This window comes from Hippopotamus amphibius, chromosome 12 (assembly GCF_030028045.1).
Source record: "Hippopotamus amphibius kiboko isolate mHipAmp2 chromosome 12, mHipAmp2.hap2, whole genome shotgun sequence".
In the NCBI taxonomy this organism is placed as follows: domain Eukaryota; kingdom Metazoa; phylum Chordata; class Mammalia; order Artiodactyla; family Hippopotamidae; genus Hippopotamus; species Hippopotamus amphibius.
In genome coordinates, this window is record NC_080197.1 from 86,219,906 (window position 1) to 86,279,500 (window position 59,595).

The window sequence follows — 59,595 nt, forward strand, 5'->3', positions numbered from 1 at the left end:
TGAATTTAATGGAGAACCCAGGTCTCCTGATCATCACACTGGAAGGTTTCAGGCAAGTCCAGCTTGAAACCAATTTATGAGAGAAGACTTGTAAGAGGGGAGGCTAGCATTTCCAGAGGAGCAGTACCCCAAAATTATAAGAAGTAGCCTTTGGGCTTCCCGGGTGGTGCAGTGGTTAAGAATCTGCCTGGCAATGCAGGGGATGTGGGTTTGATCCCCGGGCCAGGAAGATCCCACATGCTGCAGAGCAGGTAAGCCCATGCCCCACAGCTACTGAGCCTGCGCTCTAGAGCCCGCGAGCCGCAACTACTGAGCCCATGTGCTAGAGCCTGTGCTCCGCAACAAGAGAAGCCACTGCAATGAGAAGCCCGCACACCGCAACAAAGAGTAGCCCCCGCTCTTCACAACTAGAGAAAGCCTGTGTGCGACAATGAAGACCCAATACAGCCAAAAAATAAATAAATAAATGATAAAATAAATCTTAAAAAAAAAAATAAGGGGCAGAATATTAAAAAAGAAGCAGCCTTTGATTTCTAGTGTAATCCCTGCAGTCATAATCATCTTCAGAAAGCCTTGATCAGTGTCACTTGTGATGAACAATTAAGGTAGACACTGAACTAAATTTAGAATGTATTGCTCATGAACATGGTCTAAGAATTTATAGTCTATGAAAATTAATATAAGCAGATAAGCAAAGGAGGTATCTTTATGAAAATAAAGAAGAGATAAACCAATCTAGCTACTGTGAACAGTAAAGAACTGACATCAAACGTCAGAAATCTCTGCAGTTCAAGGTAAAGAGCATTGCTGAGTGAAGAGCAGTGCCTAGTAGGGATAGGTTAATAGGTTATAGGGGTTCCAAGTTCAGGGAAACTATTACTGACCAATTAGGGGAGGGCAGGTCTCTTGCCTTCTGACTTCTTGCACTCCCTTCCAGCTGCCACATAGGTGCCCCACCCCAAGCTTTTCCTCTTCTGGGCAACATAACCCTTGCTAAGGCTCAAGATCAGAGGAATTTTTACTTTGTGTTAGTCTTTGACTCTGCGTAAGGGGACCTTTACCCAGCATCCGTCGGAACCACCCTCAGAAGCCACTTTGTGCTGCCTGGCACGTCCACAGCAATTAGAGCAAAAGGACAGAGGTGAGCACACTCCTGGAGGGAAGGTCTCCCCACCCAGCTCTGGCAGGGTCACCCGGGATATCTGCCATCAGCCTGGATGTTCCCTGTGGCACATGGCTCCTTATTCCACCTGCACCATTCACTGAGCTTCTCCTGGGCTCAGTTTCTGTGGGAAAAAGGAAGCCCCTGCTTCAAGGCACTCTCAGTTCAGGCACATCTGCACATTCAGCAAGATTCATAAATGTCTTACCTCGCTGAATCAATAACAGAAAGTCTCCACGGATTGTGCAGTTTAACATCACTCTCATAACATCACTGTCAAATGTTCTAACTCAGGAAAATAAAGGATGAATTTGTTCACATACACAGGCAAATACATATGCTACTAAATGTACATGTATTGCTCAGGCGGAAGTCATTGGCCCTGCCTCAGGGTCTTTGCACTCACTTTTTCCCCTGCCAGGAAGTTCTCCTCCAGATAGCGATTCATGTGACTTGCTCTCTCACTTTAGTCAGATTGATCCTTTGAAGTGAGGTCTCCCCTAACCAGCCCCTCTAAAATGGTCCTTTATCTCCTACCTCTGGCTCTTCCTGTCCTTACTTTGCTCTTTAAATTTATTTTTTAAATAGAATTTATCACTGCCTGACATATATTTACTGACTTGTTTATTATTTGTCCCCTACACCTGCCCCCAGAGAGTAAGTTCCCTGAGAGCAGGAACTTTGTCTTGATTATTGCTATTTTCCAGTGTCTAAAATAGTACCTGGCAGGGACTTCCCTGGTGGCACATGGTTAAGCTTCCACATTCCCAATGTAGGGGGCCCAGGTTGGTTCCTTGGTCAGGGAACTAGATCCTACATGCATGTCACAACTAAGAGTTCGCATGCCGCAACTAAGGAGCTGGCGAGTTGCAACTAAGGAACACACCTGCTGCAGCTAAGACTTGGCCCAACTAAATAAATAAATAAATAAATACTATAAAAAAATAAAATAAAATAGCACCTGGCACATGGTAGATTCTCAATGCTGTATTAAAGGAATGAAATGAAATGGAACAAACATGTGTTTGTGTGTCCTTATTCTAATGTTGTATGGTGACAGTAAACAGAAGAGACCAAGATGTCTTTTTTTTTAAGAACTTTTATTGAGATACAATTGACATATAATAAACTGCATATATTTAAAGTGTACAATTTGATATTTTCTTCTTCTTAGTAATGTATATATGGCAATCCCATTCTCCCAGTTCATTCCCCCTCAACTTCCCCCGCTTTCCCCACTTGGTGTCCATATATTTGTTCTCTACACCAAGATGTCTTTCTAAACTAATCCTATTAAGCTTTGGAAACTTGGTCATTCCGAATCTCTGACCCCCCACCTCTTGAGAAGACTCCTTACCAACCTCTTTTTCAGTCCAGGTGATTCATCCTTTAACTCCATGGGTCAGCTTGCATCCCAGGCACCCTGGCTGCTATTTTTGGTTTGAGACTTGGCTTGTAACCTAAGCTAGGTGTCAGATAGAGCCCTCTCTGAGATTTTTGCTGGAACAATAAGGGAATAGATACTCTACCTGCTGGTGGAGAGAATTATATCAGCCCAGACCAGATGGTGGCCATTATCCCGCCATGCACGTGGAAGCTGTCTGAGAATAAAACCACTCTGGGACTGAAGTAGAGCCCAGAGTGAGAGGGAGTTAGAAAGAGACAAGAGGACAGAGGTTTGGTTGATATTATCTGAGTCCCCAGATGAAGCCCTACCCAAAGCTAGCTGTACCATTGGGTTACATGAGTGATTCACTTCCCTTTGAGCACAAGCAGTGTGAACTGGGTTTCTATCACTAGTAATGGAAAAACAAAACAAGGAAATTCCCAGTGGTTAGGACTCGGTGCTCTCACTGCCAGGGCCAGGGTTTGATCCCTGGTCGGGAAACTTAGATCCCGCGAATTGCGCGATATGGACAAAAAAAAAAAAAAAAAAAATTCACGCCTAATGCACATTTAGCTGTATAATTTACACTACATTAGTTTTCACTTGTTTACTAAATGACACATGCAGGTTTTTACCTAAAACTTTTGAGCATTTTTATAGCTCACAAAATAATCTTGTATATGTGTATCAATTTTAAAACAAGTATGTGAGGTAGGGTATATTCTTTTAGTTGGCTAAACTGAAGCTCAGAGAAATCAAGCAATTTATCCAACAACACACAGCTAATAAACAGCAGAGCAAGAACCCTAAGTAGGTCTTTGGCTCTAAATCCAGGGCCTATTCTATGGCTCTTCAGCTGTTTTCCTAAGTACCTATAGTGTTTCTTCCTGAATTTCTTTTTTGTCTTTCTTAATAGAAGAGAAGCTCTCTTAAAGACAGGGCCTTGCTCTTTGCCCTCTTTTAATCCCTAGAGCAGCCCCCTGGAATGAGTGGGAATTAGAGTGGAGCATTGGCTCTCACTGATTGCAAGGGTAGAGCTTGCCAGGTCTGTTCTCTCGTCAAGGAGCTTGTCATCAGCTGACTGAAATAATGCCTATGTATTACAGTGGTGTTTTTCCACCTTTTTTGACTGTTATAGTAAGAAATATATTTTACATCAACCCAGTATACACACACACACATTATTAAAAAAAAGTGTCACAAAATAACACCCACCCTAGTACTTGCGACATTCTCCATTTCCTACTTCATTAAAAAAATTCTGATTGTGATGCACTAAATTGATTTCATAATCCAATCATGTATTGAGACCCGGTTTGAAAAGCACTGTTACAGGTCACATATAGAGAAAGTCAAATCCAAGCTGAAGTTCAATATTTCAAATGTTTATTAAGTATTAATGATGTGATAGGTACAGTAAATCATATAAAATTAATGTACAGCTGTCTTTATGAGACTAACAATATAGTGGCAGAAATTAGAGAATGAACAAATAAGTCATAGAAGAAAAAATATGAGTCAACAAAAAAGCAAAAAGATTCAAGAGCAGAAGAAGTCACATTCCATGAGAATCAGGAAAGGCTTTCAGGAGGGGGTGGCATTTGAGTTAGGTCTTGAAAAATGCACAGGACTTCAATACTAGCAGTGTGGGCAGAAGTAACAATAGGAGCCAAGGTACAGGGTCAGGCAAGTCCAGGGTGTGTTTAGGGTGGAGAGAATATGAAATTCAACTGGAATGAAGGGTTCACATGGTGGAGAGGTAAGAGATGAGGTGGAAAGAAGGCTGGAACCGTGGTGTGGGGAAACGAATGGCAGATGAAGTCTATTCTGTATTTAAATTTGGTAATGTGGGCAAAACACCCTCCACATGGCACTCAATGAATGTACACTCCCTTCCCCTTCCTTCTCCTTTCCTCTGTAGGCAGCAGGGAGCCTTCGGAAGCTTCTTAGCAGGGAAGAGGAATGAGCAGATTGATCAGGATATTGAGGTTGTTGAGGTCAGAGCAGTGGAGGCCTAATCAGGAAGGTGACAGCTGAAATAGAAAGACAGGGACAACTGACCTTGTGCGGATAGGCTATAGTCATGGGCATCGTTTGATGACAGGGAGGATGAGGCATCCATGAGAACTTTCCGTTTTCCAGTCCCAGAAACTGCAAATATAGGGAAATTGTATGAACAAGATAGTTTGAGTAGAGAGGAGGATAGTTTGGGATATAGCAGTGTTGACTTTCCAGCTGGATATCCGGGGAGAGAGGCAAAGAGGCAGTTGTAGCTTGGGGAAAGAGGTTACAGAGAGTAGCCCTCGGGACTCATCCTCAGGAAGGTGAAATGGTGCTGGGGCTGTGAAGGGATGCTGCCAGGCTTGGAGTCCTCTCTGAGGATACAAGAGTGAACAGGACAAGGTCCTGGCCCTCAAAGAGGATTGTAGACAAATAAACAGCCAAAGCAATTCCATGGGATAGTGTTATGGGAAAGGGAATAATACAGTATAGGGTGTCATAGAAGACATACCTCACTCAGATATTGGGATCACAGAGGGTTTTTTGGAGGAAGGAACATCTAAAGTGAGACATCAATGGTGAGTAGGAGTTAGCTAGATGAAGGATGGGCAGAGCAAGAATGCTGCAGCATAGGCACAATATGTGAAAAGACAGGGAGGTAAAAGAACACATTGGTGCATTTGGGGAACAAAAATATAGGGAGCATCCTTATGAGGCTGCTTCGTACGCAGTTCAGATAAAGAAATGAAACACAAAGGTTTAATAATTTACCCACGGTTTCTCAGTTGGCTTGACCAGGAATCCAGGTCTATTTTACCCTTAACAGGCTGTTCTTTTTACTCTAACCTGTCCCACGAATGTCTCTAATGCTGAGTGGGTCCCCAGTATTATTACGTTGAAATTGCAGACAGACTGTTTAGAATTAGAAGATGAAAAAGGAGTATACCTAAGCAATGCCTACATGTAAGGAGTAGGAGGAAGAAAAGTCCCAGCTGAAGGTAGTAGAGAAAGAGCAATTCCAATAGAATGACCCAGAGAGTACAGTGTGATGGAAGCCAAAGAGTTGTGAGAGGAATGGTATCCCATTTCAAATATGAAGAAAGTTGAAGAGTTAGTGGGTTCTGACTACTCGGCAACGATGATCTCATTTAGCTAAAGAGAAAGTAATTTCTAGAGTGATCACAAAAGGATGAAAAAGAGGCTTAAGGAAGTAGAGGAGTGCAGATCACTTTTTCAGACACATTAATTTCTGGATACAGAAGATAGTAAGAAGGGAAGCCAACTCCAAGAAGGAGGCAGTATGTTTATTAGGAAGTGATCTTGGGATAGACACTAAGGGAAGGCAGTCTGTACAGGAGAAGTTGAGCTGTGATGTAGGATAAAGGCTTAGTCAACCTTCAGAGCTGGGGTGAGAGGGATGAATCTTTACATTCCCACTTAAATCAGTCATTTGATGTGCGTTGCCTGAGAAGGGGACGTGATGTGACACATGAGGCCAGCAGCATTCCCACTCCAAACAGGGATCATAAGTCCTTCATTCTCAAAGGGGATCCTTCCTGTGCATTCCAGCATTATTACAGGGAGGAATGTTTTTTGGGTAAAGACTCAAATTTGAAATAGATACATAAATATAAACAGACATAGCCTAACTATTTTTTTAAAGATTTTTTTGATGTGTACCATTTTTAAAGTCTTTACTGAATTTTGTTACAATATTGCTTCTGTCTTACGTTTTGGTTTCCTGGCTGTGAGGCATGTGGGATCCCAGGTCCCCGACCAAGGATCGAACCCATACCCCCTGCACCGACAGTGAAGTCTCAACCACTGGACTGCCAGGGAAGTTCCAGACATAGCCTAATGATCAGTCTTCATTGCCTGACAACCATAATATATTAAAAAATGGGATAATATATTTATGGAACACCTTCTATAAACCTGGCCTTTGTTAGCAACAGGTGTACAAAAATAAGATAATCGCCCCTATTGAGAAGCTCACATTTTAGTGGGAGAAGAAAGCACAAAAATATTAACCCACAAAGGGGCTGTGCCTATCTTATTGGTGTTATACCTGTACCACCCATCATTTGCCTGGTATGTAGTCGATTTTCAATAAATATATTCAGAATGAGTTAGTGCTAGATAGATTACAAAGTGTTTGGGTAGCAGACAGGATGTAGGGTTAATGCTGCCTGGAGGAGTCAGGGAATGCTTCAACAGAGGGGGTTATTTTAATGGAAACTAGAATAATAACAATAACAACAACAACAGCAATAATGAGGTTTCCAGGTAAGGAAGGTGTATGGCTGTTAGCATAACTGACGCCATCTTGGGCTCTTAACAGTTCCTCTTGTTCTTCCCCTGATCCACCCAGGACTGTACTGTGCTGTGAGTCACCTCTCTGTTTTCAAGGGCTTTGTAGTTAATAGGTATTGTTTAATAATTGTTAGGACCAGGTGGCCCCTATGCTCTGTTGGTTCCCAAACAATGATGAGAACCTTTGGTGATGTAGTCCCATGAGACCCGTTACCGATTCATAAATCTTAACTGAGGAATGCAGGTCCTGTTCTGAGCACCCACCCCCACACCCTAGGTTAACTATAAAATTGTCCCTGTGGCCCCTCGGTGATGTGGAATGCAGTTGTGAGTGCTTCTGGATCATTGTTCGCCCGATCTCACCCTGTGAGTAAGTTACCCTATGATAAACTGATCCATTGACTATGTGGAGCTGCCTGCCTTGCTTTTCTGTTTCAAGATGCCTTCTCAGGTTGATGGGGAACTTTTTGTTCCTCCCTTCTCAGAAAGGGAGGGGTGGGAGGAGTTCATTTAAGGCAGTTGTTTCAAGGGAAACAAAAGCATGGAAAAGAATACTTGGAGAGTGGATGGGAGGTGAGCATGGAAGGAAAAGTCTCCTATTTACGTCAAGACCACACATGATACAGATACATATTAACATCTATACAGAAATCAGTTGGCTATTGTGCTAATGTGAAATGTTCAGTGAATTCACATTCATAGGATTTTATAAAAGAGGTCACTTCCGAGCTAGAGATTTAAATGGAAGGGAATTAGGTGTGTAAGATGGAGTCATTACGATATGGTAGCTGGGGTGCTGGCTCCTGTATCTAACAAATCTGTGTTCAAAGCCTGGCTCTGCCATTAACTTGCTGTGTGTCTTTAGGCAAGTTACTCAACCTCCCTCAGACTCAGGTTCCTTATATGCAGAATAAGGATTACAGTTCTTGCCTCACAAATTTATTGCGAGGATTAATTCTCATTTATAATGTGTTAAATATGGTGTTTGATACCTAACAAGAATACCATTAATGTTGTCAGTTACTAGAAGTGAACACTGGGGACCTGGCAGGCAAGAATGGAGTGTGTACGTTGGGAGCAATTCCTGAGTAAAGGCAATAGGCGGACTGTGGTAGAGCCTCATTGTAAAATGAATTTCTATTTTGGAAGTCCTAGACCAAAATACGGCCTTAACCTGCAACAGGTTTGTTTATGGGTGATCTCATATTTCCTCTTTTTTCCTTCTGTTTTCCCATGAAAAGGGACAAAATTGAGCCCAAACAGTGTAAGGCGGTTTTGCCTTAGGGAATCTGTCTGTTGTAGAACACGGACAAAGAGATAGCTCAAGTGGTAATGAGATGACTTTTTGTCCTTGAATGAAGAGATCTTCATCTCGGGTCGAGGACAGAAGATCCACAGCTCCTTCTACTGACTCTGTAGCTGCTCTGTGTAGGAACTAGAGCCTCTCGTTAGGAGATGGATATGAATTGATTGCTGCTTTTCCTGCTGTTCCATTCTAAGGTGTTTATTTCTATCACACTTATGGCATACGTTTTTATGGTTCTAAGCAGATTTTCCTAAAAACTACCAGAAAACTTCCTGAAGGCAGCAAGGTCTTCCTTCCAGTATCCTACCCATTCTCCTCACCCCACTCCAATACCTCTCCTTTCCAGTGCTGCCTCCAGCTGGCCTACTAAACTATATTTGCCTGAGGCAAATCCCCGCCCCCATTCTATTTTTCAGTTCCTCTCCTCCCAGATTGAGAAATCCTGGTTTGCTCTGGATTTTTTTTTTTCCCCCAGTCTCAGGTTTCTTTGTGTTTTTTTCTTTGACATCGGGCACTGAGTCCTGGGTTTGGTTGGCTTTGTTGTCCACCTGTGGATCACTGATTGGCCGGACTGATGCCAGCGGGTCCTTCAGATTCCGAGGGGTGGACTGGGTGGCATTTTCACCCATACTCTGAGACCCCCTATAATTGCATTGGTGCTGCACACACCTCTGTGGAAAATATCTGTGGACTGTCGGGCTTGGGGTTAATTGGTTTCAGTTATGTCTCCAGGGAGCAGAGTCCTAGTGCACAAGCAGCCTTGGTTCAAGTGCCCGAACCAGCTTCACTCCAAGGGGGGTGGTGTGCTGAAGGAAAGCAATTCCTTTTACTCCACCCCTTTCAACCACTGGCACACTCAGGCCCGCCTCTAGCTCCTGCGAAATGAGACAGAGATGAAATCTTAGAGTAAAAGTTTTCAAATGCAATTAATTGTTCATTAATATCCAGGAGTGACAGATATATGATGCTTCCCTTTCATGGCAGGTCAAAGATGAAATTTGATTATGCTTTGAAGGGTGTGGTTTGCTTCTGGAAATTCCATGCGGTGTCTTTAACAATGTGTCACCCAGAGCAGCCTAAGGTGCCCTTATCTAACCAAGGGGAGGCGCACTTGCCTACATATATAGAGGCAGGAGCCGGCACAGGGAAAAGTCAAACCCAGCCTGCACAATGAAGAAAGAGCCTAAGAAGGAGGCCACTCTACACTGTGAGCTAAGTAAGTAGCCAGCAAGTAAGTATGTAACACCGCAGGGAAGTTGCCTACCTGAGCAGGCCTGGAACGCGACAAGGATGGCTCCAGCCATTTTATTTTCTAGTTGCAGTAGAAGTTCCCAATGGAAAAGTTCTGGTCTGGAGGGACTTCAACAAGCCTTTCTGAAACTCCCTATGTGTGTCACAGAGATATTCTCAGAACTAATTTGTACATTTTCTTTTCTCTCTAGGAGAAAATCTGTATGGAAACCAGCCTGTGCCAGATAACTGATGATGCTCAGACCCGTTTTTGGTTCCCTGAAGTTTTTACTTTGTACTTTATTTGGATTTTCCTTTTTGCAGTTTACTCTCCTTTCCTCTTCTCTTGGACTCTTTTACCGACTAATAAAAATTTCTCCTAGTAATTTTTACACGAAGAAAAATGTTGCAGGGGTTTATGTTTTTCCTCTCTAGGCCTATGACTTGGTTAGATAAGCTTGGTTACCTTTAATGAAAGCGGTTTGGGGGGCGACCGGGGGTGGGGGTGGAGAGAGGGGTGTTTAAGAATATTTCTGGTAGCTCTAAACGACATTGTAGAAAATTAGGGTGGTTAATCAGACCACTTTCTCCCCTCTAAAGCACCACTAGTCTGGTCATCATCTTCAGAGAAAGACTGGGATGTGAACTGAAACTGGGGATGGAGTGGGACTATTTTGGGGTAGGTGGAGAATAAAGGTTGGGGGAAGAAGCGAGGCAGCTGGGTACGAGGGAGGAAAACAATTCATTACCGAAGCTTGAGATGAGGGCACCTGATGCAGTCGAACTGGCTGCACCAGCTGAAGTTTCGCGGTTCCTCCCAGGTGTGGGATGCTCTTGCTGGGGCAGCAGGTACTATGGTGTGGCTCTGGGGGCGAGAGGAAATGGTCCTGCCAGGTGGTTACACTTTATAGGGTAGGGCTCTTTCTCTCACAAAGCCGTGTCTCAGAAGAAATGATCTTGATTTCCAGGACCTAACGTGAGGCCACGGCGAACCACAGCAGGAAACGTCCTTGTCTGCAGGAGGCCCGCGGGGCAGGAGACTCCCGCCCACTCACTGGGTTGGATCAGCTCCAGCACTAGCTCTGCGGGAGAGCGCTCCCGCCGGGGCCGCCTTGGCTCCGCCTCGGCTCCGCCTCCAGCCTGACCTGGGGTGGGCGGAGCCTCGGGATTTGCCGCCCGCCTTGCGCGCTGGCCGCTAAGGGGTAAACTGAGAATCCAGCCAATAGGAATGTGCGGCTGCGGTCCTGTCGGCCAATCGCGGGGCGTGTAGGGGGCAGGCTGGCGTGGCGCTGCCTGCGGGGCTATGGAGCCGCTTACGCGGGGACAGACTGTCAGGTGGTTGCCGAGCCGGTAAGGTGGGGAGCAGGCCCGGTCAGGGGTCACGCGGGCGCCCCGCTTTCCCCCGGGCGCTGGGCCGCTGGAGGGCCGGCCTGGGAGCAGGCGCCGGGGCCAGTGTGGGCATGCGGGGCGCCGAGCAGGGCTGTGGGGGGGGCGGCGCGGGCCGCGAGGGCCTGGGCGCGGGGTCCAGATGGAGCCGCATTATTCGGGGGAAGACCAAGAGGAGGGTGCCCGGAGCGGGGGGGCGGGAAGAGAACGCCAAGGGTCGCAGGGGCCTCGTGCCTTCCCCGCCGCGGCCTCAGAGAAATGGCCGAGCCCCCGACAGGGCCAGCCGCGGTGCGGGGACCCGTGATGGACGGTGCGCTGACCCCGCTTCACGCCGCGGGAGAGGCCGGCGGCCACGGGGCAAGGTCCCCGCGGGCGTCTTCTTATCTGCGGAGCCCTGGCGCCCCGTCCTCTCCCTGGGCCTCCCGCCGTCCCACTTAAAGAGTTCATCTTGCTGCAGCCGGCGTCCAGGGAGCGCCTTCGTGTGAAGGGCCTGGGCAGGCCGCTGAGTACTTGTGTGTAGGTTGGTTTTAGGGCTGTGTGTGCAGCCTCCAGGATCCAGGTCCCTTTGTAGAGGGCATTATGGCACACGGTATGGGAGTGGGGTGGCTGCCCGCCATCTGTTCGGTTTCATATATCCCTGCTTTGAACGCTATGCTTGCTTTTTTGATGTTCCGCCTTTGGATTCCTTTTCACTTGGTTTCCCCAAATTCCCTTCATATATCAGGTTATGTCAAAGAACATCATTCGGGGAGAGGTTGAGGAACCTGGACTTGAGTTGTCCAGTGTGTAAAGTGAGGATATGCTCATATCGTCCACTGCTTTCAAAGGAGCGTTATGAAGTTAAGGGAATGTGACATCTTTTTAAAGTGAAAAGCAAAAGCAAAAATTACGTGGAAGGGGAGGCAAGAGGAGACGGGTTTCTAGAAATCATAATTCTAGTGAATGTTAGAGAAACCGGAGGAGACTGTTTCTCTCTCGGCTCCAGTGGAATCTGAACCCCGACTAATTTGCAGCACTTCTTGGGCTCTCTAAACCTTCCAGCAAGGTGCTTGGCCTCTTTGTTCTTTTGTTTCCACACACTTAAAGTGGGGATTGATAATAGCAATCTTAAAGAGTTGGCCGTGAGTATTAAATTAGTTAATGCCCTTTAAAGTGCTTAGAACAATTCCTGGCATGTAGGAGTTTTATTATTACCTACAAATGCCTTCTTTCTGCTAAAAGATTCCACACTAAAAGAATTCTGACCTTATTACTTATCCTTTGTTCAGAATCCTGTGAGCCTATTGCCAATGAACCCTTAGGCCTGATCTGAGGATATAGTGTAAATTACCTGTGACTAGAGGCTTTCTGCTGAGTGTTTATTTTATCATTGAATAAGGTTGGAAGCTATCTCTCTACAGTCCTGGGTCTGTTTATGATAGCTGTGTTGGGTAAATGAAAACTTCTTTGACTGTTTAGTTTTTCATTGGATAATATTTCAGTTGTAGTTTTGGCCTAGGCACAGCTTTTTTTGGACCCAATACCCAAAAGGCCATGATTGCAGCATACTTGTTCTCTCATGTTTCCCGGATGGCTGTGGGACTTGGGCGGGGAATTTCTGGGCAGCGTGGCAGCACTTCTTGTTAGTGAATGGGGAAGCTTGACACAAGTCTAATCTTACTCTGTTAGAAAATCAGTGGTGATCCTTTGGAATACTCCACAGAGCTACTAAACAGCTTTGGTTCAGTTTTGACTCAGTGAAGTGAAGGTTAGAGGTTAGAGACTGGTATCTATTGGTACAAAGCCGCATCTTTTCTATTTGACTTTTAGTGCTAAGAGCTTGGGTGGGTGCTGTGGAATCAAAGACATCTTTATTTCCTGTTTCCTTACCATGTATGTGAATAGAATGTCTGCTGACACACTTATTCCCTTTCTGTGAGCTTAAAAGTCCCTCTCAGGTTCTCTTGGTACTATCTGGAAAGCTCTAATGGAAGACTTCTTTTGTCTTCCAATTCTCCCCTTCCAAGAAAGCTGCTTTTTATATAGGTAGCATTATTGGGAACTAATCACAAAATGAGAAACTTTGAATTTACAAAGAAGAACATCCCTTACTGTACAGTCTGCAATTTGACTGAAGTACACATGTTTAGTTATTTAGCTTTGGAGTAAGAATTTAGTACTTGTATAGGGTTGAAAGTTGGATGTTGGCTTGGTGAGAGTGGAGGACAGTGAATTTGTGAAACCTCTGTGCTTTAATGAGAAGGACAGGAAGGGACACCTTGAAAGAGTTGAGTGAGGCAGAAAGGGAAGCCTTTGGCTTCCATATTGCTGTCATCTTTGTTGTGTGAGCCTCTCTGGTTTGAATAAAATATTTTGGAAGAGAAGGCAGGGAGCATTTGAATGTGCAGGATATAAGGGGTTAGAAGACTTAGATCCTTGTTTTCTCACTCATTCGATGCCATTTAGTCTTGATAACTTAGTAAACATATAATGAACAATTAAATTTATTGACCCCTGGAGACACAAAGAAGAACCCTCCAGGTATCATCAGAAATATCATGAATATAATAAAACAACAAATATGAATTATAAACTATAATAACATCAGAATGGAATATAAAAGAGTTGGCCAGGAATGATAAAAATGTATTTATTGTCTAATTGCTCTTCCACTTTTAATTTAAGATCAGAGTAACTTACGTATTTTAGTGTAAGACCAGTTCCCAGTAAAGACTTAAATTGGGAAATTACGGTTCTCAGTCTTGTCTTTGTTCTTATTGCTTGTACGTCATCTTGTGTGGATTGTTTTTGTTTGTTTTGGTCCCATTTATCACTAACAATTGAGTGTCTATTAAAATTCCCAGGTAATGAAGGGAGGCTACAAGTTAACTATCGAAACTTTAGCAGGTTCCAAAGAGCAGAAGGAGGCATATAATGAGGCTGGAGAATCTTATATGTATTGTCTCTTTACAGACAGTTTTTCTTTCCTTTAAGCAAAGAAACATTGAGGAAAATATGTACTTAAAATTGTGAAGGTCAGTCTGCATTGGGGAGCCAGTATCTGTCATTGGAATAAATAAGTTGAATATAATCTAATGATAATCATTCTTCACATTTGCCAGAGAAAAGCTACTTAAGCAAGTATAAGGGCAAAACATTTTTTTTTTCTGAAGCAAGAAGTGGTTATAGACTTGTTTAAATAGACTTTCTTACTTCAGAGTAAAGGGGTCTGTGAAATTTTCACAGAGCTCGGAGTTGTGTTCCAGGGTACATGTGTCACGTGAGGAGGCCAGGTTGGGCTGCCGAAGGGAAATGCAATGCTGTAAACTTTGGGTTGGGAGGAAATCGGGGGAAGCTCATGCTGTGAGAGTTGGGAGGAACAAAGACTAAGCTATAGTTTCTGAAAGTAAGATATTAGTGACTCTGATGCGTGAGCAGTCAAGGAGGTTTGGTTTTTTTGTTTTTTTTTTAAAATTTATTTATTATTGGCTGCATTTGGTCTTCGTTGCTGCACGAGGGCTTTCCCTAGTTGCTGCAAGCAGGGGCTACTCTTCGTTGTGTATGCACAGGCTTCTCAGTGTGGTGGCTCCTCTTGTTGCGGAGCACGGGCTCTAGCGTGTGGCTTCAGTAGTTGCAGCACACGGACTCAATAGTTGTGGTTCACAGGCTCTAGAGCGGAGGCTCAGTAGTTGTGGCGCACGGGCTTAGTTGCTCCACGGCATGTGGGATATGTGGGATCTTCCCGGACCAAGGCTTGGACCCGTGTCCCCTGCATTGGCAGACGGGGGGGGGGGGGGGGGGGACTTAACCACTGCGCCACCAGGTAAGTCCCCAGTCAAGGAGGTTTGAAGCTGCTTAAGCCTTAGAGCACTGAGCAGAGAAAATGAAGAGCTCTATTTAATGGGTATTAATTGGGCCTTTCTAATTCTGAAATATCTGGTTGATGGGTGATATTTTTGTCTAAAAGTTCAGTACTTCTTGACAGCCTGGGCACATTTTTCCCCACTGTTATCATGTTTGACACCCAGGCAGCCGGTTTTATTATCAACTGTACTCTTCCTCCCCATATCTTACCCTCCTCTCTTCTTCTTGCTGCCTGACATTTTTTCTTTCTCTTCTTTCTTTATCATTAGATGTTCTCCATGTTAGGTTTTCCATTAACCATAAAGCAGATTTTCAAAAGTCTAATTCAGATGGAAACAGCAAACTTGATGTTGAGTTGAAATTGTGGTTCTCTGGTAGACTGAGAGATGTCTGCAGTTTTGAGATTATTACTGTGGGATACAAAGTCAGTAACATGAACAGTGTATCTCAGTAGCCATTGTGCCAGAGAGAGAGGTAGAAAGAGGGGGAGAGGGGCTCTGATGCGTGTTAAGCACGTTGTACAGTAGCAGCACTGTTTGTACCTTATGAGCTGGGCGTGCTTTTGTGACTTTCAGCTTACTGAAATATTACCCACTTAGGTAGAGAGGATTAGAGTTTGGAGGCCTGTTTCTTAAACTAACACCAGAGCGGCTTTTCACTTTTTTCTTCTGCCAGGAAGTAGATGTAATCTGTCTTCAACCTGTCGTTTTTTTTCATTTTGTCATTTTATATCAAATTCATTTTTATGATAGAAAAACAGAATTTTAAATCCAAATTTAAAAAATAATTCCAAACTTCACATCCTCACTTATAAGTTAGAAATTCACATGGCTTTTCTAAGCTGTTTCCCTCCCATCACCCCCAATGGGGACAGACTGAGTTTTGGAATTAATTAGATGGATATCCTGATGGAAAGACTCAGAAATTGGTGCTTTTTTATTGATCTGGAATGGAAAACAGAGGAAGTGATAATTTCTCTTTTAAAAAATGGCTGGTAATATTCCTTATTAAAATACATAGGGTTCAGACAGCAATTCGCTCCATTTGAACCACTGAATATTTCAGTTTTCTTGACTCCCAGTCATCTAGGGGCAGGAGCTCACCTTCATGAAGAACATCTTGTACATTATAGATGTCAGATTAATAGTAATGGTTTAGTAGGAGTATCAAGTACTTTAGCCTTAAAGTAGATCTTTAGAGAAAAGGGAATTTTAGAAGGATCTGGAAATCTTTACATTTTCTTCAAAATAAATGGAATTCTTTTTTTTTTTAAATCATAACTCCTTTTTATTCTCTAATAAACAACTTGGGAATCACTTTTTAAAGGCTGTACATCTGGCAGTTTCCACTTTGTCATGAGCATGTTGTTGGCACTGAATGTTGGCTAAGGAAACATCAAGAGGGAGAAGAGGTGGCTTTGCCAATCAGCCTTAAACATTTCTGTTCACATTTATCTAATCAGTTGATTCCACGCACACTTTGCTGGTTGCCTGTATGAAACTTCTTTTCCTACTTAATGTTGTCTCTGATTTTATTTATATAAGGGAGGGGAGGATAAAAAGGGAGAAGAATTAGAGGACTGTTCAAAAACATTCCTCTCCAAAACTTAAAATTCATTTTAGGGAGACCTTTGCAACATTGAACACAGTTCTAAAATCAGTGAAATGGTTTTGGGTGCCTTTGTTCTTTATAGGAGAATTTTTTATAAGAAAAAAATTAGTTTACATTCAAACTTTTTTTTAACCGTAGGGGGAAAAAGTTAAAAAAGTTGAAGTTATATGTACTTTAATACTGAGTATTTCACACTTTCTTGATGGCAATTTTAAAAACAGGTTTGAAAAAACAAAACAAAAACAAAAACAGGTTTGGGCTATCCAAATCGTTCTTCCAGAGTTCTTGTAAATACTAAGAGAACACACGGAATTATTGTTAGTTAAATGTTTGGAATTTATTACAGCTAGTATGTGTTTGGGAGGTATAACTTTTTATTTTTGACATAATTTCAAACTTACAGAGAAGTTGCAAGAATAGTATCAGGGAGTAAATGCTTTCAGGATAACATAAGATACTAGTAAGCAGCAGGTGACTTGGGAGAACATGAAATAGGGCCATTTAACCCAAATTAGGGAGTCAGGAAACACTTTCCTGAGGAGGATTTTTCTGATTCTTTGCCTTCAGGTGAAACTTCCAAATCACAATTTCAGAGCATGGTTGTTTGTGTACTAAGTCAAAGTAGTAGTCAGTTAAGCTTGAGGCCATATATGCCTGCCAAGCCGACAGCTTCAAATCTCTGATTATCCATTGCAGAAGCTTTATCAGAGAGAATTGATACGTCCCTGAAGTGTTCATTGAGAAGTTGAATGTCCCTGAGGTATTTGGTTGAGAAACTGAGTAAATCTATATGACCTTTACATTTTTAAAAAATAATGCATATACATGGTAAATTTTTTTTTTTAAGTGTAAAACCGTGTACGATGTATATTCAATGAGAAGTCTTCCTTTTGCCTGACCTCTTGTGCTCCCCTACTCCTTCCTCTTAGGGACAGCAATACCAATTTTTGGCACGTCCTTTGGATAGCGTCTGTATGTGTATTTGTGTATTCTCTCTCTCTCTCTTTTGCTACATAAATGATAGCATACTGTTCTATAAGTTGGGTTTTTAATTTCACAGTATATCTTGGAGATGTTTCCTGTCAATCCCTATAGATCTGCCTTATTTATGGTATTCCATCCTATGAGTGTATTAGGTTGTTTTAGTCTTTTGACACTACAGACTGTGCTGTGGGAAGTATTCTTGTGTGAGTGTTTCTTTAGTATGCATTCTTAGAAATGGAATTGGGGTCAAAGGATATGTAGACTTTTGACATTTAGACAGAAAATGTAATTAGCATTCTTATCTTGTAAGACAGTCTTACAACTTTTGATAAGGAATGGGATAAAATAGTTACTGCACTGTACCATGAGTGCCATTTTTTTTTTCCTGCTGTTGATTGCTGTTTGATAGGAGGAAGCTTACTGGCTTTAAGTGAAGGTGACAGACACTTAGTGGTTGGGGGTGAGCTGGAATACCAAAGCTGTGTTAATCAGAGTTATCAGAGTACTGCTGGCTTGCTTCTTGTTGCTTGTATCACTACTTGATCTTTTTTTTTTTTTAATAAACTTATTTATTTATTTTTATTGGCTGCATTGGGTCTTCATAGCTGTGTGTGGGCTTTCTCTAGTTGTGGTGAGCAGGGGCTACTCTTTGTTGCAGTGCATGGGCTTCTCATTGCTGTGGCTTCTCTTGTTGCAGAGCACGGGCTCTAGGTGCACAGACTTCAGTAGTTGTGGCACTTAGGCTCAGTAGTTGTGGCACACAGCTTAGTTGTGGGATGTGGGATCTTCCCAGACCAGGGATTGAACCTGTGTCCCCTGCACTGGCAGGCGGATTCTTAACCACTGTGCCACAGGGCAGTCCCTGATCTTTTTCTTAACATAAGTAAATGACTGAAATGACCTGGTGGTATGGTCCTAGAGAGCAAAACTGTATTATTAACTTACTGCTTCCATATGGTGTTACATTTTCATGGAGACTTAAATACTAAAATATTTTATTTTATTTTTATTTTATTGATTTACTGGGCTGTGTGGCTTGCGGGATCTCAGTTCCCCAATCAGGGATTGAGTGTAGGACAGAGCAGTGAAAGCCTAGAATCCTAACCTTAGGCCACCAGGGAACTCCCAATAATAATATTCTTTTTTTGGTGGGGGGGGGCAGCCGCTATGTGGCTTATGAGATCTTAGTTCCCTGACCAAGGATCAAACCTGCGACCTTTGGCAGTGAAAGTGTGGAGTCTTAACCACTAGACCACCAGGGAATTCGCAGTAATATTCCTTTTTTTTTTGGTCAGTATCTTTTGTTTAAATTAAAATTTTACTTATTTATTGGCTGCATTGGGTTTTTGTTGCTGTGTGTGGACTTCCTCTAATTGCAGTGAGTGGGGGTCACTCTTTGTTGTGGTGTGCAGGCTTCTCATTGCGGTGGCTTCTCTTGCAGAGCACAGGCTCTAGGCACATGAGCTTCAGTAGTTGCAGTACGTGGGCTCAGTAGTTGTGGTGCACGGGCTTAGTTGCTCCGTGGCATGTGAGGTCTTCCACTTCTTGGACCAGGGATTGAACCTGTTTCTCCTGCGTTGGCAGGCAGATTCTTAACCACTGCTCCATCTGGGAAATCCCCAATAATATTCTTCTTTTTTTTTAAATTATTTATTTATTTATTTTTAGGCTGTGTTGGATCTTTGTTGCTGCATGTGGGCTTTCTCTAGTTGCGGAGAGTGAGGGCTACTCTTTGTTGTAGTATGTGGGCTTCTCATTACGGTGGCTTCTCTTGGTGCGCGGGCTTTATTACTTGTGGCACATGGGCTCAATAGTTGTGGCTCATGGGCCCTAGAGTGCAGGCTCAATCGTTGTGGCACATGGGCTTAGTTGCTTCGTGACATGTGGGATCTTCCCGGCCCAGGGATTGAACCCATATCCCCTGCATTGGCAGGAGGATTCTCAAGCACTGCGCCACCAGGGAGGTCTGCCCAATAATATTCTTAATAATAATGTTCTCAGAGCTAATTGAAGTATAAGGAAGTTACCTCATTTCAAATAGCCCAAGACTTTCCCTGTAAGAGCCATAGTCCCAGATCCAATTTGTGATTTGTAGTTTATTGTGTGTTATCCTGGCTTCTTAGAATTATATGTAAAATAAAAGTAAAAAGGCTCTGAGTGGGGCCTAGGAGGTGTGCTGTGATTGGAATCCAAGTGGCACTGGTACTGAGTGGTCAGGTGTGTAGGTGAGGTGCTATTGTAACTGGCTAAAAGAGGGGTTGGATTTAGTAGTGTTGGGGTCTGTTGGCGAAACCATGTGGTGGCTCAAACTCTAATAAGAAGGACATGACTATTGTTTTTTATAACAAGACACTTGATACTGGTGACTATAGAGATGAAAGATTATGTTTTCCAAATTAGCAAGTGATGGTATGTTTTACACTCTAGAAGGTAGATGAAACCTAAAACCCCCTTCAGGTCTTAATTCTGTAATTTTGCAAAACAGGTATGGAATATGTCAATAGACTATCTAAAAAAGAAAGCAGAGCACTGTTCAGATGGGAGCAGTAAAGGTACAAGAGTGGAAAAAGACTGTTTAAGTAGTAAAAGATAGCTAAGGGGAGGCTTCATCACTTTTTCAGTAGGATAGCTGTTATTGGGATTTAAGGGGAGGCAGTTAACAATTAGTATTACTTATCTTTCGCTTTCTAAATTTGGAATCAACTGAAAAGTAGATTCCTTAATCAGTAGATCAGAATTGTAAAAAAGTAGCCATAAGTATTGGTGAGGTTGACTGGAGAATATGCCATAGCTCTGCTGCCCAATGGATTTACTAATTCCTCCCCCCCCCTCGGTTAAACTTAACCCAGTAGGATGCTGGATATCTGGGGATATCCCCCCGGCCCCCACAGGCTGCTTATTGCTGATGGAGAAAAGTGCAGGCATGCTGCGGACTGCTCCTTGTCCTCCTGGTGCCTCAGCTCTCCTTGAAAGTCCAGGAGGGGAGGGCCGTAGTCATTAGTTTCTTCTCCCAGTTGTTGAAGTGTTGGGGAATGAGACCTGAAACATAGCTGAAATCTCTCTTCAGGGAAGTGTGAGGCTGGGATATAGTGACCCTTTACTACCAATGTGCTGGTGAGGTGCTTTCCTCTCCCCTCTTCCCAGAAAACTGAAACATGAGCTTAAATTGTTAGTTAGATCAAAGAGTTACAGATCTCTGTCCTTAAAAACTCATCAGAATGGGGGGAGGTCAGTCTTTGAAATATTTGGGTTAATCTGGAGGCAGAGGCGGAGACTGGGTGACTCCCTGGAACCCTCTTGGTGGATGCTTATTAAAAACTATTATATTTGCCCACTTCCCTGAAATACCTTCTGCTTCAGTTTGGTTTTGAAGTCTTGCCAGCAAAAACATGTTTAAGACTTTTGCATTTTTTTATTAAACATCTCGTAATCATATTCTGAAAACTGTAATTATTTTCAAGGTTATCTAATTCCGTAGAACAGTTATTCTTTTCACATAGTAAGGGTTCAGTCATACAGAGTACAGAATGCTGGCTCTGAACTTACTAGTTTTAATTTGTTCTTGCTAATTCCTCTACCTTTCTTTTCTCCTTTCCAGAATCCTATTCTAAGAACTCAGGCACTCAGGTATCCACCATGGTGTTGGGTCCTGAACAGAAGACACCAGATGGTAATTTACAGCTGTGTATTATTGTCTAATTTTTATTTGGAATTAGGCTTAAGCCAGTAGCAGAAATTTACCATATTGTCCTTCTCATCCCCTATTCCAACAAAAATTGTCCCCATCTCCTCTCTCCAGCCAACAATATCATCATGGAGACCCGCTCCGTTCAGAGGTCACTACCCTGGTGACTCAGGCTGTAAATGAAAATGGATTTATAACCACAGAGACCTCCCTCATATCTTATTTCCAGTTCTAAGATGAGCCAAGATTAGCTACGAGTTTGGTTTCTATAGCAGTAGTGTTTGTAAGGGCAGTGTTTTGCAGATCTGGCATAAAAGTCTCTAGAGTGCTTTGGCTGCACTTCAGATATGCATGCAGCAGTAAAATACTGAGCTAGCACCTTATATAGTGTATTAGACTTGTTGAGTGCTTTGACTAATCCTTCCTGATTCTAAATTTCTCCTTTAGAATTTCCATTCCTTTTCTGTAAATTCAGTGCCACTTAAGGTGAGGGGGGTCAGTTCCCTATAGAAAGAAAGCTTTTGATTTTCTAATTGGAGGTTGCAAAGGTTCCTTGGAAACCCTGAGATTAGAGCTTTGTGGTTAGAAATAACCATTTGATAGCTATAACAAACTGGGTTTTGTATCTATCTGGTGGATTAGCCCTTTACTCCCAGACCCTCCCCCCGCCCTGCATTTAAAATTAACTGCAAAATGTAGGCCTCAAAACACTGATGGTTAGTCTGAGAGGAGCCCTCCTATCACCAGGGTGATACCTTCCCCTCCCCAAGCTCTTCACTGCAGGCCTTAGTCAGGAGGCAGAGGGTTCCCGTTTGGTGGTTTCCCTGCAGCTTCAGATTTTAGCGTGAAATGTGGCAGGATTTTGCAATTTACCCATTTTTGGAGAAGCCTGATGGAGGTATAACATCCAAGGATGATTCTTTGAGTAAGTCCTATTAAATAATGGGTGGGGTGGGGGGTGAAGGAGGAGTGTCCCATGAGACTGACCTATTTCCTTCTAAAAGTTAGGATTTTAGGTTACCAGTGGGCTAGTCTAGGGATGTTATATATTGAGCCCTAGACATCAGTGTGGTTTTAGAAGAAACTGAAATGGTTCTAAAAATTGGCAAGTAGGAATAGAAGTGTGAAAGTAGGGGGAAACCATTATGAGATTAATGTTGAAAACTTATGTAGAGCTGAGTGACTGGGAAAGAGGGGTGAGAGGGAGCTTTTTTACCATAAGCATTTTTGTATTTCTCAAATTTTCAGCCATGTGAATGTATTGCCTATTCAAAAATTAATTTATTAAAAATATAAATAAAAATAAAGTACTAGAAATTGAGATAGAGTCAGGTTGGTCTTGTGCATTTAGGTATTCAAGAGATTTAATTTCAGTATTTCTAAGTGTGAGTTGTTAGTGTATTTTGTTCATTTTAATTCATTTCTTCTCAAATCTGTTAATTCAGAAGATGCTTCTGGAGACCATGGGGACTCTGCCAGTCTTGGTGCCATCAACCCTGCCTACAGTAACTCCTCTCTCTCGCAGTCCCCTGGGGGGCACTCAGAGGAGCCCTTCACCACCTACTTTGATGAGAAGATCGCCATTCCTGAGGAGGAGGTTAGTGACAGGTCCTTGGAGTAAAATGTTATCTAGGGAAAACTTAGGAGTGAAAAGTCTGCTGGACAACTCAAGATCTAATTCTGGCAAGCAGTCTCTGAAGACTGAATTTTTGTAATCAGAGTAAGCAGAAACTGTTAAGGAAACTGAGGGCTTTGAAAAACCGTTGGCCAAGTTGCACTAGTGAGCATTTTTTGGTCAGGAAGGTATGAATTTCACGTTCCCTTTTTTATGGTGCCTTTTGTCCCATTTGGGTAGTGGCTGGGCACAGAGGTACTGATAGTATTGCTTGGGTTTTAGAATGAAAGACTGTTGGAAAGAGCAGGTAAGAGAAGAGCTCTTGGACAGAGAGGTGGCCGGTTTATTGATAAGGAGTGGGTAAGATGGAGGTAAAACTTGGACACACCCAGGAACCAACGTCCTAAATGTTCTCATGAAGCTGATATTGTTGTTTTATATATGATAAAATAATAGACAAATGAGATCAGCAGTTTGGAGGTGATAATCGTTTTGATCTGTTTCTTTTGTACAGTACTCTTGTTTTAGCTTTCGTAAACTCTGGGCTTTCACGGGACCGGGGTTTCTTATGAGCATTGCCTACCTGGATCCAGGAAACATTGAATCTGATTTGCAGTCTGGAGCAGTGGCTGGATTTAAGGTGAACATCAAGTCCTACCCCTTTCCCTTTTAAACACACGCAGCACACCACATCCTTTTCCTCTACTCTGCCTGTTGGTCATCGACCTCAGTGGCTACATGCTGATACTGCATTGGCCGTGACACTTAAGGTGAAAAGTACTTTTCCACCTGTTTTTAAATTTTATTTTATCCACGTAGTTGGTTTTTTATTTTATTTTACCCACATGGTTTCCTTGAACAAAGGAGAAACTGCAGATGGGAGAAACTAAGGCTCAGAAAGGTGCAAGGTGACCTAGCAGGTTCTGTACAGAATGTGATGCAGAACTTAGGGCATTAGATTCCTGACCAGGGCTCTTTCCTGAGTGTAGTGTTTCCCATTCACGTTGCCAAACAACCAAACAAAAAACCCCCCCGTTATCTAATGAGTGTAATGGTGGGATTTTGTTCTTCTCTAGTTGCTCTGGATCCTTCTGTTGGCCACCATCGTGGGGCTGCTGCTCCAGCGCCTTGCAGCCAGACTGGGAGTGGTCACTGGGCTGCATCTTGCTGAAGTGTGTCACCGTCAGTATCCCAGGGTGAGCAGTGTTTGTCTGTTACTCATATTGTAGGTAACTGTGTCTGGCAACCTGTGCTGGCCCCCCTGTATACTGAAATCGTGGAGCATGTGGGGATCCGTGGCCCTGAGGGCTGGGAGTCCCAAGGGACATTCTGTAGCCTCTCTTGCTGCTAAGCAAGTTTTTGCACTCCTTCAAAATCTAACATGAGATTCACATTTCCCAGAAAGTTTCCTTAGAAAAATTCTGTTTGTGTAAACATTTATCTTTCACTCTTCCTTTTGGCATCTAGCAGTGCACAGTTCACAAAGGGGCAGAGGTGTTCTCTCTAAGCACTTTCATCCATACATCCATGTCACTTCATCACTTTGCATTATACACATTTTCTTTTCTGTCTTTGTCATCGATTTGAAAAAAGTGAGTTTTTTTTTCCCTTGTACTACAAACTATATGTGGCAGGATCTTTGGATTTGTTAATAAGGGCTTTTCAGTTTACCCTGACCCTGGCAGTTTACACTGTTTTCTATAGTTTCCTTCTGGATATTTGGGCCTTTCTTTCTTTGGGCTTCGTAAGACAGAAATGAATGGACCCAGTGTCTGGAAGACAGCTTTAAACTGGCTTGATCTTTAGATAAGTACTAATCTACCTCCAATTTGTCCTAAATGTTTAATCTCCTTTCTTGACTGTGAGAGAGTACCCTTACCTGTTTTGTTGTTGTTGTTTGTTTGTTTTTTCTTATATGCTTCTCAAAACAATAAGAACAAACTTTGGTAATTTAAGCTTCTCTTTCTTCATGTCTCTTAGCAGTTTTTTGTGACATATGTTTTGGGTAGTAGGTACCTGGAGGTGTTTTTGTTTTTGTTTTTGTTTTCCTGGTCTCAGGGAGCCAGCACTACTAAATTGCTTTCTGCTGGATTATTTGACCAGATTAGTTCCCAGATTTTGTTATAGGACACCCAATTCGAACCACTTTGCCCTGAGTCCCTTTGCGTATTTGTCTTTTATTGCTTTTGCATTATTACATTAAGGATGATTCCAACCTTTTTATGTTTGTTTTGTCTCTTCAGCTATGGTCAGGATAGGTGTTTTCTTCTGTAGTATTTCTCTTCTCTCTTGAGCAATATTTTGACTATCTTAGCATCCTCATTTCCCCCTAAAACTTTTAGGATTATTTTTAGGCAAAAAAATTAAGTGGAAATAATGGGTGGAAATTCCATCCTGCTGTCAAGTGGAAAGGAAAGAAAAAATTGGGATCAGCTGCTGCCCTGACCTTGACCCACAGGCCCTGCCACATAGAAGCAGCCTGGCCTTCTCTCGCAAGGGGCCAAGTGGAGCTGAGTTCTTGTACTTCATCTCTAGACTGAAGGCTTATAAAGGGCTGGTTATGAATCAGTGCCCAAATATGAATTCCAGGCTGTTGGGGGAGTTCTTAGAAATGATTCATTAGAACCATGTCTTTCTGTTGTTTGGTGTTCAGGTTCCGCGAATTATCCTCTGGCTGATGGTGGAGTTGGCTATCATTGGCTCAGATATGCAAGAAGTTATTGGCTCAGCTATTGCCATCAATCTCCTGTCTGTAGGAAGGTGAGGGGTTTTTTCTGTAGAAAGTAACCAATGTTTTACTAGATTTCAAAGCAAGTGTAAAAACAAAGACCCAGCTCATTTTCAGTTTTCAAGATTCAACTCAAGTATCAATATTTTTTCTCTGGAACCAACTTCTCTCCTGGCAGATGTAGGTTCTATAGCTTCCATGTTCCCATGTTGGGTCATGCATACCTCTGTTATCCAGTGTGTGGCAGTGTGTATTACAATTAATTGGTATGTCAATTTATCCCACTAGACAAGTGAGTTCCTTGAGAGATAAGACCCCTCCTTTTCAGCTTTGTATCCTAAATGTCTGAAATAGTAGACAAAGTTTGAATGAATGTATTATTTCACTTGGTGCTCTGATCCTAAACTACCCAAGGCCTGGCCTCCTGCTGCTGTTCCCTTTCCCCCCCAAGTGCTTGTTCCTCCAAGTGTCATATATCTGGAGAGCTGTTGGGAAGAGAGTGTTTCTCAATGTTTCTTTTCTTAACATTAATCTCCATTTGTTACCTTTGACCTAGGATTCCTCTATGGGGTGGAGTTCTCATCACCATTGCAGATACCTTTGTGTTTCTCTTTTTGGACAAATACGGTAAGGAGAGTGGGAATGGAGGGATCAGTCAGAGGAGCTGCTTTCCGTCATGTGGCCGCTGGGGAAGTCTGCCTTCTGTGAGCTCACTGCTGCGTTTTCCTCTTTAGGCTTGCGGAAGCTAGAAGCGTTTTTTGGTTTTCTCATCACTGTTATGGCCCTCACATTTGGATATGAGGCAAGTGTTACAGGCTGTTCATTAGCTTTTTAAAACAAAATTTTTTTCCTTTTATTACAAGAGACAGTATGCGTTAACAAAAAGCCAAATTCAGCCCTGGGCCAATTTTGAAGGAATAAGATGTAGCAAAGAATAGTGTCCAGGAAGGCCTGAAGGGACTCCTAGGTCAAAAATGACTTCTAGGACTTTCCAGACGAGACTCCCTGGTTGCAAGTTGGCCATCCTTGCAACAGAACAGCCTGGAGAAGGTTAGGGAAGGGATTGCAGGGTTATTCCTGGCTGTTGCCTTAGAGGGTTTGTGTTTGCTCGTCCTGGTTGATACTAACTGCGGCTTGGACTGGATGTAGTGCATGTCTCCCAGTTTGTCCCCCAGCGCAGACACTCCATTGGGTTAACCCTAACCCTGTCGTTATATGCACCTACAGTAACAGCACCTTTCTATGTCCAATTGTTATAAACTGATTTCTACTTATTGGCCTAGCTAAACTTTTAAAAATCCATCTATTCCAAGAATAGATGATACAGCTTGGTCTAATGCTTCCAAAAGAAATGCTGAACCAGGAAAAAGTGTGTATGAGAAGTGTTTCTGAATGAGTCCCAGCAGATGCTAGTGGCAGACATAAGTGATAGGCGAACACAGAAGCACGGTTCGTGTGGGTAGTCAAGAATTGACTCTGTTCTTGATTGATTGATTCTTGGGTGTGTCTCACAGGAGTTAATTGTGAAGCTGACATCAGTAGGGTCTTCACAGCCATTTTATTTCTTTAAGAGTATTAATTACATCCTCTACACATCTATTTTCTATATCTAAAATACAATATAAAATATCAGTCCTAAATTCTCTGACCTTGTGCTGCTTGGTTTTTTTGGATGGTTCTGTATTCCTCATTTCCTATGTAGCTGTTGATGAAGGCATTTAAGAAGTAAAGGATGCAGAGTGTTCCCTAGTACTGTGTTACTCCCCTGGCCTCATATTCCAGTGAAGGCTAATAGCTGTTCTGTTGGTATGTAGTATGTTACAGTGAAACCCAGCCAGACCCAAGTCCTCAAAGGCATGTTCGTGCCATCGTGTTCAGGCTGTCGTACCCCACAGGTCGAGCAGGCTGTGGGCATCGTGGGTGCTGTTATCATGCCACACAACATGTACCTGCATTCTGCCTTAGTCAAGGTGAGCAAGACCCTTTTCTCAGTGGCCTGTGTAGTTCATGGGATCTTTTCCTTTGGTTGCAAGGGACACACACTTAGTTTACAACTGTTAGAGCCCTGAAGGAGCAAGATGTTTTTCCGCACTTGGACTCCACATGCTTGGACTCTTTTATCACCAAGGTGACCAGAGATAACTGACCTCATAGAGAAGGGACTAAAGTCCTTCTTAAAAGATGTGAAGGTGCACTGTGTGTCTTTTATTTAAATCTCAAAAGCCTGAGCGGCCTCATGTAGATCAGGAGGAAAGAGCCCAGCGTGGCTTTTACCAGCCAGTCCAACACAATAGTTTGTTTGCTGGGAGATTTCAGAGGCCTTTGTAATTAAGGTGTCTACCCCTTAGGTCTGAAATCAGGTTGTTTTTGTAGGTCAGTGATTGTTCCAGCCACAGTAGCTGAGAGCTCAGCAGGCACTCAGTCAACTTTTCCCTGTTTGGGGTTGTGTGGTGTCATCAAAGGGTCATGGGGTTCTTACTCACTCAGTGAACCAGGTTGTAAGCGGAGTCTCTCACATTTCATGTGGTCAGTTATTTGCCCTGTAGGTCTTTCAGCTGACTCCAGACTCATGAAATATTACAAGGAAAATTTTCCAGTTAGTCCGAAAATGACCGTTGCTGTTATCTCTCTAGTCCAGACAGGTAGACCGAGCCAATAAGCAGGAAGTCCGAGAAGCCAATAAGTACTTTTTCATTGAATCCTGCATTGCTCTCTTCGTTTCCTTTGTCATCAACATCTTTGTCGTCTCAGTCTTTGCCGAAGCATTTTTTGAAAAAACCAACAAGCAGGTGGTGAGTAAGTCAGGGTCCTGGGTGGTAGTGAATATGAGGGTAGGATTGGGGTAGGACAATGTGACAGTGACTTAGAGCTCAGGGGAAATAGATCTCAAGCCTCAACGTTGCCCACTAAGTCACTGCACTAGTCCTGGCTCACAGTCTGGGGGTGTGATCAAGCCTAGACCCACCTTCCCAGCTTTTGACTGGGAAGGGAGCCTGCCTCAGACACAGATTGCCCTGTGCTGTTGTTAATGGCTTCACATCTGTTTGGCTCTTTTTCATCTTCTTTTGTTTCCTGTTTATCAACTACTGGCCGCTTGCCAATCCTGCCATTTGGTAATGACAGGTTGGGAGGATTCAGCAAACAGAAAACAGAAACTGTGGCTAGACAGACTGTCTTGTCATTTTGAATTCTCTATCATCTTGATTCCTGACTGCCTATCTAGTTTTGATCACTGCTTTGTTTCCCGTCTGTAGGACCTCTGACTCCTGGCTCTGCCTTGACTAAGGACTCCCTATTCGAGGTGTCCTCTCATATCTGAAGACTTCTTAAGGGCCCTCACCTCCTGTCATGATTTAAAGTGACCCAGCATTCGTGTATTACCATGCACACTCTAACTCAGTAAATGTTTTTGATGACGTGGGGGTGTAGAAAGATTATGGAGGAAGACCTCAAGTGACATTGCTGCTAGTCTCTGCCCTCATCACAACCTATGCCCAGTGTCTTGCCTCCAGCATCTGTCTCTTAGATGACCTGTGTGTAATCTGTAGGAGAGGTCTTCTTATCAGGGTGCTGGCCTCAAAAATAAAAGTTGTTCCTAAACTGCTTTGGTTCCAGGTTGAAGTCTGTACAAACAGCAGCAGTCCCCATACTCACCTTTTTCCTGACGATAACTCAACACTGGCTGTGGACATCTACAAAGGGGTAAACCTCTTCAGATTTCTGGTCCTCACTCCTGAATCATGTTCTTAGCATAGTGTCTGGTCTTTGCTGTGGGTTCACTTCAGAGCTCAGCATATCTTTTCTGGAGTGTCATTTTTTTCAGAGGTCCAGGTACCAGACAAGTCATTTGGATTACGTGGAAGGGAATAGAAGATCAGCTGAAAAGAATTGTATCAGCAATTCCCAAACTTGTGTTGATAGTATATTGTTCTACAGGACGTTAATTGGGGTGACTAGAGAAAGTGTTCCTTAGTAAAGTGGTCTTTATTGGGGCCTCTCTGTCCCTTTTATGCTGGTTACATTGTGAACCTCCAAGAGTAGAATATATAGTGTGTAGCATTCCAAAATTTATTTGAGCTTTCTCTTCATTCCTGTTACCGTCTTCCAGAATAGGACTGTGTTAAGGAATATAATTTGGGAAATGTGTTGTAGACTTTTTTTTTTAATACTTAGGATACAGGTTGAGGATAAAGGCGTTAGGAGCCTGGAGAAGAGAAGGGACTAGGCTGAGGAGGAATGAAGGAGCACCGAGCAGAATTTAGGTTGAAAGCCTCTAGAAAGAGGTCAGGACCTGAGTCTAGCTTCTGGGACAGTGCCCAGCACGGCACCTGGTATAGGTGGGTGCGTAGCAAGGAAGGAGCAGGAATGCCAAAGAGGAATGCTGTTCAGGGTGTTGTCTCAGGTGATCGTTCTCCCTTGCCCCTCCCAGGGTGTTGTGCTGGGGTGTTACTTCGGGCCTGCCGCGCTCTACATCTGGGCAGTGGGGATTCTGGCTGCAGGGCAGAGCTCCACCATGACAGGAACCTATTCTGGCCAGTTCGTCATGGAGGTACGTGCTGTTTTGACTGGGATAGACTGGAAAAGAGGACATTAGCCTTTTGTTACGTGTTTTTTTTTTTAATTGCTAAAGCAATTTTAGTTTTATTGAGAAACTGAGTGGAAAGTACAGGGAGTCCCTATATACTGCCTCTCACTCCTCGTACAGTTTTCTCTGCCATTAACATTTGCATTAGTGTGGTGCTTTTGTTAAAATTGATGAATCAGTATTGATATGTTATTATTATTTTGTTACTTCTTAATCCCATGCTTCTAAGGTCTTCCAGAACTTCTCCAGACCTTTTTCTTTTTTCTTTTTTTAAACACTTAAGTAAACGTATGGACACCAAGGCGGGAAAGCGGGGGTGGGGGTGGGGGGGTGGGAATGCATTGGGAGATTGGGATTACCATATATACATGACTAATAAGAAAAAAAATATCAAATTGTACACTTTAAATATATGCAGTTTATTGTATGTCAATTGTATCTCAATAAAAGTTCTTAAAGGAAAAAAACATTTTAAAAAATTTATTTATTTGTTGGCTATGTTGGGTCTTTGTTGCTGCGCGTGGGCTTTCTCGGCCTGCTGAGAGTGGGGGCTACCCTGTTGCCGTGCGCAGGCTCCTCATTGCCGTGGCTTCTCTTGTTGCAGAGCAGGGCTCTAGGCGCGTGGGCTTCAGTCGTTGTGGCTCATGGGCCCTAGAGCACAGGCTCAGTAGTTATGGCCCACGGGCTTCGTGGCTCCGCGGCACGTGGGATCTTCCTGGAGCAGGGCTTGAACCCCGTGTCCCCTGCATTGGCAGGTGGGTTCTTAGCCCCTGTGCCACCAGGGAATTACACCCCCGCCCCACCCCAGACCTTTCTTGCTCCAGACATTCATGCTGCTTCTGTGTTTTCTTGCAGGGATTCCTGAACCTGAAGTGGTCACGCTTTGCCCGAGTGATTCTGACCCGCTCTATTGCTATCATCCCGACTCTGCTTGTTGCCGTCTTCCAGGACGTAGAGCATCTAACAGGGATGAATGACTTCCTGAATGTTCTTCAGAGCTTACAGGTGAGGAGGGAGCTGGGAAACTCACATCCCGTTGAGTCAGGCAGCATTTTGTATTGCCTTTAGGTACCAAGCCTAGTGCTGGGTTCTGGGGAAAATTCAGAGGAAGAAAGAGGCACAGTCTTGGTCTATAGTGAACACATATGAAATCCCTGGCATCGAAAAGCCTTTTAGAAATGGCTTTTTTTTTTTAAGCCCATTGAAAGGAAATTATAAGCTACAATTACACATAGAACACAAAATTATTGTTCATTAATGCCAGCACACACCAGCGTATAGGACACGGGTAGGTTTTATGCTGATTAAGAAGACAAGGCAGTTACAAATTTTGTAAAGACACTATGGTCATAACTGATGCTAGGTTAATGGCAGCTCTAGAGATTTCCACATAATGCTCCAGCATGTCGGGATGATAGGAATAATTTCTCACAGAGTAGATGAGGCAGGGTCTGTTTCCTTTTTGCTAACAGTGCTGCTCTCTGGGGTGATACAAGGTTTTTTCTCTTCCAGCTTCCCTTTGCTCTCATACCCATCCTCACTTTTACGAGCTTGCGGCCGGTAATGAGTGACTTTGCCAATGGAATGTGAGTATACTTCTTTTAGTTCCCCAGAGATGTGTGGGGGAAGGGTAGCTTCGTCCAACAAGCCAGTCAGAAAATAAGTCATAGGGGAACTGTACGCTTTGAGAGGTGATTGCTAGAGCTGCCCCTCAGTCTTTGACGTAGAAAATGGAAACTGTGAATGTAACAAAGGAGGGTAAGCACATTTTTCATTTCTGGGGGAAATTTTTCAGCTTTTAGGGCTTTAACTCTTCAACTTCAGCCACTGAAGTTTATAGCACCTTAATTCCATGTTAAATGATCTTGATGAGAAAGGCATAAGCTAATACCTTTTATATACATCATTAAAGGACAGGGTCTGTTTGAAATGACTTGTTACATCTCTAGGGACGCATGACGTTTTGCATTTCTAGGGCTTGTTGCATTTTTAAGGACGTAAATAATAGGGATTATTTGATAGTTTTTTTTTTTTTCTTCTTTCTCCCTATCGTGTAACTTTGGCTCATTTAACCTAATCTGAGACATCAGAACCACTTTTCAGTTCATTTTGAAATGCCTCTTACTCATGTCCTGTGTACCCTCAAAAGACAGAGTGTCTTTTGCTGTTTGTGACCAGGTTGGAATAATCGTGCTGATTCTTCTTACAGAGGCTGGAGGCTCGCAGGCGGTGTCCTGGTCCTCATCATCTGTTCCATCAACATGTACTTTGTTGTGATTTATGTCCAGGATCTAGGGCATGTGGCATTGTATGTGGTGGCTGCTGTGGTCAGCGTAGCTTATCTGAGCTTTGTGTTTTACTTGGTAAGTCCAGTTGGGAGGGGGCAGGGGGGTATATAGGTATCAGCGGTGGTCGGGGTGGGGCTAACACTCAGAAATGAAAGGACCTAAAAGAGCACATAGCAGTCTGTCTTCAGCTTAGTGACACAATTTATATGAGGTCATTAAACCAGCTGTGATTAAACAATATTTTCAACCATAAAATCTACCTTGGTTCCTAAGAGCTATCATTTTTCTATTTCTGTCACTTCGGTCTGGTTTCCACCCTTAATAATCCCTAACAAGGGAGTGTAGTATGTTTGAAGAACGAGAAGAAGATCAGCAGTGCAGAAAGGAGAGAGTGGTACGAGATGGGGTTGGGGTTGGGGCTGTGAGCTGTGTAGCGTGATTTCAAATCTTCGGAGGGCGGCACATGTGGGTTCACAGCCCTGCCCTGCTCAACTACTTGTCCAATAAAGGACATGAGTAAATAGTTATAGTCTCTCATTGAATTATTCAAGAGTTATTAAAAAAAGATGGTTATAGGGCTTCCTAGGTGGCACAGTGGTTAAGAATCCGCCTGCCAATGCAGGGGACATGGGTTCAATCCCTGCTCCAGGAAGATCCCACATGCTGCAGAGCAGCTAAGTCTGTGCACCATAACTATTGAACCTGCGCTTTAGAGCCTGTGAGCCACAACTGTTGAGCCCATGTACTGCAACTACTGAAGCCCACACGCCTAGAGCCTGTGCTCCGCAGCAAGAGAAGCCACGGCAATGAGGAGCCCGCGCACCACAATGAAGAGTAGCCCCCACTCACTGCAACTAAAGAAAGCCCACGCACAGCAAAAAAAAAAAAAACCCAATACAGCCAATTAAAAAAAAAAAGAAGATGGTTATAAAACATAGCTACATATGAGGGTGAGTCAAAAATTATCCGCACTCTGGCTGTAGAATTTACAGTTTTCATATAACCGGAGTGCAGATAATTTTTGACTCATCCTTGTAGAAAAGGAATGTAGAATTATGTGTAACTAGACAATAACAAAAATAAAAAATTCAAAAGTCTATAGTAAATTATGTAAAAATAGTAATAGTAGTTGTCTTAGGATGGGATTCTTTATTTTCCAGATCTTCTGTAACATTTCTTATATTAATGAAAAGCAGCTATAGCAACCGTAAATCTGCCTCCCTATTCTACACAAGTTTCTCTAAAAAACACAAGAGGTTGAGGATTAGGGACAGCAGAATTTATACCATATCTGCTACAGAGAGTGGCAAGGATGGAGGGTGGAAGCCCACTGCTTATCTTTATAGTACTTGCCGAGTCCACATGCCAGTATCTGCCACAGGTTAGGTACTTGATGGAGCAAATCATTTTAGTGAATATTGAAAAGTTATGCCCTCAGTGGATATATCCCTTCTTTTTTCCTCCCCAGTAAATTGTGGGCACACTAAGATTATGCTGACCCTATAATATAGGCACTTATTCCAAGGAAACCCAAGTAACTGAGTATGTCCTTGACAGAAATTGTTTTAAAAATTTGCTCTAGGAGTTAAGGGAATCCTTCCTTCAGGCAAATTGGCTATGAAGGTGCCGAGTTGTTCTCAGTTAGCCTGAGACTGCTGAGATTGTTGAAGACCCATCTGCAAGGCTTAGGGCTGATTCTAGAGTGAATTAATACCCTCTGGCACCAAAACATATAGAGCAGCTCAGGAGACTATCGCACTTGCATTAGCCAGTCCGTCATTCCCCCCATGCTGAGGCATGGGGTAGGACTGAAGAAAAGTGGTCTTCAGGGAACTCTCCCAGTCAGGTAAAAGAAACAAACCAAACACAAAGCAGTAGGAACAGAGGGCAGTCAGTATTGAAAATAGGATGATAAAAGAGGTTTGCATCTGAGCAGTGCATTGTGGGTAGCCATGGGTAAGAGGGCTCTTCAGAGAGGTTGGTGAATGATGACCATATTATCTCTTTCAGGGTTGGCAATGTTTGATTGCACTGGGCATGTCCTTCCTGGACTGTGGGCACACGGTAAGCATCTCTAAAGTCCTGCTGACCGAAGAAGCCACCAGTGGCTATACTAAGTAAACACTGGATCAGTCTGTCTGTCTTCCGCAGGTAGCCATCAGAGCCAGTGTGTTTCTATGGTTTACTGTGTGAACATAGCCAAAAGTATGTGCTGTTGCACAGGCTGCATTTAGGACTCAACTGTTTGTTGGGAAAGACTTTGTTTCATAGATGTTTGAAAATGATACTATTTCTCTTCCTGATTTCCTAATTTGGGAACTGGATTAGGTAGGATCTTTGAAAAGCTGATGTCTGCTGCTCTCAAACACTAAACTCTTTCGCTGCCCCAGGGCCAGCTTGTGTTATCTTTTTGAGGGATAATCCTCTATGCATGATTCTTAACAAGACTGACTGTATGTTAAAAAAACTTATTGGGAAAATGCAATACATTTTTCATAATACAAATCACAGAATAGGTATGCAAGTTTTGTTTATCAAAAGATAATGGATTTTAAAAGGCTGAGAAATACTTTCCTTATGCATACCCTTTGAATTATTGTAATAGTAAAAAAATAAAATCTCAACTAGGTGGTTTGATCCATAGGAAATATAAAATTATGAGATATCTACCTCCTTTAACTTATTTTCACTTTAATTTTCTCAGTGGATGTTAAGAGGGGTGAGAAAGCATAAAGAAGATGATAAGTGGACAGATAGCAAAAACTGTAGGTGGTGGTTACTAATCTCTTTTGAAAATCACAAGTCACCAATTTTCCTCAGAGATTGAAAGCTTATCGAAATTTTCTTGGGCGTCCTAATTTTATTAACTTTCATGTTAGTGCAGAGCTTTCCTGATGGTATTTCTTCTTGAGCACTTGTAGTTGTGAAACCTTCACCGTCCTCCTCCAGGAGGGTAGTGGTAGAAAAAGATGGTAGCACTTATGAACTGATGTTCTCATGAGACTTTGGGGTGAGGAGAAAATACTTGAAAGAAGAAGAGCCATCTGTTTTATTCGTAAAAACCACCTTCTACCAGAATCGTCATGTTTTTATGAAGCATGCCCAAGACAACTTGCAAGGCAATCTCAGGAGCTCTGGATCTAACCATTGCAAAGCTCGCTCGCTCTCAGCAAGTCCTTAGGTATCACTGTGGTTGCAGAGTTCTCTCAGCAGGGTGGCGCTGGGCTACCTCTCTTCAGCCATTCCCTCAGAGGGAAAAACTTTGAGACCAGATGGTGGAGCTCTGGAATCAGAGGAGAAATGGTTCCCTTCAGCATGGAGCTGCTGCTCTTCAGCCACTTCTGACATTTGTACATGTGGAGCCTGAGACTATGTGATTATCTCACACCAAATCACATTTGTCTGATGGAGATAAATAAGCAGATCTTTTATAGCCACTGACTTGGTGAGAACAGTCATGGGAATGGCATTGAAGGACTTTTCACTTTTGGTGTTTTCCTTTTGGAGTCCTTGTTGATTTATGTTCTCTGTTCACCTGAGCCCCTGAAGGCATTATTGCCGATATGTTGTACAGAGTCAAAATCGTAGACTGAATGGAATGTCTTTTATATGGCATTAAGGGTAAACTACTGTGTTTCGCTGACCATACCTTTATCTCAGCCCCTCCAGTGATATAGCACAGGATCATGAGAGACAAATTTCCTTGGCCATTCCTCCTCATATCCCTCCCTCTCCCCTGCCGTCATTCCCCAAACTGGTCAGAAGGGCACTCTGAAGATACTGGGGACTGACATCTTAAGCCCTCATCTGGCTGCCGTAGGTGAGGGCCACACTGACAAAATTCTTTATAAAGATGCTACAGTAACATTTACCTTTGCCCTAAGTCTGGGTGGGTCCAGTCAGTCTCAGATTCACAGATAGTTAGAAGCCCAGGTTAAAGCTGTACGTTTTCTTTGAAAAGTTATATATATATGACTTGCAATGATGGAAAATTTCTTTCCAGTTAAATGGCATTTATATCACTATGTGTGTAGTATTTTTCAATGTTAAAAACACTCCCATACTGTATTCCATTTGATCCTCTCAGATAGAAAGTGTACTTTCTGTTCAGCCAGTACTTTGGGTACAGTAAACAATGTTTAGGACTGAAGTCTTCCTGTGCCAGCATGTGCAGTATGTTTGTGTGGAATGTTTAAGGATATACAGTTGTACTTTATGTAAATTGGTCCTTGTTCTGCATAAATATGGCATGAAATAATTGTGCTGCTACAGCATACTGGGAATTGACAGGGATGGGGAAGAGCTGCAGTTTGGCTCCTGTGAGGTCCTGCTAGTGGTTTTAGGAGTGGTTACAACAAGCTTTTAGTGACCATTTAACAATATGTAAACTTGGTTTGTAATTAAAAAGTTTTTTTTTCTTTTTCCAATTTGGTTTCCTGGGTATTTTTTTAACCTTGAAATTACTTTATTAATGGGGCATCAACAACTTTGAAATACTGAAATATCAGCTACCACCTGGAATGACACATTAAACTCACACTGTTAGTGATTTTTCTCTTTAGGAGAGAGAGAAATATACAGTTGACCCCTGGACAGCTGGGGGTTAGGGGCACTGACCATGCATGGAATAAAAAAGCTGTGTATAAGTTATAGTTGGCCTTTCATATTTATAGTCGACCCTTCGTGTCCAGTGTTCTTCCAAATCTGTGGTCCCGCATTCTCAGATTCAGCCTGGCTGGAATCATGTAGTACTGTAGTATTTACCATTGGAAAAAAAAAATCCATGTATGAGTGGACTCACACAGTTAAAGTTCACATTGTTCGAGGCTCAGCATAGGTTTAGTTCCCAGAAGACTTTATGAATTGCAGACACCATACACTAATTTCTATTACCCATTTAGTCGGATACTTTTGCCGTTGCTAAACGTTACATCATTAGCATATTTAAAGTTGAAAAACAGTTGTCATTCTGCCTTTCTCTGCTCTAAGCTGAACATTTTTCTATCTGCAGTCTTGTTTCACCAATGAGGTAGGCTTTTATATTCTGTATATGTTGCCAATAAAAGGTATGAGTATTTAAAAAGAACACAATTGTTTAGCTTAAGAATGAAAGCATTTTGGCAGACCCGATATAAATGGAAATATTGTCACCGTTTAGCAAAAAAGACAAAGCTCAGACACAGTAAACTACTAGCCTTGTCACCAAGCACATGGCAGGAAAATCAAAGTCAGCACTTAATTTGTTTCAAGAGTGTCACTAGAACTTCATTTTCCCTTTCTCTGTTGCAAGCTTTCCCTGTCTGTCTTACAGGAGCTGAATACTGTAAGTAACACTATTAGCAGTTATCTGGGAATTTTGTTCTCCATGTTCTTCCTCTTTTAGCTCTCCCTTCTTACTTTGTTTTTGTTTTGTTTTTTAAATCTTTGTGTGTGTGTGTGTTTTTTGGGGGGGGCCTTGCTGTATGGCTTACGGGATCTCAGTTCCCTGACCAGGGATCACACCCTGGCCAGTGAAAGCCCAGAATCCTAACCACTAGGCCACCAGGGAACTCCTTTGGGTTTAATTTCAGAACTAAAATAGGATGCATACCAATTTGAAGGTCCTGATTTGAGACATTTCCTCTAGCTCTGCCCTCTGGAGTGCTTTCTGTTCCTTCCTTGGATAGGACCTTAGCTTTTGAATGTTAGAGAGGACTAACACATTACTATGTGCTAGTTGGGGTCTTTGCACTCATATGATCTCATGTAATTCTTATAATAAGAGGATCAACCTCAATATAGATAGGCAACTCAAGGACCAAAAAGCAAAACAACACATCACTAATAAGTGGGCAGTTGGCATTTGAACTTGACTAGCTTAATTCCAGACTCTACGTTACCATTACCGATCATCCTATGTAGTATATAATATACACTTCATGTGCAGTTAAGACACCAAGCTTTGGCGTTTAGCAGCACCAAGAACAGCAACATATCAAAGATACTTTGCTTTGTGCTAGAATATGTTTTAGATCAAAAGCTGCAAACTGGTAGGATAATTTTGTTTGGCCTGTGCTAAATTTAAAAAGTATGCTTGAATACTTTTTCAAGTAGGTGTGGAAAATGGACAGGGCCTGCTCATGCTACCCCAGCAATAAACTGATAGTTTATTCATTTGCATACCTCTCTGCCCTTGAAAGGTTTAGCCAATTCCTGTGCCATTTAGCCCCATTTCTCAGTGCCTCCAAGCAATATGAGAAACTTCTCCAATGAAGGAGTTCTACGTCATCTAAGTGATACAACCTGGAGGTCATGGGACTAAAAATGCAACCCTTGCTTAACTACGTAATGAGGAAGCCCACCATCTTAGGTCAGTTGGGAAAAGGCTGTAGTGAACTGTCAGTATATCTGATAATTGCTCTTGGTTACTAAAACCTAAGTCATAAGACCCTAAAGTGAGTAAGCAAGCTGAAGTCTGAAATGCTGTTATTCTGCCCTAAGGCCAGTGTGACTCAGTAATTTCCTAGTTGAGAATAGATTTATCTTGGGTTCCATTTGGTTTCATTTTCACACAGTCATCACAGACCTGTGAGGTATACAGGGCAATTTGTAATGTGTTAAAAAAGTATTGAAGACTGGGCCTTCCCTGGTGGTCCAGTGGTTAAGACTCTGCACTTTGTCCGCAAGGGGCACAGGTTCAATCCCTGGTTGGGGAACTAAGATCCTGCATGCCGTGCAGTGCAAAAAAAAAAAAAATTATTAAAGACTAACATGAGATAGCTTATTAATGTATTCGGCATTTTCAAATGTAGCATTTATTCCCATTTTACAAGTAAATAGGATAAGGCTCCGGAAGGATACATGAGTTGCTAAAGGTCACAGGAAGTGGCAGAGTTGGAGCTTGACCTCTACTCCAGTGCCTTTTCCACTATACTATAATAGAAATATTTTCTATGAATTTATAGTGTGCCTTCATCCTGAGCACTCATGAAATCTCATTTAATTCTTACAACAAAAGGATCAGCCTCTATACAGATGAGACAACTGAAAGGCTAAAAAAGAGGCTGTTGGTGCCAAGGGGCAACAACATTCCTAAAACCCGAAGTAATAACAGTAGGGCTGAAAGGAGACTCAGTGATTGTCCTACGGTGAATGCAGAGGAAAGAAAAAGAGTAAGTTACAACTTCACCGATGCCAACACAAACTATTTGCATTCAGGTCTCCAGGAGCGGGTCTGACAATGTGTTTTTTTTTTTTTGTTTTTTAAATTTTATTTATTTCTGGCTGTGTTGGGTTTTTGTTGCTGCACGCAGGCTCTCTCTCGTGGTGGGGAACAGGGGCTATTCTCATTGCGGTGGCTTCTCTTGTTGTGGAGCACAGGCTCTAGGGTGCGTGGGCTGAGTCGTTGTGCCTCAAGGGCTCTAGGGCGCAGGCTCAGCAGTTGCGGCGCACAGGCTTAGTTGCTCTGTGGCATGTGGGATCTTCCTGGACCAGGGATCGAACCTGTGTCCCTTGCATAGGCAGGCGGATTCTTCACCACTGTCCCACCAGGGAAGTCCTGGCAATGTGTTTTAAAAGCAGCCGAAATGATTCTAATTCAGCCTGGTAAACGTTTCAGATCTGTAGGTCCTCTCCTTTTCTCTTAGCACATGCCATTTTTTTTTTTTTTTTTAATGAAAGGCTTTTCTTTGCTCAGGTGCCAGAGGATAATAGGGCCCAGATAATAGGGCTCAGGATTTAGATTATTTGAAATTTGATTTCTTTTTTTTTTTTTTCTGGGTCGCACTGCATGGCTTGTGGGATCCTAGTTCCCCAACCAGGGGAACCTGTGCCCTCCGCAGTGAAAGCTCGGAGTCCTAACCATTGGACCTCCAGGGAATTCCCTGCAATTTGATTTCTAACACACTTGGTATTAAAGTACAAAAGCTCCCAGTGCATTTGCTCTTAATATCCTGATCAGAAACAACCATCCTGAGGCAACAGTGTCACAAAATAGTCAAAGTGCAAATTTTTCTGAAGGCATTTGGTACTATCTCAATCCTTAACTATTTTAGCTCCTAGTGATTATTTTATATACAATAAAACATTCATGTATCTGTAAGTCATTTCTGAAATGAAAGTCAATATAGCAGAACTGAAAAGACACCTACATTGATATGCTGATTATAGGTCCTTAAATGCCAGTTTCAATATTTAAATACTTGCAAACCAGTCTAACGCGTTTCCATCTTTTTGTCCTCAGTACCATCTGGGATTGACAGTTCAGCCTGAACTCTACCTTCTGAACACCGTGGATGCTGACTCACTTGTGTCTAGATGACTGACAGCCTGAGAGACTATATAAGACCCACTTTCTCTTAGTCCTTTTGTGCCAAGTGTCCTGTAAACATATCTGTTAGTTCAGTGGTGAGTTTTGTTCAAACATCCTGAACAAAAGGCAAAGATTTCCTCATGGGAACGGTGTTAAAAGCTAACAGCTGTAAGTGTAGGTCACAGACCCACCCACTTTGCAACAGTCCTATAATAGCCAGAGTTAAATTTTTAGCCTATGATGGTCACACACCCCTATGGGCTTGTGTCTTGACTTCTGGAATTTAAAAAATATATATGTGTGTATGTTTATGTAAACCTGAACATATCAGTTTGGGTAGAGTTTTAAGGTTATATAAAAGTGATGGATCTTTTGTACTTTTTTTAAACAAATGTTCAGATAAATTAGATATTTATTTTGTCTGGATCACAAGTGACAAAGGAAAAGGAGCGCTGCTCTTTTTCAGAATGAACTGGTCAAACTGACTGACTTTTAAGTGGCACTTCACTATGGCCGGTTAAACTTCACTTTGATTTTAATCTACTAAACCTTGGTAACTACTGATACTAGCACATTATTTCCACAAAAAGCATTTCTTCTATTCAGCAGTCATATTTAATCCTGGTTGTTGGCGTACTTTGTGATTGTTATTTTCTTTGTTGTTTTTCTTGAATTTTTTTTTTCAGAGATATGATGGTATTTACCAAAGAACTTAATGCCTAGGAACAGGATCCAGAAATCATACTTTAACCAATGATCAGTTTTTCATGCTGCATTGTAACAGCCCATTCTAGCATTTAAGTTGTAGGTATAAAAAGAATTCTAACACTTAACTTTGTAAGTCCCAACAGAAGAGAGTGGCATTTTTAGTTTTTTTTCTAATGTGTATATAGTCCCACCATGTCTTTTCTTCCCACTTTCCCATGAACACTCCAAGCACCATTTCTAGGTCCAACGTCTGTTTCCCGGAGTAGCTAATATTTCTAATGCTGACTCTCCTAGGGAATGCTAAGCGTTTTAAGTTATTTATACCAAGTATAATAGTATGAGATTAGAACTAGTCTGAGACTTGGAAGATTAGTCCTCGTGTCACAAGCTGTCTGCCTACATGTGGGTTATAGAATTTTTTGACCCCTCTTCTTAACCAGGATTTTTTTTCCTGTAAGATTTTTATAATAAAACATTTAATATTTAAAACTTGAAGGTTTCTGCATAATGATCTCATTGAAACGTCAGAAGATTTTCAACACTGGGCCTGCATTCCTTCATGGAAGTGCAGTTGGCTTGAACTGAATGGCAGCTGTCCAGTTTTAATGGAATATACTCCAGGGTGGCATCCATGCCTTCTCTCATTTCTTTCCAGCCTCAAAGGCATGGAGTTTGCAAATCCTGCAGGCTTTGTATGTTTGAGCATTATTTTTCTCTTTCAGCATAAAAATTAAATATCCCACCTCTCAGCCTTATCTTAAAATTTAGTACCTTTCAATAAGACTTAAAAAAAAAAAAATCCAGACATTGCCTATGTTCATATATAATGATTTGATCCTCTAAGTGGCAGGGATTTTTTCCAAGATGATACTTTAAAATTCCTTCATTTCTACTTTGTGGCCCCTGAAATTTCTGATAAGAGCAGCAGCCTTGCAACCGAGGTTATAGACCTTCTGATCTCAAAAATGAAACTGAGTTAACATCACATATCAGCTCTTACTTGAAAAAGAGACTTTAAAAATGAGTTTCAGTATTTTGGTTTCTTTATACAGAGACAGCAACTCTACATGAATCAGTTTGTTGGATTTTCATCCCTCCCTGGGCAATTTCATTTCTCAGTAGTTTCACTACCAGAGAATGTTTGGGGAAAGAAAAAAAGGCAAAAAAACATCGTATTTTGCAACTCATGAAAACATAAGGTGGCTGGTTAAATAGAGATTAAGTACTTGGGGGATTTCAATAGCTTTTCTCCATTCTTTAACTGTATGTTACTAGGAACAGACTAGAGTTTACAAAAATTTGTGACTATACTCCCAGGTCATACAACTCCTGTAATCAGAACATTTGATAATAAAGCACACTGAATCATGCTAAAACCAGCAGAGAAGATTGATGTCTAAAGAGTGAGCCTTGGGTAAACTTTTATGCTAAGTTAAGAATATTTAATCATTCTTTAATTTATAATTTACAAATCTAGACTTCTATGTTATGTGCTTATATAGATATTAATATAATCTTTTCTTTTTTTTTTTTTTTTGGTTGTGCTGCACGGCATGTGGGATCTTAGTTCCCCAACCAGGGATCCAACCCCTGCCCCCTGCAGTGGAAGTGTGGAGTCTTAACTACTGGACCGCCAGGGAAGTCCCAATATATTCAATCTTAAGATTAACCTTGACGCATATACTCACTCAGTTCCTGGGGTTTAACACTGTGGAGACAATTTTTAAAAGGTTGCTTTGACAGTGTATACCCAGAATGTCAGAAAAATGCAGTTAAATAATTGTTATTGAGCAGCTGCTGCTACATGGCTGTGTGTTGGCCTAATGTAAAAGGCAGTCAGCATATCCAGGCACATGAAATAGTTTAGTCAGTGAGGCATCAGACGTTATAGTAGCCGATGAAAATAGCCTTCTCAATTTTAAACATTATGATATTAAAGCCACCAAACCTTTGCCCCAGAAGTGTTGTGCAAATTCAGGTACTGTATTTTATCTATTTATAGGGTCTTCCTACAATGACCTCCCCTCTTTACCCAAGCTAATGTGGGTAAATAGGCATCTTGCATATTTAACTTTTCTCCATGCATGATTTTACATTTTAATTTAAACATAATTTGAGCTCTCATGCATAACTACTCTTAATAGATATTTTCCATTGCTTTTTTCAAGCAATAAATATATTACTTTAGTACTTTCAGAGTATTACAAAAATCTGGAATCTCTTGGATTTTGTGAGAAAAGCCCATTTCTGATTCAACACTTCAGGTAAACTATTTTTAATGCTGAGCATATACTTTAATGCTGAGAGAGGGTATTTCTGGTAGCCTGATTAGAAGCATCTCTTCATTGCGCAGTCGACACAAAGGATGACAGTTCTGTGCCAGCTGTCTTATATCTTCCTTTCATGGAACGTGTTAGAGCCAACTGCTGGGATATTTAGTAGAATAAAGTAGTTGGATTCTTTCCTTGTCTATTTTCTAAAGAGAACAGTGTTGACTGAAACGTGTACTTGCTGGTGGCAGATATATTTTCAAATGTTCCCGTGTCTTTCCCTTCCCCAAACACTAGACTTCATCTTCCTGTCAGAGGAGTCCTCCACTACAGGCCACATCAAGGAAGAGGAAATCAGTACCACAGATCACATTACAGTGCATTCTTGATTTGATCTCAGTGGGTACTTTTTTTTTTTTTTGGTTTTCTTTCCCAGGCCTGGAATCAGGGAATAAATCTGAGTCACGGCAGTTATGACTTCAGCAAGGTCTAACTAAGTTTTTAGAACCCTAGGGCAATTGCAGAGGAGTTTGAGGCCACAGGTATACTGAACATTTAATATCTTCTTTGTTTCTTGTGTTTCTACAGTGTCATACCAGATGAGCAGTAGCATATCTGGATTAAATCCTTTCATCCCCTCAATACTGCTGTCTGAGGAACAAGGGATTTTTTAGCAATTTATTTCTGTACTCCTAGAAATACTTTCAAGAGGTATAAAAATGAATACATAAATATTTAAATGTTAGACATTTATGTTTGTGGTAAAATAATCAAGTTTCTATATAAGCGTAAGGTGCACAGTGGTGAACCAAAGTTAAATAACAGCATGGCCATTCTCCTTTGATGTAATTTTTACCCATTCTAATAAGGAGTTTGTGAAAGCCTTGATTACCTTGCCCTGTCTGGGGAGAATTAAGTGATGAATAGAGCGTCGCATTTAATATGGGTAAATTTTTCAGTAGCTACTATATAACTCCTAATTTTCAGATTGATTTGGCATGATACAGATTATTTTCTGCCACTAACTAGAAAATAAAAATGTTAAAAGTCATAAAATCATGTCCCTAGGATCTGAAAGACATCAACAAAGACATTTTTGAGTTGACTATTTATGATTGTTGATTTATAAATCAACTTCTTCAACAACTGAAGGCTATGAGAATTCTGGCTGAAACTTCTGCAGTATAATTTGCTACATATTGAAATTGCATTCTTCATAATAAATAGTTTTCAGAAGTCTTCTTGTTTTCCTTGTCTGTAGCTTCATTTTTTGGACACATTGAAGAATCGAGGTCTAATGTAATCTTTATACATAGAATAGAGAACACCTAGAAACAAAAAGATATGTATCAATAGAGTATCCATGGGAAACAAACACTGAATTTCTTCACTTGTATTTTTCCAAAACTAACCTACAGTTTAAAAACACAAACACACCCTCCATCTTATTAATTTTTGGCTTGGATCATACAAGTGACTCCAAAAAACAAAGAAAAACCCAAAACCCGAAATCCAGGAACCCTTTAGGATCAGTATAAATCTGAATTTATGTTGTTACCCTAAAGTCTGAATTTTAAAATATTGGTGAAAAAAGAAAGTGGGAAGATTTGGCTGGATCTTGAGATAAAAACAAGAGGCACTTCAATTTAGCAAACATCTAGTCAGTATCTACTTGGGCTCAATATTCCGAAGAAAAGAAAGGTGAACGGATCTAATCCCTGCTTCTAGGGATTTACAGTCCCGGGGGTCAATTAGCCATGTTTAGGCAGACGAGATAGATGTACATCTTCCCTAAGGATGAGGTCTTAGGGCCATGCAGAGAGAGGGAAGGGACCAGGGAAAATAGCCTTGAGGAACAGAGGAGCTGCTTCAGGGAATTCCAGGGCTGTCAGCAAATGTTCATCCCCAAAGCAAGTAAGGGAGTCCCGGATTTAAACCTCAGCTCCCCACCCTCCCCACCCATATCAGTTGTCGAGGCATCAGCTGTCAGTAGATTGTTTAAACTAAACCTTTACTTCATTTTCCTTCTGCTTTATTTCTGACACTTGCTGTTAATACCTGCAAAGAGTGCACAGAGCCTAAAGGGTCAGTAAGTTAGCTGTTCTCATCTCAATTAGATAGCAAAATGAGGCAGATGTCTGCATAATTTTCTAATGAAATAGTACTGTAACTATCAAAGATGCATAAAATTCAAGGCAAAAAAATGTTTAAACTTGAATCATTGTGGTATCTATGGAAATAACATTCTCAGATTCAGAGAGAATTACAGGACTTATCTCCCTGTGCTTATTAAGTACAGATAATTATTAACCTCTTGCCTACCTCTTAAATGTTGGTGTTCCCCAGATTTCTGATCCCAACGCTTTTCTCACCTCGTTCACACCTGTTGATTCACTGGTAGGCAAGGTACATCTCTCTTCTGAGTGTGAGACCCATATATAGATTATATTATAGGTTCCATTTCCACATCCCATAGGTAGGTGGTCTCCAAAACTTTAAAATTGTATATAAGTAAATATGTTGAGCATGCCCCTCAAAATGTGCATTTATTTATAAACCATATAAATGTACTGTGGTCAGTCTATATACTGGTAAAGCTTTTTTTGTTTTTTGGTGTTTTTTTTTTGGCCGTGCCACGTGGCATGCAGGATTTTAGTTCCCCGACCAAGGATTGAACCTGTGCCCCCTGCATTGGGAGTATGGAGTCTTAACCACTGGACCACCAGGGAAGTCCTGCTTTTTTGTTTTTAAGGTAAAAATATTTTCTTCCCACATAGCCATGGACCTCCTTATACATCAACTATGGTATGAGTACTGTAATTTAGAGACATCTGCCATAGGTGTCTTAATCAGTATAATATAAAATTAATAAGAGTTCAGGCTCTGCAGTAGATTGCCCATGTTACTGTGAGGGTAACCATTCCTCTCTAAGCCTCAGTTTCCTTATTTGTAAAACGATAATAACAGTACCTACCTCATAGGGTATTGTGCTTTAATAAAGACTGTCTGGTCATGAGTCGTCCCTTGAGTCATCTCTGTATTTATGCTAATTAGGTGACTCATGGTGGGCTCCAGATAGCTTCAGGATGTGGCTTGTCATGCCAGAAGACCAACCATGTGATTTAGAGGGTTCTTAGACCTCCAGGGACTGGAGATTGAGTTCAGTCACATGGCCAATGATTCAGGCAAATCATGCCTACAGCATGAAGCCCCAGTAAAAGCTCTGGACACTGAAGTTCACTGGAGTTTCTTGGTTGGTAAACACGTGGATGTGCTGGGAGGGTGACATGCCCCAATTCCACAGGGAGAAGCTTTTGAGTTTGGGACCCTCCCAGACCTTACCCTATGTGTCTGTTTCACTGGTCCTGAGTTGTATACTTTATAATGAAATTGTAATTGTGAGTACGGTGCTTTCCTAAGTTCTATAAGTTCTTCTAGTGAAATATCAAACCTGAGAGAGTCTTGGGAAACCTTGAATTGTAGGCAGTTGGTCAAAAGTGCAGGTGGTCTGGGAAGCCCTAAAGGCTGGTGTCTGAAAGAAGGGCAGTGTTTTTGGGAACCATGTCCTTAAGCCTGGGGCATCTGATGTGAGCTCCATGTGGTTAACATCAATATTGGGTTGTACTGCAGTAGACCAGGTGGTGTCAAAATAGGTATTTATTAAGATTAAATGAGATAATGGTATATAAAGCAGAGTGACTTACACATCACAAGCACTCATTATGTGTTAGTTATTATTGTTTTGTCCAGTATGTACTCATCCTTCCACCACACCTGTTCTTTCTTTCTTCATTCTTTATATTAGTGCAAGGCAAACCTTTCATCTGGTTGCCCAAACCAGAAACCTAGGCGTCATCCTTGATTCTTCCTTCCTTCCTTTTCCCAGTCACTTAGTTGCTGAGTCCTCAACATTTCTAGAATCCATCTCCTCTCTGTTGCCATTGCCTTCGTTCCTATCCAATTCATCATCTAATTGGCTTCTGCCTTTTTTCTCCCCTCTTTTGCAAATCATCTCTAATCATTTTCTTTTTCCTCTTAACACTTTTTTCATGGTGATATACATATGCATGGAAAATAGTACATAAAACTTTAATGACCAGATTAACAGATAGTTGTAGAATGAACACCTGTAATTATGGGTCAAGAATATTATAGGCATCCTGGAAGCCTCCAGGTTTTCCTTTCTGACCATATCCCCCACCATTTTTCATAGGTAACCACTGTTCTGAATTTTATGATAATAGTTTTCCTTGCCTTTATAGTGTAACAACAGTCTGTTTAGTATCCCTAAACAAAGAGTTTCATATTGCCTGTTTCTGATCTTTCTGTACAGCAGCCATTTTTCTAAACTGCTAGTCTGTTACTCCCCTATTTAAACCCTTCACTGGCTCACTTCATGTTGTTACTCCTCAACTCGCAACCATATAAATCTATTGGGAGAATTTGTTTTGTCAATTTAGCTAAGCTGTTATGTTTTCCAGAATTCTCTTCCTTGCATAGTTCTCCATTAGCTTGGCCACGAGAGACATTTTGCTTGAGATTTGAAGGTGAAAGTTGAAGCAGCAGCTGCCAAATTCTTTTTGCATTTGGAAGGCTTGGTGCAGAGCACCAGGTGCTATTACAACTTGTGTGTGTTGCTGTTTATCTGCTGGCTCACCTCGCTATTGGTAGGCAGCAGTCAGGTGCACAGATCCTTCAGCTCCTGGATCTCCTCCATTAGCTCTTCCAGCTCCTGGGACAGGTGTGGATTAGCTCCATGACTGAAGGTGCCAGCTTTTCCTAGCGGTCATGCCATGATCAAGGTTGGAGTCAGCAAGACTCTGACAAGTTTCCACTTGCTTTTGTGGGTTCCAGCTCATCCTTGCAGATTCTAGCTTATTTTTCCTTCCCAATTGCTGCCTTGTTAACTTCAGGTGTTAGGATTAGAAATATAACCAACCAGCTAACACGGACTGTTTAACCAGCTCCCCAAATTGCTTAAGGTCATATCTCTATAACAAATCTCTTTTTATATATCACTCCTAATAGTTTTGCTTCTCTGATTGAACCGACTGATACAGAATTTGGTATTGGCAGCTTCCAGAGGAACATAACCCTGAGGATTGGTTCTCTGAATTGGTTCTGGGTTATCTGGAGATGGTTCTCTGATCTGATTAAAGGTATTAATGGCCTCCCCTCCCCCCCCTCCCCCGCAGTGGCAAAGAGTATGCTCGCAGTCCATGGCATGCAGCAGCAAAACAAGTAAAAATTATCACCTTGCAGATACCCTTGATCAGGTGCCTACAGAAAGCAAGACTTTGGGGGATCAAGTATTTACTGCCATAGAACATTTAGTGGAAATAAAGTTGGTTACTTCTAAGTGTGCTGGAGAACCTGGGAAAACCATATGATGGGCTCATGGCTTTTAACTCCTAGCTCAAGGTCTTGAAAGCTTTATGACTTTCCAAAAAGAAACTCTTAACTCCTGTAGCCATGGACTGATATTTTTGAAAAATATACACAGGGGCTAATCCTGTGAGTGACTAATCACAACACAAATTAAACTCCCAACCTCACAACACCGCTTATGTTAAAGTTAGGGTATTGCTTTGGAAGGAGTGTGACTCTGAAAACTGAGATGGGGACATATGGGCAGATTGCAGTGAAATGGGTCTTTGAACCCCTATATTTTACTGAGACTCCTCTGCCAGTGGAAACAGTCCTATCTCTGTCTGAAAATGACTGAAACTTGGATCAAAAAGTAGTCTCCATGAAATGAAGTTGAAATACCAGAACTTCCTTAGTATACTTCCATGGTAAGGCAGTGATTCTTCTTTACTGGGACAGTTTTGTTCCCCAGGGAAATCTGGCAATGTCTGGAGACATTTTCGGTTGTCACAGTGGGGGTGGGTGGTTACTACTGGCAGCTAGTAGGTAGAGGCCAGGGATGCTGCTGAACATTCTATAATGTGCAGAACAGTCCTCCACACAAAGAATAATCCAGTGCAAAATGTCAATAGTGCTGAGATTGAGAAACTTTGCCATAAAGGAAGGTATTTAAAGGCTTAGGGTGATTAGAATGTTAGACCGGGTTTATCCTGCTCACTTACCCCCTAAATATCTCTCCCTCCTTCCGCAAGGCGGTGAGAAATACACTTGTGAAGGGAGCTCTGGCATCCTTGAAGAGGTCTATGGTAATGATTTTCTATAAGCCAGAAATGACAGTAGGAATTTCTGGGCTCCCTGAATTCAGTGGGGATGATGAGATTGTGAGATGGCAAATACAAAGAAAGCATGATTACTGTAATGGGCAGGAAAACCTAAGCAGTAATCAGAATAATCTCAGCCACAGAGATCTCTGGCATTGGTTAATTGATTGTGGTTGTACCTAGAGTTGAAAGTGGTGAGCAGCATATAAGCAGAAAAGCTCTGGGTTTGGCAAACAAACATGTGACTTGAATCATCACAATAGAGAGCCATGGCCCCTCAACCAATTCCCAAATTTGAGTCAATTCACAAACCCAAAGTCCCTGCAATAAAGGAGAGGTCAGATCTCCTTAAGGGAAGACCCTGTGTCACAGCCAAAAATGCAAATACTATAAATCCTCCTTCTAGTCTTCCCCAAAGGCACCTGTGACTTTTCAGCAGGGTGCTGCTGAAGGGGAAGGGGAAATCATCACATCTGTGGGACACTGTTAAATCTTGGTTTTGAATTGATACTGATGTCTGGAGAATTAGTGTGTTCTACCAGTCAGACCAGGAGTTTATGGTCAGGTCAGTGGAGTTCTGCTGTGGGTCTATTTTACAGTTGGTCTGGTGGGTCCCTGAACCTACCCTGTGTTATTTCCCCAGTTATGGAATGTGTAATTGGAATAGACATAAACAGCAACTATCAGAATCCTCCCATTGGTTCCCTGACCTGTGGAGTAAGGGCCATTATGGTGGGGAAAGCCAAGTATAAGCCATTCTAAATGCTTCTATTACCAAAGCAGTACTGCATTCCCAGAAGGAATATATAGTGTCATCATCAAGGACTTTAAAGATGCCAGGGTGGTGATTCCTACCACATCTGCATTCACTTTGCCTCTTTAGACAGATGGATTTTGGATTTTGGATAATGATAATGGATTTCTATAAACTTGATCAGGTGATCAGTCTAATTGCAGCTGTGGTTTCATGTACAGGTTTGGTTTCATTGCTATAGCAAATCAACACAACCTTTGCTGTTTGTTTTGCAGCTGTTCATCTGATTGATTGCTGTTTTCTGGATACCTTTTAGTAAAGACCATCAGAAACAGTTTGCTTTCACCTGGCAGGGCCAGCAGTATACTTTCAGTGTTCAGTCTCAGGGCTGTGTGAACAAGCCTGCCACAGTCTAGCCTGTAGGACCTTGATTATCACATTAGTCTGTTACATTGATCTGATCTGTCAGTAAATTGCTACTATATTGGTAGGGTAAGGAGGAGTGTCTGGAATGTATACCTTCTGAGGCATTTCTTAGTACTCCCATATCCTGTGATTAAAGAAGGTGGAAAATTACACCCAATACAGGAAGGATGATTAATGACGCAGATCATTTAAGCATGTCTGGATCAACACCCCAGTCAAGTAACCATGGATAGCCAAGGTGCTTTTCGAAGGCAAAGGGTGGATGAAATGGCTAGTGGAAAAACATAGCTATAATATGAGCCATGATCATCCGAAACAGACTGTGATAGTTATGAATATTCTTTATTTTGATGTGAATACTCTTGTGTATACAGTCACCAGTTTTTTTTTTTTCACTTCCATTTACCTACCATGTGATATAAGATGTGTTAATAGCAGTTAACCTTACATCTCAGGATTTAAGTCACAGGATATCAAAAGGGAATACAACTCAGCGCAACGATGAATCAATATCACCCAAAGATGGACAAAGGGATTTTGTATCCTCTTTTGGGAGAGAGTTAGCATGTTAGCATGTTTTTGGTTATACAAGGGGTGATTGATTTTGCGATTGTCTTTATTTGAAGGTAAGTGTATTAAAAGAGGTATATATGGATGCCAGGTTGACAAGGGATAGACAGGGATGGATTTGTGTTGTGTCATATTAGCTAAACGGTAACTAGATTTTCCAGAATTCCTTTCCTTTCATTCCCCGAAAACCTGCACAGGAGACATTTTGCATGAGATTCAGAAGGCAGAAGTAAAGCAGTAGCCACATTCGTTGTAGCTGGGAAGGCACGGTTGCACGTATTTTGCTTGCCTGCTGGCCCACCTTGTTGGCATGGTGCAGCAATCAGGAGTGCAGCTACTATGGCTCCTGCTGAATTTCCTCTGTCACCTTCTCTGACTCCTTGGCCAGGTCCATGTTTTCCTCCAGGAAGAGGGGCATCAGCTTTTTCTGTGTCATACTCATCATCAAATTTGGAAGCTTAGAGATGGTGAGAAATCCACAAGGATTCCAGACCATCCTGTATGTTCCAGCTCATCCTTGCAGGTTCCAGATTTTTCTTGCTTCTCCCATGTTTCATCTATCTTTTCTAACTGTTTGCTCTGCCCACGTCAGTTCTGAGCTCCTGACACATAAACAAGAGCCTCACAATTATGTAAGTCCAAATACCTGTCATAAATCTCTTACTATATGTTACTACTAGTAGTTCTACAGTCTCGTCAAACACTGATGATTCACCTGCCATACGAAGCTATGTAGAGTTCCACTAACATGCCAAGCTTCTGTGCCTTTGTTTTTTCCTTTGCCTAGAATCCTGACTTCCTTCTCTGCTTAGTTAATTCCTCTACATTCTTGGCTCATTAGGTGGTTTGCATCCTTAGAAAAGCCTCCCTGGACTCTCAGCCCTAGTTAAATACCCCCTCCTTTGTGCTTGTGCTTCCATAGTAACCTGTCATCTTGTTGTAGTACCTATGACTTTATATTGTCTTCTCCTGCTCTTGGTCTCTCTCCCTAAGGAGACTAAACTCTTTGAGGGTAGGGAATTAGTTTTATCGTTCTATCTCTAGACCAGCACAGTGCCTTGTACATAGCACATGCTCAATAAGTGTTTGCTGAATGATGAAAATGAGGACCGTTACTTCATAGGAAAGTTTCTTGCATTTTGTTCAAGACTCCCAAATCCCAGCTCATATTAAGAAGATAATTACCATGTAACTCCCTATATGAAAGCCTCACACCCATCACCCCATAATCCTAGACCTACTCTTAGGCTGACTCTACTTTGCACAGCATGAAGGGGAACTAGAACATTGTGACTTGTTCTCATTAATGTAGACAAAAAAATGTAGGAAATTTAGGTCCCAAAGTAGACGTCTTGTTAGAACTATCTGATTTAGCTGTTGATATAACCTGAATTAACCAGATAATTTTACACCTGTTCTTTGGATTTGACTGTGTAAATATTGCTTAATTTATAGACTAATTAAAAAAACTGTCTATTGTTCAAGCTTGGAATAGCTGAGTTATAGAGGGTACAAACTATTCACTGCTCCTTTCACTACAGAGGATAACAGAAACTATAACCTAGTTCTCTAGTGGGTTTTAATTTTTTTAAATTGAAGTACAATTCACATACAATAGTATGGTATATAACATGATTCTGTATCTGTATGTATTGTGAAATGATCACCACAGTAAGCCTCGTTAACATCTATCACCATACATATTCTTGTGATGAGGATTTTTAAGATCTGCTCTCTTAGCAACTTTCAAATATGCAACACAGCATTATTAACTATAGTCACCATGCTCTACATTATATCCCCATGACTTATTTATTTTATAACTGGAGGTTTGTACCTTTTGCCTATTGAGTTGTTTCTTTTTTTTTTTTTTCCCCAGTGCTTAAAGTACCAAGACATTAAGCCTATAACTGGGCAGCAACCTCAACCAAGTAAAGATCGCTGTCTTTCTTACCATTCCTCCTCCATTACATCATTTTGACCCAGTATTCATGAATGAATATGAGTGAATGAATAAATAAAAATACTCTCTAGTATGAATGGATGAATAAGTAAAAACACTGTGAAAGACAGCTGAACAAAAGATATAAATTAAGCAGGTTACCTAGAGTCACAGCTCCTACGACAAATCCTTGGGCAGCAACTCTCATGTGAGTAAGATGAATGGACATTTTCTGATCTCTTCTGTGTTTTAACTTGTAAAGGCCATAGGACACCACAGTCATAAAGCCTGCTATCCCTGTAAATTAAAAAAGTAGGGATTATATAAACAGCAGGGTAAAATTCAGGGTAAGTTTTATTAGAGAACTGAATAAAAGACTGTCCAAGGGATCAGTACCTGGAAGATAAGCAGGGAAGGTATTTCCAAAGAATACTTCATTCATGGATTCAATATTTGCAGTTTTGAGTCTTCCCAGAAAAATTATACAGTATAGTAACTTGTCTAGTAACTTCTAATTTTCCTGAGGCATGGTTTCAAGTTTATGGGCTGCAAGCCTTTTATTTGGGGCAAGTGATTTAACCAGTGAGTGAACCAACCAAAATCTCAGCATCCATAGCTTTTGGGTGTTTGGCTTTATTCTTCCCTACTTGTTATCAAATAAGGAGTAAATCTAGTAAAGTGAAAGAAACTTTAATCTTCTGTGAAAGCGAGATATTAAATTTTAATGAGAGGTAAAAAGGTGTGAATATTTGCACAAGAAGTATGTGACTCTGGGAAGAACTGTGATTCTAGAAAATTCCAGAAGCCCATACAAATATTTCTGTATTCCCTACCTATGTCGAGGGGTGAATATACTGCTTTGATAACCAAGATTCTATGTCATTTAAGACAGAAAACTGAATAGGAAAAATTCTGGAAAGCGATTTGAAGCACTGTGAGAACTTAATCCATGACAAATCAAAATAACCAAATAACAGATAAAGAAATAACTATTTGGACTAACTTGGATTTGTATCTCACACCAGACCCTACAAAAAAATTCTGGATGGGTTAGAATTAAATATGAAAACAAAACCAAACTATCAACAAAATTTAGAAGAAAACAGAACAGCATATTTAAAATCTAAAAGGGGATAAGGTATAAATAAATGGGGTAAGAGACAAAAAAAATGATGACGAAAATGCTATATTTTGACATAAGAATGCAGGAAACTTTTGCATAATAACAGTGTGATTCTATTTGGGGGGAATCTTTCTTCTATCCTATTGATTTATGCATCTATCCCTTCATCAATACCACGCTGTCTTGGTTACTGTAGTAAGCCTTAACATCAGGTAGGGGTGATTCCTCCCACTCAATACTTTTTCGTAAACAATCACATTTATATGTATATTTTTTTGAGTATCTTTTTTTATTGAAGTATATTGAAGTATACTTGACTTACAATATTATATTAGTGATTCAGTTTTTTTATACATTACAGAATGATCACCACAATAAATCTCGTCACCATCTGTCACCACACAGAGTTCTTACAATGCTACTGACTATATCCTGGATACTATACCTTACATCCCAGTGACATTTATTTTATAACTGAAAGTTTGTACCTCTTAATCTCCCTCACCTACTGCACTCATCCCTCTGCCGCCCCTCCCCCCCATTTATATGTATATTTTGTAGGCCGATTAGCAATAAGTGAAATTGAAATAAAAACAACAAACATAAAAATAGCAAAAAATAAATAACAGTAAAACAATGATGGCAGGCACACTGAGAAAGAGGTACAATGCTGAAAGCTCTGTAAGTTTAGAGCTTTGAAATCTTTCTCTCAAATCTTTCTGGAAAGAACTCTGGAAATATGTAATAAGTGAAATTAAACTGAACATGCTTCCTGCCCTGGAAATTCTACTTTGGGGAACATACTCCAAGGTAATAAGCAAAAGAAAAGTCAAAAAGTTGACACAAAGATGTTTATGGCTACACTATGTACGAGGAAAAACCAAACAACCCAAATGGCCCAAACAGAGGAAAAACTACCACAGCTATAAAAAAATTTTAAGTATAGGAAGTACTAATACACAGAAATGTACTATGAAATGTTACGTGAAAGAAGCAAAAACAATCTATCAATACAGAGTTTAAATACACATAATGCACACAGACCTTAACAATAATCATAAGATTTTAAACAATATGAATACGTTATAATGACAGCAATAACAAATTAAAATGCTCTGTAAATTATCTGCACAGGATACTCCGTCCTGCAGCAGAAAATACTTAGTAGATATTGTTAAAATAACAATAGCTAAACAAACTATTCAATAACATATGAGGGTAAGTCAAAAATTATCCACGCTCTGGCTGTGGAATTTATTTTGATTAACTTTTAGAAAAGACAAATCCAACATTTTTCGACGTAATCTCCTTGCTTTTCAATACACTTTGTCCATCTGTCAACAAGCTTTCGTATTCCCTCATTTAAAAATGTTTTAGGCTGAGCTGTGAGCCAAGAATGCACGGCTGTCTTCACTTCTTCATCGGAAGTGAACCCAGCTCCTTCGTGATGGCTAACACTTGTGCTACCTTCCTTGAACTTCTTTATCCATTCATACACACTTCTTCGTGACAAAACACTTTCTCCATACTGCACACAAAGTCTTCAATAAATAACAGCACCAGGTACACCCACCCTCAGACCACAAAAAACGAATCACTGCCCGCTGCTCTTCTTTTGTGCAGATCACAAGTTGGGCATCCATTTTTGCTCCCACCGCAGTTACAAATGAACTGATGTAACACGTTCACACCCGCACAGCAGTGACTGGGGAGACAGTAGCCTTGAACGGAAAGTGTTAATAAGATAGTGCGGCCAGCAGAAGTTTTAATATAACTGGAGTGCAGATAATTTTTGACTCACCCTCATGTATATACAAATTTTATCATTATTTTTCTAGCAAAAACTTGGCTGTCTTCCCTTACCAAATCAAGACTGTTCTTACTGAAATTTGTTTTGTTTCTTTTAGAGATTAAAGTCAGATTTACTGTTTTCCATACTGTGTCTCTGTAGTTAGTATATAATTGAATTCAGCTGGAAACACTTTTATCTTTCTACTTTAATCACCCTAAATGTCTCTGGAAAAACAATCTAATTTACAACAGGCACAGTGATTAATCCCTGTTTGTTACAGGGATCTGTTCAAGCGGCACTGAGTTCTTGAATTGTTTTCCTAGTTAACATGAATAGATCACTATAAAATTATTTGCTTCCATTTCTTGTGTTATTACAAGCCTTAATCAAATTAAGTGAAACTTCTAAACAGAATATTACTATAAAGTAAAATTTTGATTCTTTTTGATATCTGAATTACACAAAGTTGCTAGATTGTAGTGACATTTAATAGAAACATATGACATACCTATTTAAAAGGTTTTGGGGAATTAAACACAAACTTATGTACATCTTATTTATATATATATTTAAATTTTATTGAAGTATAGTTGATTTACAATGTTGTGTTAATTTCTGCTGTACAGCAAAGTGATTCAGTTATACATATATTCTTTTTCATATTCTTTTCCATTATGGTTTATCACAGAATATTGACTATAGTTCCCTGTATGTATGTCTGATTTAAATAAGTTATTTTAATAGTTTCCAGGCAAAATAAACACAAGGAAAGAGGCATAGCTAAAGTACACAATAAGAATGCTTAGGGCAGCTAAAGCAACCAAAAGAGAAGGAAGAGAAAGCTTAGATTTTAAAACATAATATTGGTGCTTAGATTTTTGTGGGTTTTTTTTTTAAATCCACATACATATAGTATTTGTTGAAAATGTAAACATTAAATATGTGTTGGGAAAGGATAAAGAGGCGAAGACTCCAGATCTAATTATAATAATACTTCTTTAATCTACAGTTTACTTAACCATCAACTTCAGCATCTGGAATACATCAGAAAGCTAGCAACAAGCCACAGAGCATGAATACCACCGCGTTCATGCTCTCAAGTGTACAGGTAAACCCAGGCTTTCATTCAGAGCTTCTTCACTCTGAATTGACTCACAGTTCTTTTAAGCTTGGGTATCTAGTTTCTGGTGCCACAGAACTTTAGAAGCAGAAGTTTCTGATGGTACCCAACGGTAATGGAAGAAACAGAAAAAATCTATAAACGTCAGACACAAGAACTTAAAGGTTCGAGTTGGTGAGAAGACAAAAAGACGTGGATCTTCCTCAACTCACAATGGAGTTACATCCTGATAAACCCATCATAAGTTGAAAATATGGTAAGTCAAAAATTCATTTAATACACCTCACCTACTGAACATCATAGCTTAGCCTAGTCTACTTTAAACGTGCTCGGAATACTTACATCAGCCTGCAGTTGGGCGGAATCGTCTAACACAAAGCCTATTTGATAATACAGTGTTGACTATCTCATGTAATGTATTGAATATTAATTTACTGAAAGTGTAAAACAGAACGGCTGGGTACAGAGTGGTTGTAAGTGTATTAGTTGTTTACCTTCATGATGGCAAGGCTGACTGGGAGCTGCTGCCCCCCAGCATCATAGGAGAGCATCATACCACATATCGCTAGGCCAGGAGAAGATAAAAATTCGATGTCCCGTTTCTACTGAATGCATACGGCTTTCTCATCATCTTAAAGTCAAAAAGTCTTAAGTTGAGGACCATCTGTATACATCTCAATAGTCCCTAAGAGACTCCGTATAATAAACTGATGCTGCTGCTGATTCTGAGTCATTACAGAAAAGTTACAGTCCATTCAATCAATTCTATTTAGATTGGTTGGGAACTAGTACGTTAAGATAGACTGCTAATGAAAATGGATTAAACAGAATAAAAATTTAATGCTTCATAATAATAATAGCTAACATTTACTGAGAGTTTGCTATATACTAGAAACTGTGTTGAAAGTTTAACTCATACTCATTCATGCATAGAAGGGGTTAGCTCCAATTATTGAATATAAATATTCAATTATATAAGCTATTTAAATACTCAGAGATACTGGGTGAGGCATTATTGTGTTACTAGAAACAGCTTTGCAGTATCCAGTCAAGGCTTGTACTTACCTACAGGGACAAAGGGGAAGTCTCTAGATTTCCTCATCAGTCGGGATAACTGGCCTTCATCCTCATCTGCTGACCACTGGTTATCTGAAGACATTTTTCTCTCTAGTAACAGTAGGGGATAAAAAAAAAAATCTGTTTCCCTCTCCCAATATACTCTTGATTATGTATTCTTCTGTCTTCATTTGCTTGACATGCCTGTCTGGCTCAATTAAAATAGTTATCTTTCCTTCACCCTTTGCATCGTGGAATCCTTTCGTTTTTGTTTCGGGGTGGAGGAAAGAAAAACATACAAAGAGAAGTAAATGATAATCGTATTCCATGAATACAGAGTAAAAACACAGATCATAAATGTGTTATTCAGTCCCCTTTCACTGCTTGGCATTTGAAATCATTGGGAATCTCAGGACTTCCACAAACTGTATGAACGCAGAGTTTCTTTTACAAAATACAGTTTTAAAGAACGATGGCAGTGCCAACATAGGCAAAAACACCTCCAGATCTACCGGTGATGGGAGAATTATTACTCCAGTTCTGCAGAATGTGTAGGGCATTATGAAGTTATTGAGATATTTACCAAGCACCTACCATGTACCAGGTGCTATGCTAGACAATGGAAATAGTTTTCTTTGTCTGCACAGGATAAATGAGGAAACTAGCAAGAGCAATTATAACCACAACCAACATGGTCTGGCAGTACCTGTTTGTTATCCACGCAACCCTCTATTTTCAACCCTCAAAATTCAAATATGATGGCTTCATTCTGTCAATCAGCTTTCATCAGAAAATGCAACCCAGTAAGTGGCAGAAGGACAATACCTTTGGCGTAGTCCACCACCTGCAGCCTGTCTCCTGGTGTTCCTTGAGCAGGAAGCTGTAGATCAGAACAGGCCTTGTAAGTCCCGGACACATGTACGTGCAATTTCCAACTAATTGATAATGGGAAAGCCCAGCATCCTCCCCGCCCCCACCACCAAAGGGGAGTGGCCGGCTGGTATTGGCCAAGGTTTCCATAGCCCCAGCTGGAAACTCACTGGTAGCAGCACCTGGACCACAAACATATTAGGCTTTCGAAGATAACATTCAAGTAAATATCAGGCTTTTGAAGAAGATGCCTTTCCTTCTGCCTTCAGAAGGGCACTCCAGGCTTTCTAGGTGGCGCAGTGGTTAAGAATCTGCCTGCCAATGCAGAGGACACAGGTTCGATCCCTGCTCCAGGAAGATCC

At 41.2% G+C, this 59,595-nt stretch overlaps 2 protein-coding genes across 5 annotated transcripts; one reads left to right on the forward strand and one right to left on the reverse strand.

Moving 5' to 3' along the window:
* The first annotated feature begins 9,331 nt into the window (after positions 1-9,331).
* Positions 9,332-40,733, forward strand: SLC11A2 (solute carrier family 11 member 2). 4 transcript variants are annotated; one of them, XM_057700957.1, is made up of 18 exons: positions 10,698-10,749; positions 20,822-20,893; positions 21,023-21,833; positions 22,354-22,505; positions 23,038-23,163; positions 23,600-23,719; positions 25,177-25,283; positions 25,808-25,878; positions 25,986-26,053; positions 27,066-27,221; positions 27,885-28,043; positions 28,867-28,953; positions 29,681-29,800; positions 30,692-30,841; positions 31,349-31,422; positions 32,046-32,199; positions 34,135-34,188; positions 40,346-40,733. In XM_057700957.1, exons 3-18 carry the CDS (start codon positions 21,758-21,760, stop codon positions 40,421-40,423), a joined length of 1,752 nt encoding a protein of 583 aa, XP_057556940.1. In that variant the 5' UTR covers positions 10,698-10,749; positions 20,822-20,893; positions 21,023-21,757; the 3' UTR covers positions 40,424-40,733. The 4 variants fall into 4 exon arrangements, with proteins under 4 accessions (XP_057556939.1, XP_057556942.1, XP_057556941.1 ...); XM_057700956.1 differs by lacking the exons at positions 10,698-10,749; positions 21,023-21,833 and adding an exon at positions 9,332-9,385; XM_057700959.1 differs by lacking the exons at positions 10,698-10,749; positions 21,023-21,833 and adding an exon at positions 9,358-9,400.
* Positions 40,734-44,655: 3,922 nt separating this feature from the next.
* HIGD1C (HIG1 hypoxia inducible domain family member 1C) lies at positions 44,656-58,466 on the reverse strand. The gene is made up of 3 exons (XM_057700976.1): positions 58,373-58,466; positions 53,435-53,569; positions 44,656-44,720 (listed from the first exon to the last, which is right to left on the reverse strand). Exons 1-3 carry the CDS (start codon positions 58,464-58,466, stop codon positions 44,656-44,658), a joined length of 294 nt encoding a protein of 97 aa, XP_057556959.1.
* Positions 58,467-59,595: the final 1,129 nt, after the last annotated feature.

Bases quoted from the DNA above. Each gene is read 5' to 3' on its own strand.
- SLC11A2 (XM_057700956.1), top strand. From the start codon at position 9,340: ATGAAGAAAGAGCCTAAGAAGGAGGCCACTCTACACTGTGAGCTAA. The intron at 20,894-22,353 runs GTAATTTACAGC...CTGTTAATTCAG, and splicing joins TGAACAGAAGACACCAGATG to AAGATGCTTCTGGAGACCAT. The intron at 25,879-25,985 runs GTAAGGAGAGTG...TTTCCTCTTTAG, and splicing joins TCTCTTTTTGGACAAATACG to GCTTGCGGAAGCTAGAAGCG.
- HIGD1C (XM_057700976.1), bottom strand. From the start codon at position 58,466: ATGTCTTCAGATAACCAGTGGTCAGCAGATGAGGATGAAGGCCAGTTA. The intron at 53,570-58,372 runs GTAAGTACAAGC...TTTAATTTACAG, and splicing joins CTTCCCCTTTGTCCCTGTAG to GGATAGCAGGCTTTATGACT. The intron at 44,721-53,434 runs GTAACCTGCTTA...TTTTGTTTCTAG, and splicing joins CGTAGGAGCTGTGACTCTAG to GTGTTCTCTATTCTATGTAT.